The sequence below is a fragment of the Leiobunum rupestre genome, chromosome 3 (genome assembly GCF_980474605.1).
Source record: "Leiobunum rupestre chromosome 3, qqLeiRupe1.1.hap1, whole genome shotgun sequence".
In the NCBI taxonomy this organism is placed as follows: domain Eukaryota; kingdom Metazoa; phylum Arthropoda; class Arachnida; order Opiliones; family Sclerosomatidae; genus Leiobunum; species Leiobunum rupestre.
The window spans coordinates 73,556,204-73,628,292 of NC_143386.1; the positions used below are offsets into that span (position 1 = coordinate 73,556,204).

General features: G+C 36.3%; 2 protein-coding genes across 4 annotated transcripts; one reads left to right on the forward strand and one right to left on the reverse strand.

Annotated features, from left to right (window-relative positions):
* Positions 1-976: 976 nt before the first annotated feature.
* LOC149954586 (ATP-dependent DNA helicase Q1-like) lies at positions 977-41,123 on the reverse strand. Of its 2 annotated transcripts, none has more exons than XM_090169146.1 (12): positions 40,890-41,123; positions 39,204-39,334; positions 36,976-37,149; positions 35,924-36,103; positions 35,567-35,866; positions 34,419-34,585; positions 32,694-32,775; positions 29,955-30,221; positions 5,171-5,309; positions 3,198-3,280; positions 1,869-2,141; positions 977-1,340 (listed from the first exon to the last, which is right to left on the reverse strand). In XM_090169146.1, the coding sequence occupies exons 2-12, from the start codon at positions 39,226-39,228 to the stop codon at positions 1,036-1,038; spliced, it is 1,995 nt and encodes a 664-aa protein (XP_090025272.1). In that variant the 5' UTR covers positions 39,229-39,334; positions 40,890-41,123; the 3' UTR covers positions 977-1,035. The 2 variants fall into 2 exon arrangements, with proteins under 2 accessions (XP_090025272.1, XP_090025273.1); XM_090169147.1 differs by lacking the exon at positions 40,890-41,123 and adding an exon at positions 40,749-40,769.
* A 1,362-nt stretch (positions 41,124-42,485) lies between these two features.
* On the forward strand, positions 42,486-54,490 carry LOC149954587 (uncharacterized). Of its 2 annotated transcripts, none has more exons than XM_090169148.1 (11): positions 42,486-42,591; positions 42,670-42,761; positions 48,198-48,304; positions 48,631-48,814; positions 50,976-51,080; positions 51,169-51,257; positions 52,052-52,165; positions 52,250-52,352; positions 53,413-53,593; positions 54,099-54,193; positions 54,298-54,490. In XM_090169148.1, exons 1-11 carry the CDS (start codon positions 42,537-42,539, stop codon positions 54,454-54,456), a joined length of 1,284 nt encoding a protein of 427 aa, XP_090025274.1. In that variant the 5' UTR covers positions 42,486-42,536; the 3' UTR covers positions 54,457-54,490. The 2 variants fall into 2 exon arrangements, with proteins under 2 accessions (XP_090025274.1, XP_090025275.1); XM_090169149.1 differs by having other exon boundaries at positions 51,181-51,257.
* Positions 54,491-72,089: the final 17,599 nt, after the last annotated feature.

Consider the following 72,089-nt stretch of genomic DNA (forward strand, 5'->3'; position numbering starts at 1 on the left):
TAATAATTTTTTACTTTATATTCAATAAATTAAGCATTTGAAATACTGCATTTTAGACGTCCAATACGTTTATAAAATCCCATCATAATACCTTAAATTATATTTATAGCAATATGTATGTTCACCGTGCGATGATAACCTTCGGCAGCAAAAATGATATTATTCGTAACTCGGATTTATTTCAGATTGGAAGGCTCAGAGCTTCAGTGGCGCAGCCAGAAATTCGTCAAAGGGGGTCCAAGAATGTTAATATTAAGAGGGTTGTCGAGACATTGAACCCTCCTGGTCTGCGCCACTGCCGAGCGTTATCGTGGAGCCAGACCAAAAAAAAATAAAAAGCCAATATCGAGCCTTCAACCGAATTTCGATCCGGCATAACTGCGAATAATTTTGGTTGTCGTTTGACGTCAGGCCAGTGGACTACCTCGGAAGGACCAGGGACTAATTAATGTAGTTCGCACATTAAAACAATAAAACAAACGTTTTACAAATTGAGCCAGTCCCACGTGTCTTCCAGCTGATGAGCTACATTTGTATTTTCCCTAACCTCACCCCTTTTCCTTCTTCCCCGGTTATCATTAGTTAGTTAGTTAGTTCCTAACTCCGGCACCAGAGCGCACATTTAACCATCGCCCGAAGCAAATATTCGGGAACGGGGCGTCCCTGTGCGAAGTACATTTATTAGTCCATGGAAGGACTAGTACGAGTTGGTAATTGCCCTTGCCCTTCTGGTCGCGTGTTTTTTAAACTGTCGCTACAAGAAATAGCACTAAAATTTATACAAACGCCGGCGTACGCCGCCGCCGCCGGTTATTTTGGCCACGCCGAAGACGCCGCCGCCGTAGGCCTAAACGCCGGCGTAAGCCGCCGCCGCCGGTATATTTTGGGTCAAACGCCGCCGTCGACCCATATCAGATCAGCGCAGGAATGGAAGGTATGCTTTAAGTGAAAAAAAAAACATAAATTGCACCACTTTTTTCCTTATATATTATGTACAAAGAAAAATACAAATACAATTAAAGGTATACTGTCATATTAAAATTTTCCAAAAGAAGAGTCAATTTCAGTATAAACAATCTCACAGGAATCAGAGTCAGATTCATTAATGTTATCTTTTGTTAATTTCCCACTACTATCATTTTTTCTTTTCTTTAATGGTGGTTCTTTAATGGACATTTTTTTTAATTTGGTTTTTTCTTTACTTGACTTTGGGGACGAATTTGAATTAGTAGAAACATATTTCGGCAGATTTAAATCAATTGACACAGATCTGCTCTTTAATGAAGGCAAATGAATGACCACCTGCGTATCTTCAACTGTTACAAGGGAGCTTTTGGAACCTAAATAGGGTTAGGCATTAATTAAAGATTAAACGCAGTGTTATACAGGGTGTTTTAAAAGGTTATACAAGAATTTTAAGAAGATGCAGGAGATGAGTTGAGAAGTATGCCTGCTTTTTTCGCTATTTCCTACGATGAGTTAAAATTAAAGATAAATTAGACCTCATACGCTAGATTTGAAATAACAGCCTGGAGCGTAGTCAATAGCATTTAAGAACTTCGTGCCAGAACTCCTAAAAAATTAGCTACAGAATTACCATGGTAACCAACTAGAGATAGCCAACCGATGGAGGCCCATTTTTCGGAGGTCACGTTCCAGAAGTGGGTATTCGCTTCTTTATAAAATAAATAAACCCATCAATCAGGAAGCTTACTGAATTCGAATCTAGGGTACGATGTTCTATATTATCTTTTATTTTATGAAACGTTTTCCATTTGCAACCAAAATTAAATTTTCCCTGACGTTATTACTAGTCCTTAAAATTACTATATGTGGCAACACTGTTTAAATAAAATAGGTATCCTTACCTTGTTTTAGATAGCTGATGGTGGTGTAAGGTGTAAAGTGGAAGTCTTCTTCTAAATAGCTCTCTATCAATAAGAACGCTAAAATGTACTCCAACTTTTCTCTACTGAAATCAACTATTTGAAAATTATGAGGCCTCAGTTTAGAGTGAGATTTCCCTTGGATGGCGTCTAAAATTTTCGATGCTGTCATTCTTTCATCTTTCGCTGATGCATTTTCCAGAATGGCATGTATCAATTTGAAAAGCTTTGTTACATCTGTACTTTCTAACAACTCTAAAAGTATAACCACAAATTCATGAACCAAAATTATTATACGCAAAATCACAAGCTTTTTCAAATGAGGTTAATTTAATTCCCTCTTTTGCCTTTCAGTTATGTTCTGTTTCATTGTATTTAAAGTGTTTCTATTACAAGGTGATGGTACTGTATCACCAAACACTGCAATATTAATTTTAGTTCCTGATATATTAATTTTAGTTCCTGATATATTAATTTTAGTTCCTGATAAATTAATTTTTGTATAACCTTCCCATAAAACTGTATCTGACAGTATCTCATAATAGACGGTAAAATAAATTCCAACGGCTTCCCAGCCTCTGAAGGGTTTTTGAATTTGGGGGTACGAAAAAAGGGGAAAAGTTTCGTGACAGCATGGCTGCCAGCCTCTCCGCTTCGCGACTTTAATTGTCACTGAAATCATTTCAACCGTTTTTCACGTCATTACGATTGATCTCAGTTAATAATTTGTATTTTAATTTAAAGAATTCAAGTTATAGGTAAATTTACAGTTAAACAACCATTTTGTCTAGCTTTTATTCCCGAAATATAACGGTCAGTTTACTTAGATGGCGCCACGTGCTCTACGAAGAATCACGATTTAGATATTTGTTACTCAGCGAAAGTTAAAAATTGGCCTCTGCGCATGCTCCAATACCAACCAATCCGGTGTTCCCTCCCTGGCTAGTGTCCAGTTTTTAAGTGGCAATGACGGTTTAAAATTCCACCCCCATTTATTTTACCGTCTATTGGCCTGATTTTAGGGTAAGACTTCAATATTAAAAAAAAGAATCACACTAACAATTGTAAGTCTACAAACTAGGTAGGTTACTTTATAACCTGTGTACATGTAGCTTGGGTAAAAATTGTGGAAACTTGGAACGAAATTTTTGAATTTTGGTCTAAAAGCATGTAAACATGCCTTTTTTTGCTTTATGGGAATTTTGTATTATTTTATGAGTTGTGCCGATTTAGTCAGAAATGTGAAATTGGCACAAAATTTGGTTTTCGTGAAGCTTTCTATGGCTTTTGGTTGGTTAGAAAATAATTTACCTGAGTTCTTGCACGAATCACACATTTTGTCACAATTCATATCATCTTCTCCAAAGTGTTGAGCCATTACTTCTCTTCTACATCTTAAAAATTATTTTAAACTATTAAATAATTATATTAATTTCTCAGTACTTTGACTAATTAAGTAGGTCCAAACAAAGTTGCCACCTCCCTATTTTGCTTATGTGTTTGGTTGATATATGTATACTTTTGTAGGTTCCAGCTCTTTAAAAAAATTGTTTTCCAAGAATGACTCACTTAACTTAATTTGCGTAAACACGTTAGATATTCAACTTTTCAGTGGTATATTTATCTACGTTTTGGCAGGTACATAGTGAAAAGCCCTTTGGAAACTGCATCAATCGAACAAGCCAGAGTTGGGGAAAAAATGTTTTTTTAATAAAAACCCAAAAAAAACATACTACCAATCAACTAAAAATTAATAGGAGCAATATTACAATTCTCACGTGATCAGAACAAATTTTAGTTTAGGTTTCGTTTTTTACAAGTCTCACCAGAACGAAGTTTTAGTTTTAGTTTCATTTTGTATAAATGCACGGTGACCAAGAAAATGCCTGGAAAATGTTATAGAAAAAATAGGAAATTTTCAAGTGAATTAAAGGAAAATATAGGAAAAACCATAAGCAAAAAGAAGGATTCTTATCCGAAAACAGTAGATAAAATAAAGTTAAATATATGATGAAGAAGAGTCTTAAGCTTGTTTTCCACTAGCGCGCGTCATAATGTTATTTTCTTTACGCGCGTAAAAACGTTTGAACGTTTCAAAGCTGAGAAACGCGTCGTTGCGTGCGCCAGTGGAAAACAAGCTTTATACTCCATGAGAAAACCCAAGGAACGCATTGAAAATATAATAGATGTGGTCACCTAGTATATGTTTTAGAAATGCAATCATTTCGGTAAGAAAAATACAACCATTTTAGAATAAATTTTAGTTAATTATAAAAACAAATAATAAAAAAAATCATTGGTTCCTTTAAACCAGTGAGGTTTAAACCAACTAATCACGGAGCAAGCAAACGTCGCATAAGTATAATTTTTATGGCATAAATTGATAAGAAATATATTCTGCTAATTTCTGCCTATAGATGTTCCAAGTAGCATTAACAATAGTTTATAAAAAAATTAGGTTATAAGCAAAAATGGTTAGGTGCTCAAAGTTATTTTCAATGCTTGTGATTTTCTTGATCAGGAAATTATATGTACATTTGCAATGTCTAGTGTTCCATTGCCACTGTGTGACGAATACATGTGTAAAAATAACTTAGGCTTTCACTACATCAAAGACAAACTTATGATTGTGCTGAGGGTAGCAGGTAGTAACTGCTTGTATAGCCACATCCCGGAGTTAATTAACCCCAGGTCAAATTAACAGAATTATAGTTTAAACCAGTAGTCAGGTGCAAGTTGGCACAAACTCTAGCAATAGCTTAAATTATCTTAAATTCTAAACTTGCGTATTACTGTTGCCACCACCAAAAGAAATTCAATTAAAACTCCATGCAAAACAAATTGACAAATGTGTCCTACATATTCGACAAAGACCTTTGCCCAAACCGCTATAAAAATCGGGGGACTTGTGCATAAGTTTCGGTTTTTCACCACCAGGTGGATTCATGTCCAGTCATTAGCCTAATTCCCATTCGTTTCAAACTAAGGGGGGCCTTGTAAGTCTTATGATTAAAGATAAACAGTAGCCTTATTTTTTTAACTTGAAACTGATGATGAATACATTTATACTTTATGATGTGGCACTCCGAATTTACTTTGCAGGTGCCTGCTGAAATGAAATAACGGCTATAACCTCGCAATCCTACCCCTGGCCATTGCTATGGATTAATAGCTCAACTGAACAGTCCCCATGCATTTCACTTTTACTACTTTTTGTTATTCTACCTAGCGAAAGCTAGTTGAATACACCTGATAATTATATTCCTTGAAACACATGTAATTACCTTGTTTGGTCTATGCAATAACCAACCATTCCATATAATTTCTCGAGCCCTGTTCGATCAGAAAACACCATACAACTCAGCCGAAACATGTCGCTCAGACGAAAAAATGCAATGCATTTGGCTGGATTGCTATCCCTTCCTGGAAAATAGAACCATATAGCAATTAAATATAAATATAATTCTTTATGATTTTCATAATGAACCAATTTCTTTAAAACAGTCATGATTTTTTTACATTCCCATATAATATATAAACGAAAGTGGATAAAACTTTGTATAAAAAGTAGAACTAAGGTTGGAGAGCACACAGTAATTTCATAGCTTTCCCCTTACCGGTAATATTTAGGGATGCACCGATATGAGTACAGCTAATAACTCAAAATGTGTTTTAACAACGAATTTGAAATTTTCAGGACATATAAGAACGTGCAGGGGGTCTTTTGAATTTTCAAACTACGATGACCTTGATTTCCTGGTTCAAGGTCTTTGAAAGATTATCTCATGAACCAATGGATTTAGAGAAATGATTCCAATTTAAAAAATTTTCACCATGCCGATTTGCATCGGGTTAAAAACATTTAACTTAAAATTTTAATTAGCACCCTCTGGTACATTATTTTCATCACAACCTTCTTGTTTTGCCTAAAATCCCTCGACTTGTTATTGGTGTAATTAGGTATGATGAAAGTTATTTAGACCTAAAATTTGACGGGGAACACTTTTCTAATCGATATAAATTTTGAATGACCTTGAATACGTGGTTCAAAGTCATTAAAAAGTTCCATTTCAAATGGCCCCTGCTACTAAATTTTGACTTGTTATCACTGGATCGTTTTTTTTGTTTACACTGATATGTTATCATAACAAAGTTATCATAACAGTAGATAAAATCGTTGTAAAAGACGTATAACCATCGACGCTAATCTAATTTATTATAATTCGAATTCTGTAAGAGAATTCTATAATATTCAACCTAGCCTTGGTTATATAACTCGGATTCCCCTTTTAGCTATAACCTCAGGTCAATCTACTTTCATCCGAATATAATATTATAATTATTGAGTACTTAAGGTTTGAAATAAATAAAGCAAAGTTTAGTAAATTCCGAAAACCCTATATTTAATAGTTTAAAAAATTACAAGAAAAGATATATATTTAAATTTACCATGAACTCCATACTGAAGGGTTACGAGGGGCTCGCTGATACTCAGCTCCCTTTTTTCTGACTAGAACAAAACAAAAATCTGTCGAACTCCACGACTCTAAGACTACGATGACAAGGAAGGGATTATTCCTTGGAACACAATTATTATATACTCTAATAAAAAGCTTCGCACCTCGTGACCTTTTAAGTATGAGTTTCCCACCACTAGAGGCTTGGCTTTAAGCGCCATCTGGTGTGACAAAATGGTTTCCCATGCTACAACGGATGGCGGGAATATTTGAATGTACCCATCCGTTGCTTAATCCCCTTCTTTGAGAAGAGTACATTTAACAAAAAATTTGTTTAAAAAAAAATTATAAAAAGTTTTTGACTTCACTTATTTTGATTTTCTTAGGCCCATTTATAAAGTTCAGCTTTATTCGGGATAATGGTTTTTGGTACTGGGCAATCTTTAGCTAAATGTCCCTTAAACTTACATCGTCGGCAGGTAGCTTGTGAGAAGTCTTAATATTAAAACATACTAATCTTTGGGATACCAAACCTGAACTGAAATAGTCATGCTGAACTGAACTGATACTATAGCAGACGACGCGAGTAAAACATAATTCTTTTGGTCATTGTTTTTACCTGTGGCTGCCAACCGATAGTCAGATGTATAGTTCTGTTGCTTTTGTATATATAATAAACTAACTATGTTTTTATACCGGTTGCCTTTATTCATGCATTAACTTAGCGATCCTACATTTATCGACTTCTTCGTTGGGTCCCTTTAGGGTAATAGTAGGTCGAGGAGGATTTGTTTTAATTGTTTGTATCATCCTTTTTAGTCCGGATATTATTATTTCTGATCCGACCCTTCTAGCTTTTGGATATTGAGTATTAGTAGCTCCAGCTATTTCGTCGTGATGCGTCGTGATAGCTAAAACTTGGGTTTGTGTTGGTGACGTTTCATCAGCATCCCATATAAGAGTAACGTTCTCTACTTTCACGAGTTGTTCCTCTTCTTTCTTCTCGTCAGATAAAACCAATCATTACAGGTTCTTCCACTTGGGGTTCTGGTATATTGGAAATCAAGGCTAGTTTGTGTTTCTATATTCCAATTCCGGGCGAATAACGCAATCCATTCGTTCTCACGACACAAACTGCACAAGGGCAATAACTTAGAGCCAATCGATTTAATTCAGCGGGTTCGATCCAAAAACATTATCTATCTTCTAAGATGATTATAACGGAGTCTAATACAACCGTATGTTCAGCAAGTTTAATCTCGACGTTCTGAATCACTCCTCTAAATGTTTCAATGGGAAAATGATGGAAGTCATGTGCTGTTTGACCAAATCCGTATCCTAAGGACTCTTTGGTTGCCGTACTTATGATACTAAAATTTAAGCTTAAGTCGAGGACAGCTGGGACCGAGATGAATCGTCCATCGCTCGTCTTAACTTTTAATTTATGCGATGCGTTGAGCATTGTTCCTAAAAAAAAATTAAATTAGTTAAAAAATGTTAAATTATCTATAGTACTATTGTTGTTTTAATTTTCCCGCCGTTCGTAGACGTTCCCAAGGAGGTCTACTGATTGAAATCCGGCAAAAGGTAAAGTCGTCTGTTTTCAATTGATTTATTTTGTTTTTTATGAGATATCTCGAAACGTCGGGAATATAACGCAATTTATTTCCGGTTGTAGTAGCGTCAGGAGGATAGTAGTAAATATCTACTTCCGGTCCTCCTGGACGAATGGTGGCTCGGCGACCGACCTCTCTGACCCATCCTAACTGTAATGGTTTTTCCCACGCTTCCCTTTCGTCATCCGTTAATGGTTCGGTCGAATGAATTAGTTCTACGCGTTTGGGAATTGTTGTTACAGGTTGCGCATTAGTAGTTTCTGTTTCCAATTCAAGAGTTTCGCTTTCGCTTTCGGAATCCGTAGATAAATTTTCCGTAGTAGGAGAGACATAATCCACCCTGGCAGAAGTCGAAGGAACATCCAGGTCCTGGATATTAGCGCTCGCTCCAACACCGTCTGTCGGTTCGGCGGACGGAATATCCCCCTGGACTGGAGCTTCGACCTCAATTATAGGTTCTATGGGTTCATAAATTTGTTCCTCCGGTTCTACCGGTGGACTACTTTCGTGTTCTAGATTTGTAGTTGTATTTGAATATGTTGGTTCTATTATGGTTTCAAATGCTAGGTTCAAGTCAGTGATATATCGTTTCAATTGTGAAATATGACGCTGACCTTTATTCTCACCAGTAATTGCATCTTCCAACTCATAAACCAGAGAAGAGATTTTACGCACTAGTTTAAAAGGACCCTCCCATTTTGGACTGAGTTTCGCGGCGTAGTACGTCGCGCCTTGAGATAAGTTATGGGTTATTATTATTCGACGTTTTCTCTTCTCATGTTGTAATATTTTCTCTGGTGCTCTTACGCCTTTCTTAAATATTCTTTAGCTCTACCGATACCCTCAGGAAGCTGATGAAAGGATCGGTCACTTTCATTTAAGATAGGGACCTCATGAGAGTCATCTATCTGCCAAGGAAGTCTCGGTTCACCTCCACAGTTTAAGTAAAATGGAGCACGTCCAGTACTTTCTTGTGGAGTCGAATTGATCGCAAACTGTAGGAACATTAAATGTTGATCCCATTGTCTGTGATCATTCCCCACGTACATGGACACCATTTCACCTATTGTTCTGTTTTGACGATCCGTTAGGTTAGATTGCGGATGATAGATAGTGGTATGTTTAGTTTTAACCCGTAAAAGGCGGCAAGTATTTTCCCAGAGGGACGCAACAAACTGTTTCCCTTGGTCACTAAAAATCTTTTTGGGCGATCCCCAACGTAAAATAAAGTTACGTAATTTCTCGCAACACACTTCAGCTGTTATTCGTCGTACAGTTATTAACTCTACATACTTCGTTAAGTAATCAACAAAGACTATTAAAAAACGATTTTGTTTTTAACTAATAGGTAGGGGATCCATGATATCCACGCCGACCAGGGTTGTTTGATTTAAATCAAGTTGATTTAAATCAGCGATTTTAATCAAATGATTTTTAAAAAAAAATCGTTGATTTAAATCTGTTTGTATAAAAGATTGTTTAAAAGGTATTAAATTTCCATAAATGAGAGATTTACTATTGAATTATTATATTTTAGACCAATTTTGTCATAATATTACACTATTACCTATCACTATCACGATCCCTTCCTCACCTCATTTTTGGTTCTTTGAAAATAATGGACTCTCCCAGGCTGAGAAATAAGGAATTGTTTTAAACTGGACCTGTGGCCAGTAGAGCCTAGGTAGTTTAATTAAAAAAACTGGCCACTTACCATTTTTAACCTTCAAAATCAGGCTTTCATCATTTATGGTCAAATTATCTACTCTTGAGTCTTGACAATATGTGCTAGGGCATAGGCTTAGTGGGTTAGTTATTATGGGTATTTCAAAATTTTGGAGTGTTAAATAAAGAACTATAAATCTTAAAGGGAAAAACTTTGAATTAATTAAGTGGTCACCAGGGCCACTAACACCCCAGGCAATTAATTTTTAAACTGTCCCAGCTAATTTTTAAACTGGCGATTGGCCTGTGATAGTGCCTTATTTCTTACACAGTGTAGTTTTACTTTTCAAGGTTACTCCTGTGATACAAACATACTTATTTCTTCGAATAAATATTTTTGACATGATAAAACTGTCTACTATTGAATATAATTTATACAAAAATAATAATTATATCAATAAGCTTATATATTGCTTTTAAAAAGTGACAAAAACCTAAAAATTAATGAAAAATAAAAAAATCGATTAAAATCAAAAAAATCCGATTAAAATAAAAAAAATCGTTTTTTTTTTATTTTTTTAAAAAAATCAAAAAAATCAACAACCCTGACGCCGACCATGTCAAATGGTTCAATATTATCTGTACTAGTCATTAATCCCGGTACTCGACGATTTCGAGCCTTGTGCTGCTGACAGATGACGCAACATTGGACATACTTCTTAACGTCAGCTGTTAGACTATTCAAAAAGTATCTATATCGAACCTTAGAAATGGTTTTATCCCTACTTCTATGAGCGGAAGTGGGGTGGTCATGCAATAATCTGATCGCGTCTTTTCTTAATCAAGACGGTAATATTATTTTTCTAGGATTATTTCCCCAGGATTTTCGATATAGTATATCGTTATCGATTTCAAATTTATTTGTAAACTTTTCAATATTAGATTCTAAGGATTCTATAATTTGAATACATTCAAGATCTGTTGCCTGATTTCGTTTTATATCGTTAATAGAAAAAGTATTATACATAGAGTGAGGAGCAGGTGGCAACACTGCTCTTTGAGACTGTTCTATAGTTTCTCGGAGATCCATAGCAGCTAATGACAATGGAGCTCGTGAGAGGGCATCCGCCAACAACGTTTTCGACACCTTTCTTATATACAATGTTGAATTTGAAAGATTGCAAGTACATAGCCCATCGAACTAATCGGGCATTGGGATCCTTTACATTAAACAGCCATTGTAAGCTCTTACGATCAGTGAGAACAGTCAAGGGTTTATTTTCTAAGAATGGTCGAAATTTTTTGATAGCCCATAAAATGGATAGACACGCCTTCTCCATAGTTGTATACTTTTTCTCAGAGATACTAAGTAATCGACTGGCGTATGCAAGCGGAACCTCAACGCCATTTTGTTTCTGAGACAGCATGCATCCGAGTCCCACATCACTTGCATCCGTAGTTAGGATACAAGCTTCTGACGACTTATACGTGGACAACGGACCGGCATTGTACACTCTGTTTAAAAAGTCTTCGACAGGTGAAATTTTTGCCCTCTTTTTAATTCTGCTAGAAAACTATAATAGATAGATCGATGAAACCAATTGCAACTATTATTTATTTTCCAATATCTTTCGTTATTTATCGGTTTCGTCCACCAAAAATTAATAGTTTTGGCAGCTACCGTCAAAACTCACTTTTTACAACTTTTTAAATATTGGTTCTACGGCACTGACTCGCGCGTTTTTAAATTCACAATGGTCGATTAATATTTAGAAAGTGGAAAAATTTTCCCTCTACAACCAACGGTTGAGAAGTTATCGCGTTTACAAACTTTCGTCGAAATTGGGAAACACCTAAAATGCACCAAGCGATTATTAATAACGTAACTTCGACAGCGATCCAACAACATGTTTAATTAAAGGCTGGTTTAAAATTGTGGTAACAGTAGCCCCGCCAAGAATTTTCTGCACATAGGCCCAGCCTGATTTAGAGGCCCCATCTATAATGTTTATTTCAAAAATTTCCTGACTTTTAACGATTGTTTTTAAATTTTGACATGATTTCTAAACGTTTCCCCTGCAATGGATTTTTTTAAAGGCATTTTAATCAAGGAATGACATTCGTCGATTAGATTTTTCCGAGGGGCAGGTCACTTCCATTTTGGCTGCGTCTTAATCATAGTAAAATGATTAAATCAGGGTAATCGTGATTAAATCAGGGTAATCGTGATTAAATCAGGGTGATCGTCATTAAATGAGGGTAATCAAGATTAAATCAGGGTAATCGTGATTAAATCAGGGTGATCGTGATTAAATCAGGGTGATCGTCATTAAATGAGGGTAATCAAGATTAAATCAGGGTAATCAAGATTAAATCAGGGTAATCGTGATTAAATCAGGGTGATCGTTATTAAATGAGGGTAATCTAATCTAGATTTAATCAATCTGATGTGTTTGTTCTTGTTAATTAAACACTCTATTGAAGCTAGCTATAAGATTTATTTCCATGATGATGATGATTTTTACATATGAAGTTTTAAGTAAGAGTACCGAACATGTCGGCAGCCGGTAGACCACTGTTTAGGTGGTCATAAAACTAGAGCTCCCTCAGCTTCCCCACCCAGTGGCGCCCCTGGCTATTATAGTTCATAACATCACCTCTTTTTTAAATAGACTGATTATAGTGTATTTTAACTACATTAACGATTAAACATTTCAGTTCATAAATTAAGTCTTTTAATTGATTTACGTCTTCGACTATATCTTCGTACGTGTGGTCTGTGTCTACTCGACGGTGCAATGGTCAAATGCTTGAAGCCGTTATTCTGCGTGAAGATTTGGAACTCGTTACTTGTGAAACAAGTGGCATTATCACTCAACAGGGTCTTCATAATTCCATAACGTGCCAAATTTTGTCGTAAGAATGTGATAACTACGGCTGAACTGGTTGTTGAAGTGACTCCGATTTCCATCCATTTCGAGGTAGAGTCCACTAATATTAATAAATATTTCCCATTTACCGGTCCGGCAAAGTCTATATGGACCCGAGTCCACGGTTGGATCTCTTCGGGCCACTTCAAGTATTCAGCCTTTGGCATGGTTGCATTTTGCTGACAACTTGAACGTGCTCTAATTCTGTCCTCAATGTTGGTGTTCAATTCTGGCCACCAAACTTTGCTCCTGGCTAATCGCTTTGTTTGCACCATTCCCTGGTGTTAGAATGATTTATACCTTTCTTATATCTAATTTCATAGCTGTGCGCTCCTAATGTTAACCATTTTTATTTGCAATATACATCAATAGTTTACCTTCAGCTGTCGACCATTCTTTCCCCATCAGTCTCTTTGCAGATGACACAAAACTTATCAAAATTCTTAGTACAAACACATCTAACGCTGAGTTACAACAGGATCTCTCTAAAGTTGAATCTTGGCAAAAAATTCCGGTGTATCCTTCAACACCTCAAAATCCAATGTGTCTTGAAAAAGACTGTTTGTAATAGCTTTGTAGTCTTAAAAAAGGAAATGCGCGACTTTTGACGGGTTGCGTTATCCTTTTGTGGGGTGCTGTGTTTGTTGCTTATCGGTGTAACACAGTGTGTTGTAGCTTCTCACTGACACCACGGCAAACAGGTGTCAGGTGCACCTTTCTGCCTAGCATGTAGTATTTCAGTCGATTCAAAAGATCAAGTTTTTAAGGGAAAAATCTGGAATCGCGGTCATTCATTCTTACCCTCTTGAAATTGGCAAAGAAACCTGCTTTCTAAATAAGCATTTTTAGAAGGCCCAAATGTAAAAATCTTACAAACTGAAAGTTTATTTCGATTTTGGAGGCCCAATCATAGGCACATTTTTAAAAATTTGGAGGCCCCCAAGTAGGCCTACAGTTTTTCAACGTAGGCACGTGCCTACTTGTGCCTATTGCTGGCGGGGAGCCTGTGTGGTAACCATTATTATAAACAATTTCTAACACAAATAGCTTTTTAAAAGCTTTAGCGTATAAAAAAGAATATTCCTAAAACCACTTGCCAAGTTGTTCTTGGGATTTGTTTTTTTTTAAACCGGCCTTTAATTAAATATATTTTCAATGTTATTGAATCGCTGTCGAAGTTGCGTTATTAATAATCGCTTGATGCATTTTAGGTGTTTCCCAATTTCGACGAAAGTTTGTAAACGCGATAACTTCTCAACCGTTGGTTGTAGAGGGAAAATTTTTCACTTTCTAAATATGAATCGACCATTGTGAATTCAAAAACGCGCGAGTCAGTGCCGTAGAACCAATATTTAAAAAGTTGTCAAAAATGAGTTTTGACGGTAGCTGCCAAAACTATTAATTTTTGGTGGATGAAACCGATAAATAACGAAAGATATTGGAAAATAAATAATAGTTGCAATTGGTTTCATCGATCTATCTATTATAGTTTTCTAGCAGAATTAAAAAGAGGGCAAAAATTTCACCTGTCGAAGACTTTTTAAACAGTGTACAAAGCCTGCTTCAGAAGATCAAAGGATCGTTGTTGTTCCGCGCCCCATACAAATCGAATATCTTTTCTCTTAATCCTATGGTTCTGCTATAAGAGAGTACTTTGGAATAAACCTGGAGTGCCAATATGTTAGACCTAAAAACTTTTGGCCTTGTTAAACGTTTTTCGGAGGCAGAAAATTCTCAATCGCGTCGAAACGTGATCAGTCTATGTGTACACCCGTTTTGTTTACCACGTGACCGAGAATCTTAGCCTCTGACTGTGCGAATTGACACTTTTCCGCTTTTAGCGTAAGACCAGCATTTCTTAACTGAGTTAAAGCGTACTCTAGGGCCTTTAAATGGTTTTCCCGATTTTCAGAGACAATTAATATATCATCAAGATATACACATAAGTCAAAGTTGTTTCCGTCTCTAAATAATTAATCAACTAAACGTTGAAAGGTGCTGAGGGCTCTCGTTAAGCCAAAAGATAGTACATTAAATTCATACTTGCCTGAACTCGTTACGAAAGCTGTTTTTGGTATTGAATTTGGATAAACCTCGATCTGCCAGTAGCCAGATCGTAAGTCCAATGCAGTGATATGCTTAGCCTTTTTCATACGCATTAACATATCGTCAATACGCTGCATAGGATATGGGTTTTTGGTAGTTACCTTGTTTAGTTTTCGGTAATCCACACAGAGACGCATTTTCCCTCCTCTGTTTTCTTGATGTACCAATACCACAGGTGAAGCCCAAGGACTTTTTGAGGGTTTTATTACTTTATCACGTGGTAATTCCTGAATTTTTTCTTTAATTACTTCCCGTTTTTCGTCGCCTACCCTATATGGCGCGCTTCGAATTGGCCTGGCATCACCCGTATGAATTTCGTGGTATACTAAATTTGTGCGGCTTTCTTTCGGCTCAAAACATTCAGGGTCTTTCATAAGTAAAGATATTAATTCATGTTGTAATATAATAGGTAGTTTAGTATTTTTTATAACTTTATCCATAATTTCGATAATTATAGAACTAGGGGCACTTGTTTACTTTCCTTTATATAAGGCACTATTAAATTTCCGATATGACAAGTTCCTATTTGGAAATCTAATATTGAAGGATAATTTTTCAAAAAATCTCTACCTAAAATGAAATCACACAGTAGGGATATGGGACTACTTGAAATTCGTGTGTAAATTGCCTATTTAAAATAATAAAATTAACCTTTTCCGACCCTTGGGTAAAGGTGTAGCGCCCACCTCCTAAAACTATACACTCAACTTCACCTTTTGGTTGTAAAATATCTCTTTCATAATTTCCATGTAACTTTCAATACTGGACTAGACTCATAAACGAAGCATCCACTCCAGAGTCTAGTCTAGTATTAAAGTCGCCATGGGGATATTGTATTTTAATAGCTGCCGGAGTTTCTTTAGTAAATCGCTCAAGAACTCCAAATGCTCGCTTCGGGAATCGGCAGCGCCTGCCTCCCCCCGGAGGCGCGCGTTCGGGGGGAATGAAAATTCGAGCGGGAATTTCGTTGTCCTAACGTTACGTTGGTGTGAAAGTTCTAGTATTGTTCGTCAGAGTAATGTTCTGGCAATAGTTATTACTGGGTCTATTTAGAGTGTTAGGCCTAAAGGTTTGATTTCTACCTAGTAGATTTGATCGATTAAAGGGTTGATTCGTTTGTTACTGAGCTATTACGAAAATTTCCTCAATTCCGAGGGTTATATTGACAATTATTTGTAGGGTTAGTTACATTACGTGATTTACGTATTTCTTTCATAGATTGTTCTAATGAGTCACTGTCACAACGAGTTTGTAAAGCAGCTAGGTTTGTTTTACATTTCTTCTTATAATTGAAGCTAAAGTAGCATCACTTTCAGGATGAATTAAACAATTGTTCATTTTCATTAGCCTAGCAATATACTCAGCAACGGTCTCATTCTCTTTATGAGTGGCTGGTCTTAAGTCATTTACCATTTGTTCTTAAATATACACGTAATTATCGACAAAGTCTTGTACAGTTACCTGATCTCTTACGGGATAAATAGTTTGTAGGTACCGTGATAGGGCTCTATCTTTTAACATTGTTGGAATTAAATCCAAAACTATATTATCAGCTAACTAATGTAAATTTCTAAAATAATTTAGTGGTTAAAAATTTCGCGAAGATTTTCATGAGGCCTTAGGTGGCTGGGCGGCCCGGAAGGCCTGTGCCATTAGTTGAGCAAGGGCAGCTAAATTGTTTAACACGTTGCCTTTCGCTAAGCCTAATTTTTACTATTGCTTCATTCAAAACTCCTATAGTACTCAATCCATATTCTTACAAAATTTGACTCATACCGAATAAATTTTTTACTTTTCAATACATCCTGGTCACGGCACCATTTATAAAAACGTCGAGACTAATCTAATTTATTATAATTCGAGTTCTGTACCAGAATTCTATAATATTCAATCTAGCCTTGGTTATATAACCCGGATTCCCCTTTTAGCTATAACCCCAAGTCAATCTACTTTCATCCGAATATAATAATATAATTATTGAGTACTTAAGGTTTGAAATAAATAAAGCAAAGATTAGTAAATTCCGAAAACACTATATTTAATAGTTTTACAAATTACAAGAAAAGATATATATATTTAAATTTACCATAAACTCCATACTGAAGGGTTACGAGGGGCTCGCTGATACTCAGCTCCCTTTTTTCTGACTAGAACAAATCAAAAATCTGTCGAACTCCACGACTCTAAGACTACGATGACAAGGAAGGGATTATTCCTTGGAACACAATTATTATATACTCTAATAAAAAGCTTCGCACCTCGAGACCTTTTAAGTACGACTTTCCCGCCCCTAGAGGCTTCGCTTTAAACGCCATCTGGTGTGACAAAATGGTTTCCCATGCTGCAACGGATGGCGGAAATATTTGAATGTATACCGATCCGTTGCAGACGGTTCAGTGCACTGTCATACCATTTTATTCTAATTTTTCATTAAAAGGTTTGCGAGAGCATATCACAAATCGAATACCATTGTTTTTTATTTGTTTACTGTTGTAACCCCGTCTAAAAAAGGTATGATCCAGAAGTCTGGCTACGTGGCGCGGCCAATCAAATAAAATAAAGAAGAGTCCGAGAATCGGAAGACTACGGTTAGACATTAATCAGTGACGAATATAGTTATATTAGCAAAGTGAAAATTGTAGAAGAAATAAAACCGGTATTGTACCAAAGTCGAACTAAAAAGTGTGTTTATTTTCAACGAACTCCGGTCAACAACTTTGACTGCCCTTTGGAACGAATTTACTTACAAGTCGATTTTTAATAGATATTAGAAAAATAGTCCGATATATCGGTGCGGAGCTTACGTTATTAATAAAGGCCTGTGCACGCAACCTTTTCGAATTTTAGTTCTGAATTTTTTAGTTCGCTCGTATTTTCTGCTAGAGGCGCTCTTCCTTGTCGATGATTTTAAATTAAGGAAATTTTCGCCTGGTTTGTAGCTATAGTTTTTTAGCATGCAGACTGCTACGAGTGTTCTGCGCCATCGAATTAGACTTAAGCCTGAGACTGTTCCACGTCCGAGACAAATATTTCCCCGTAGTCCACACGAAAAATTATCTGATTGATAAAGAGATGCTTAAGCGAGGGGTCATTCGGCCTTCGAAAAGTCCCTGGGCTTCCCCGGTGTTTGATGAAGGGTAAGAAAAATAAAGGTACGGCCCTGTATAGATTTTAATGCGGTTAACAAGGTAACCATCGGTGATCACTTTATTATTCCCCGGATCGATGCGGTTTTGGCAGGTGGAGATAACCGCCTTCATTATTAGGGAAGGGAAGTTTTAGTTTCTGGTGAAGCCTTTGGAATTAACTGGAATATGTAGTTTCGCTCAGCCAAAGGCCGAGCCGTTTGGATTCATTATCAGCAGGGAAGGGGTACAATTAGATCCTGGTAAAGTTAAGGCCGATAGTGAGTTTCCTCGCCATAGGAGTCTTCGGCAGGTCTCTCGGTTCCTGAGATTGTGTGGTAGGCATTCTAGGTTTATTCCACATTTTGCTACCCTCGTTGAACCTCTGAATAAGTTGAAACGGAAGAACAAACGTTGGAAGTGGGGTCCTGAGCAGGAGGCAGCAGTCCAGGGCTTGTAAGATCAGATCTCCTGTTCCACTTTATACTTCGGGTTCTAGATCCAGAGGGTAAATTCTTTGTGACTACGAATGCTACTGGTATTGGGATTGGTGGTATGTTGTCTCAGGTACAGCCGGGGGAGGAGGTTCCTTTCACATACGCTAGTCGGCTACTCCGGGCGGGGGAGTTAATTTGTAGTACCCCTAAGCAGGAGAGCTTGGTTGTGGTGTTTACTGTGGAGAAGTTTCGTCCTTATCTTGAGGGCCAGGTGTTTGGGGTCGTTTCGGAACACCAGGGTCTTCGCTGGTTACTCAAATTACGGAACAATAAGAGTCAGTTGATGCATGGGCTCTCCAGTGGCAGGAGTTCTTGCCCTTCGAGGTCTTCCACCGTGCTGGGAAGAAGAATCTGGTAGCTGATGCCCTATCCCGCTGCCCTGTGGATTCCTGTGCCGAGGTCCACATCGTGGATGGCGGTCCGTAGGTGGGTGAAATTCCCGTTATCAGTACTCTGGGTGGGGTGCATTCCTTGGCCTGTGCGGTGCGGCGGTTCCTGTGGAGTTGGTTTATTTTCACCAGATACGGGAGGTTCGAGGGGTTGACACCTTCTGGGTGACAGTTAGGCAACTGGTGAAGTCGGGCACTAGTCCGGAGGTCTGGTTGTATGAGGTCCTGAATGAGGGGCTATTTATCAGGGCTATAGATGGTGAGCCGGCCAAGGTGCTTCTCCCTGAGTCACTACATGGGTTAGTTTTACGGGCTTTTCATGATAATCCATTGTCTGGACATAGGGGTCGTACAGCGACATACGCCCGTCTCTCGGCTCGGTTTTGTCATCCTCGGCTTTACAGTGGGGTTCGCGATTACGTGAAAGCCTGTGGAGTCTGTCAACGCTATAAACCTTTAAATACTAAAACCTGTATCCTGGGGATCTGGTGGGAATCAAAATGATGCAGCCTCTTTCGGTGACGAAGAATCAGAACCGATTCATGGTGGTAATTTTGGATTACTTTACAAAATACGTGGAGGTCTTTCCTGTTCGCAATATCACGTCAGCAAAGTCCTGGTTCAATATGACGTTCCTGTGCCCTGTGTCCAGGGGGGGGGTTGAGGTACCTGTCGGTGTTCTAGTTGAGTTGCGTTCCCGGCCTGAGGTGGTAATCTTTTTATGTTGCTAACCAGAGTCGATAAAAAAAATTCTCCGGGCGGTAGGGCGTCTTCCGTTTGAGGATAAAATATCAAATAGAAAGTTGGCCCGACCCCGTTAGGCAGTCGATCTAGCCCCTTTTGGTAGTCGGATTATTATCAAACATTCAAGGTCTATCGACCAGATTACCCTAGGACGACCTTGCCGAACCGTTTGGGCTACAGGGGTTGCTACAAGATTATACAGGGTGTCTTCATTTGATCGGCCCAGGCATTTTTCTAGAAATGTGAAATTTTCAGTATGTACTCTCTCGGTGGAGATCGTTGCTAACTTGCTATTTGTGAATTTCAGAAAAATCATGAAATTTTTCACGGTTTAAGAATTTGTAGTTTTTGAACGCTAGGTGGTAGACCAAAGGTTTCAATGAGTAAGTTGTAGAGCATACTCGAATAACATTAATGGAGTTGGTATGATCAAAGTCGTACATTTTGTCACTAAAATAATAGGTCATGAAAAATAACAAGTTGGTACTACCCAAAGTTTTTACGCCTCATGTTATGATTGTCTGTGAAAAATGAATAAGTTTTGAAAGAAATCTTTGTTTTACTTTTACAAATATAGTGTTAGAACAAGTGCAATTATTATAATAAGGAATTACATAAAGGTTTTTACAAATACAGTTCAATAATGCCACCATCCGCTGCTATACAAATCCGTACGCGATGAAGCATATTCTGGAACTAACCACGGACCATATCTGGAGTAACGAGTTGGAACGCTGCAATGATTCTCTGGCGCAAGTCGTCTTCGCTAGTGATTGGTGTCTTGTATACTTCCTCCTTGACGAATCCCCACGGGTAAAAGTCCAGCGGTGTCAAATCTTGGGACCTAGGAGGCCATCGCACTGGACCATTCTTCCCAATCCAATGCTCAGGTTACTCGGTGTTGAGGTATTGCACCACATGTCGTTCCTGGTGAGGAGGTGCACCGTCATGCAAGAACCAAAGGCGTGGCAGGTCAACTATTAAAGGGACATCTTCCAATGCTTCTGCTACTTCATTTCGTAGAAGCGCCAAGTAGCTCACCTAGTTAAACCGATTCGGAAGAAAAAATGCCCCAATGACGCGATCTCCTAGTAGAACTGGCCAAACGTTTAAGCGGAATTGTACTGGATTGTGATGTGGAAATCCCCAGTGCGGATTTACATCCCTCCACATATGGTTATTCTGGCGGTTAAATGGGCCGTCCCTTCCAAAGCAACACTCGTCGAACGTCAGGATGAAACGGAGGAAATCTTCGTTGGCATCCGCCATGGTACTGAACCACCCTTCCCAAAATTTCACACAACCAATAAGCTACTTAAACACAACTTCTGAGAAACATTCCATTTTTGAAGCCACTTATAGGCAACCAAGCACAACTAATTTTGTGGAGTTTTTTCGGGTAAAATTCAACAAAATTAGTTGTGATTGGTTGCCTATAAGTTGCTTCAAAAATGGAATGTTTCAAAGAAGTTTTAAACCAAAAATTAAACGTCTAAAAGTTGCTATAAAATTACCCACGCAGAGCTCAACTCAGTTTCCAATAAATTTGCTAAAAATCGTCTTCAAAGTAAGAGACAGTTTGAAATAAAAGGTCTAAAAGTTGCCATAAAATTGCCCAACTTAAGTTTCCAATAAATGTTCTAAAAATTGTCTTGAAAATATTAGACAGTTTCACTGTTCAGCAGAAAAGAAGCTAAGCAAGATATTATAGAACTTACACAAAAGGACTACTTTCATTAACACAAAATGCCTGATTAACGTTATTGTACATATATTGTTACTTGGGAATCGTGAAAAATATCAAACTTGTGAAAAGTTTGGGAACCCCTACTAGCCTAAGATATATTTTAAGGTCAGACATAGGATACGTAAATTTATTACATTTGTCCGATTTTTTTCACCAGAAAGTGTAAAAAAATGAATAAAGGTCGATTTTACGATGTTGGTCCGAACTTCGGTGAAAATTACAAACTTCCGGTTCGTTATACTACAAAACAGCGACGGCGATCCCGTGGGGTTCCGGGGCCAGGGCCCCCAAAAATAAAAAAGTAAGTAATAAGAGCCCCCACTGAAAAATATTTGTGCGGAAAGGTCCCAAGATAAATTTAAAATGTTGTGTATTTATTTTCAATTTTTTAAAAACGAATTATCCGAAGACGTCGACTTGGAATTAATTATGAATGAATTCATTGAAGTTTCCGATATCAGAAGGAACACTTTCTTAAAAAATAAAACATTAATATCATTTTAGTTTGATGTATATACATTTTAAATAAAATTCAGTCGAGCCCCCACAAGAATTTTTTGCGATCGCCGCCGCTGCCACAAAATATCTTAAAACATCAAACATACATTATCAAAGTTAGCCTAAGATATATTTAAAGGTAAATTTTCTGCCAATCGAATATTTACAACCAAAGGTACGTGTAAGAGTATTACTTTTGAACGCCATTTTCCAAGATGGCGGAAATTACACCAACGGGAGAATGAGGGAGATTATAATAAGAATAATAATAATAATAATAGGAATAATTTATAACCAGTCGCCGGGTTATTTAGCGTAGGAGGATCGGGAGAAAACTTGCAAATTCTACGCAGGAGTGGTTCCGGATTTTTTCACCAGGGTACGTTCAACAACTCTCACCGATGACACCGGTTAGCAATCGCTGACAACGGTTTTCTCTTGCACGCTTTTTCGCGTTTCCGGTTTGGACGTCACGATACTTTTTTCGATGACTGACGTCAATACTGACGTAAGACTACTATAAATTCAACGCCATTTTAAAAAACACCGATGACTGAATAGAAGCGTTCAGAAACTTACGACGTCACTATGACGAAAAAGCTCAACGGTGGAAAATATTAAATCCATCGGCTTTTTTCCCGTTGAACGTACCCCCAGTGCAAAGACTATATAACGCTTCGCTTTGCCCCAGTCCCACTAGCCGGGATCGAACCGGGGCCCGTTGCTGCGGGGCGAAAGTGCTAACCACTCCGACCTTCGACTCCTTTGGGATGCCGCGTTGAGAATCGCCGTACACTAGTCCCCCGATTCCCCCTCCCATGAAAATGATGCTTATTCGTGTATGGGTTGCAACTGGACGCCTAAAGAGAAGGGGATAGTTGAGAAAGGGGTTGGCGTCCTGCATCCCCTACTATATTCGGACCATTGACACAAAAGCCGAAAAAATATTTCTCATTTTGACTTTGTCTCTACAACATGGAAAACGATTCCCAATCTCTTGATCTTTCTTCGGATGCTGCGTTTGATCCTGACAATTCACAACTTTTGTTTGAGTTGGATCAATTTAAATTCAAGAAGGAGCAGCGTGAAAAAGAAAAACTCGCTGGCAATAAACCTTCCGGTAATATTTGCATTATATTATCATTACTAAATTTTTAAGAAGTAATTTTACGGAAATATAACATTTAATTTAGAGCTCCATTCCGGGGAATGGATCGCTATGCTGGAATCGGAAAAACGCGCTCTTGAACGTAAGATTTGAAAACAGCTTTTACATATAGAGAGAGATACGTTATGTTATGTTATATTCGCGACTTTGCACGGCGAATCTTCCAAAAAGACCAACTTATCACTGAGAAGGACGACGAGCTTTTGAGCGCCAAGCTCTGTTACAACAAATTGGAGTTTAAAATGAAAAAAATGAAAGGTCAGCTTGACACAGCAAATAAAGCGCTGTACGCTGTATCATTACAGCTTCCATCAGCCACGAGATACTCCATAGTCGACGCCGATGAATATTCTTGCGGCTCAAAACTGATGAAGGTCTCAGAAGGTGCCAATTAATGTTGGCAAAAAGAAACGGCCCTTTTCAGCGCCACCCCCATATTGAGTAAAGTATCTTTAAAAATGTATTGAAACGACTCCCTTTATTGATTATCAGATATCAGATGAATGATTTTGTATTGCAAAGAAAAAACCGAAGGGGGGGGGGGGGGCTTTAGTCCGTTTCAATTTACCGGAGCCCGTCTCGAATGCTTACCCATTTTTACAGGTAATGCATAACCGAACTAAATATCTACAATCCTGCTTATAAAATTATGCTATGGCATATTCAACAGTCTAATTTTGCTTTACATTTTTAGATGATAAAACAACTTTAATCGATTAATGATGTTTTACGAAAATGATTTGATCCAATGTTGGCAAAATTTTATCATACCAAGTTTGATCAACTAATTCTAAACCAAAATTAGATTAAGCGATTATGGTTTAACACAAGTCAAATTTAATCATTGAAAAAGTCCTATATAATTCTATAATTTGATAAGTTAGGTCCTAAAATACCCTTTAAGTTTGCTAGGGATTATCCTAGTAAATTATCCTTATTCAAGTCAATCGAGGAAAATAATAAAAAAATAATAGGTTTATACTTCATTTTATAACTTAAAATATAATTTTCTGGCATATGTTTATGTTACAATCGACTCGCCCTGTCATTTTCTTCGATTTCACCCCTTGCGAAATATTGGGTAAAAATCTTAATCTGCCCTTCGTATGGCTGCTCCATGGACTAATTAATTAATTGTTAATTAGCCCATGGCTGCTCTAACAAGTTATGTTGAATTTGCAACGGAACTAAGTAGTATATTATCGTCCTTGGTAGTAATATATTTCAGATTCGTCTTATTTTAGACACTAGGGGCCTCAATGCTGAACTAAACCTTGATTGCACAATAACTCTGAAAATCAGTTTTACGAGAAATTTTGCTAATTGTCATACTTTTTGTTATTATGTTACTTATGGTTCAATGCATGTGTTGACTAGAGCTAGAAATCGGCGAAACAGATAAATTAACAGCTAAAATTTCGATTAACCATAACAATTACGGTTAACTGTTTATTCATGGATATTACCCACGGCTATAAAGCAATTTAATAATTTTCGGTTGTGGATAAAAAAAATAAATCATTTAGCTTATCAACGTCTAACCTTGGCCTTTTTCACGGAAATAGAATCGCTACCTGCAATAAACCATACTGTTATTGAATGATGTGGCAAGTTACATTAAAGACACATTATTAAACATGGTTAAACTCTTTTATTTAAGGAATTAAATTAAATAATTAATATTACATTAGTATTACGTGACTAGCTGCATGGCGAACAAAACGACAATGAACTAATGGGGAAGTGCTCTGGCATATCTCGGGTCTTGTCTTTTGCGCAATGAAAAGTAGACACCCAATTAATTCTCGGTAGGGTATATCCTTCATTGTCTCTTTTTCTTCTTCACTGTCCGGGCAATGACTTTTGGTTAGATTGACACCAGACGGGATAGGCAAGTTGACTGGATTTCCAATTGTTATTTGGAATCTCTTACTGACTGATTGGATATACTTAGATTGATTCATTTGCAATGAACCTTCTATCTTGAAATTGAAGTTGACTCCTAATAATGTTTTAATTGGCCCCAACGTTTTAATATCGTATTTGGTTGCCAATAGTTGATAGATTTCTTTCATTATATCTTCACTCCGAGTTAGCACGACCAGATCATCTACGTAAACCAGGATTATTACCTTGTATGGAATGAAGTAAATGCAATTTGTTCCTAGCAGTTTGTTAAATCCCAAGTCTTTGAAAGCAGCATCCAGATTCAAATACCACTGCCGGCCACTCTGTGGTAAGCCATAAAGTGCTTTCCGCAATTTTAAACAATATTTCCCCGGATCTTCATTCTCATACCCAGGTATAAGTTTCATCAATACTTCCTCATCTAATGTTCCATATAGGTATGCATTTTTGATATCCATGTGATTATGAATCCAGCCAAGTGTCACCACAAAGATTGCAAGAAAGAGTCGTATCAGTGAGAAATTTATGACAGGCGAGAAACTCTGCTCGTAATCCTCTCCTTCAATCTGGTTAAATCCCTGTGCGACTATTCTTGCTCGGTACCTGATGATCTCCCCTTCACTATTCTTTTTAAGTGCAAATACCCAATGACAACCTACGATCTTTTTGTTAATTGGTCTAGGGATAATTTCAGTGACTTTTCTCTGTTCTAGCGTTTTCATCTCTTCATCCATTGCAGCTTTCCATTCTAATCGTTGAGGAGATTGCATTGCTTCTTTATAATTGTTCGGGATTTTAATTTCAGCGCAATAGACTTGGAATACATCATCAATATCATCTTCTGTTATACTTGTGAACAAAGTTGTCGCTAAATTTTTTCTTGAAAAATCAAATACTTCTGGATCAATCGGTATCTTATTGTTATTCAGGTGCTCAACTAGACTCTTTTTGGATCTCCAAACAGTTCCATTAGGTTCATGATAATATATATCAGCCATGCCCTTAGACTCTCCTGATTGTCGGAACTTAACTTCTCTACGCCATCCTACTGGTAGTTCAACTACTTTCTTCTCTGTTGGTTTATCCACTGGTTTATCATCTAAGGACGTTTCCCGTTTTACCTCTAGATTGTCCGCCATTTCATCAGCCTGTATTAGATCTTCATTGTCTTTGGAAGCTCCCGGTAGTTCGTCAATTATCTGTAGATCATTTTCTCCTTCTTCATCATCATTCCACTGCAGTAATTCGATGTTACCTGCAGGAACTTTATGTTTATTTACGCCCAGCTTATCTTCATCAAAGGTGACATGTTTGGTTTCTATCACTTTCCCTTCCTTCGGATACCATATCCTATAGCCTCGAGTATACACGGCATATCCTACTAGGACCCCCAATTTGGCACGATTCTGAAATTAGTTTCTCCTGCGTTGAGCTGGTATATGAACGAATGCTAGGCTACCAATGCGTTTGAGGTGTTTGGCACTTGGTTTATGACGCATCCAATATTCAAGTGGTACTTTGTCTAATTGTGCCTTTCGTAAACGATTTCGTAAATAAGCTGCCGTTTGAATTAATTCACCCCATAGATTTGTAGGTAATTTAGCATCTTCCATCAGCGTTCGGACAATATTCAACAGTGTACGATTCGTTCTCTCAGCAACCCCATTCATGGGGGGAGAATAAACATTTGTTCTCTCATGCTTAATGCCTTCTTTATTACAGATGTTTTCAAAATACTAAGAACAATATTCAAGACCGTTGTCTGTACGTACAGATTTAATTTTTCTTCCTGTTTGTCTCTCTACAGATGCTTTGTATCTTACGAAGCAATCTATGGCCTCACTTTTCTTGCTCATAGGAAATACAGTTGTCAATCGACTTTTGTCATCAATGAAGGTGATGAAATACTTGGCTCCCCCTGGAGTGGTAACTGGTGATGGCCCCCAAACATCCGAATGTACTAAATCAAGCAGTTCAGCACTTCTTATTCCGGCAGTCTTCTTATACGGTTGTCTGGTACTCTTGGACAACTTGCAAGGAAGGCACGTGTCAAGCTTTGCATCAAATGGACTCAATCCATTTAGCATTTCATGAGTGGCCATATATTTTAAGTCTGTTTCGTTCACATGATCCATTCTCCGGTGCCATAATTCAATGCCGCTTAATTTGACATTGTGTGGACTTGTAGAATTATATGAAGATATTTGAGGACTTCCCTCTGTGGATTCGTGTTGAACTTTCACATTTATATTGTAGAAATTATCTTTCGTTAACTTTGCTTCAAATGCCAAGTCGCCATCAGGGAAAAATGTCTTGAACTTTGAATCTTGGAATGACCCAGAGTAACCAGCTTCATCCATTAATCGTACAGAAAGAAGGTTTCGTCCCATGCCAGGTGCGTAGATGGTATTCTTCAGGAGAAATACGTTTTGTGGCTCATCTACCATGTGCAGCCAAACATCTCCATGTCCTTCTATTCGTGACTTTCCCTCACCAACGATCGCCTCTGTAACTAATGGTGAAAAAGTACTGATTTCGCTGATTGCAGAAGTGATGCGTAGCAGCACTATCTAACGTCCAAGTTGCAGTTGAGGTAGATGTGGCCATTGCCGATGCAAAAAATACCCCTTTCTTTCTGTTACCTTGCCTTTATTTCGGCATTCACTTGCCCGATGGCCCCTTCGACCACATTCATAACAAACGCCATTAAACAGCCTTGGCTTTATATTCTTTTCTGACTTGGTGTTTTGTTTCTTTGCTTGGGCTGGAAAAGCATTTGCCACGTTATCATAGGTCGACTCTTTCTGCAATTGTCTTCCCTGTTCAGCTATCAATAGTTTCTTTATTTGTTCCGGCGTAAAATCCACATCATCCGACTGATATATTTGGTATGATAACGCCTCATATGATTCCGGTAACGTTCCAATCAGTATATATGATATATCGTCGTTGCTTACTGGTCGTCCCGCATTTTCTAGTTGTTTCTTGATGCTATACACTCGACCAATAAAAGAGGACATACATTCTCCATCTTGGTATTGAAGTGCATAGAATTCCCTTTGTAACATGGCAATTCGAGCCCTTGATTTTGGCTCAAATGTTTTGGTTAATGTTGCCCATATTCCTTCTGGGGTATTATCCTCTTCAATAATACACCGTAAATCTTCACTTAATGCTAATGCCAACATCGCATAAGCCTTGGATTTCCTTAGTTGGAACTTCTGTTTAGTATCCTCACTAGCTGTAGCAGATGGTGGAGTTTCAGTCCCATTAACCAATTCCCATAAGCCTTTGTTTCTTAAAGACATCTGCATTTCATATTTCCAATTCTTGAAATTATGCATAGTTAATTTGGCCATTTGCCCAGCAACCAATTTGCCTCCTTCCGCCATCGTAACACAGCTTATCGCCTCTAATTCCCGCTAAGCCTACTTTAAGCCTTGTCTTACAACACGTTGACGGTGTCTAAAACGTCCACTTGCCATCCCCAGCAGAGATGCCAATGTTATTGAATGATGTGGCAAGTTACATTAAAGACACATTATTAAACATGGTTAAACTCTTTTATTTAAGGAATTAAATTAAATAATTAATATTACATTAGTATTACGTGACTAGCTGCATGGCGAACAAAACGACAATGAACTAATGGGGAAGTGCTCTGGCATATCTCACTTACTAATAACGTTTTAGCAGACGACGTCATTCACATAGCAGGATTGCCAGCCTAAATTAATAGTTGCAAAGGATATGAATACAACACATACTGACCACTTTCGTTGCTCACACTTCAAATGTTTAACACGAGCGGAGGCTTCGCTCGACGCTTTCCCTGGCACGTTCTTATTTTCACACAGGCCTAATTTTAAAATTGTCAAATTTCGAATTTCCTGACAAACTTCGAAAATTTAAAATTTTTCAAATGGAGATCTTGACCATTTATTTTGCTTTTTCGAATCAAGATCAAATTTTATTCGAATTTCCGAATCACGATATAATTTTATTAGAATTTTAGAATCACGAGGAATTTGCTTTAAAATTTTCAAATCTCGTTCTTACGCATTTTAGAGGAGTGTCGGACGGAGTCACCGGTCCCCTCGTGGAAAGACATGTGCCTTTTTCTAATGACTTAATGAATGATAATAAAAATTCATCCGTATGAAGACTCAGGGTTGAGCTAATTAAAGCCATATCAATATATCCCTAATTTTCCATAAGAACCAGGGGCAGCTTTCCATTTAAATCCCACATATACCGCGAAGATTAAGCTGCCCAAGATTCGTTCTCCCTTTGACGAAGTAGCTGTTGGTGTATAGTTTCTCGTATAACGCCCTTCTTTACCCTTTCCACTCATATACTGCAGTTACCAAAATCCAATCTAAGGCACTGATCACCATCGTGAAGTGCTTGGTAAAGCGTGGCACGAAATGGGTGAAATTTCTGGTGGTTAAGGACACTCCAGACATAATAGTCCAAATCGGAGCATGCCATACTTATACTTGCTCGAGGGTAAGCGACAAAGTAGGCAATGACTATGTCTTCCATAAGAGTGTTATGACGTCCAGGTCCGCAGAATCTGGGATTCATATTGCCGTCTCCTTCGAAGTCAGTCCTTATAAAATTGCACTTGTTCTAACACTTAATTTTAAAAGTAAAACCATGATTTGGCTCAAGACATGTTCATTTTTCACAGAGAATCATTACAATAACATGAGGCTTAAAAACAATTGGGTAGTACCAACTTATTATTTTTCATTACCTATTATTTCAGTGACAAAATGTACGATTTTGACCATACCTACTCCATTAATGGTTTTCGAGTATGCTCTACAACTTACTCGTTGAAACTTTTCGTCTAGCACCTAGCGTTCAAAAACTAGAAATTCTTAAACCGTGAAAAATTTCACGTTTTTTCTGAAATTCACAAATAGCAATTTAGCAACGATCTCCACCGAGAGAGTACATACTGAAAACTTCACATTTCTAGAAGGTATAGTTTTTGAGAAAAATGCCTGGGCCGATCAAATGAAGACACCCTGTAAATGTGTCTATGAGCTAGAAACGTACATTTTACAATTTTAAGTCGATCATAAAAAGCCGCCCTTAAATTACTAAATAACCTATACTACATAATATTTAGTTTGTATACTTCACTAAATTGTTAACTAGGGTCTAATTAATGAAAACCATATTTATGACCACCTGAAACAATACTTACCAGCTCTTCCACTTTCTTGATAATAGCTTTCCATTGATTTGGAAATGGAATGATGAATTACAAATCTTACATCTGGTTTGTCAATTCCCATTCCAAAAGCAATTGTAGCAACTATGATATGAATTTCTCGACTGATCCATTTCAAATGAATTTTTTTCCTCTCCTCAGGGGGCAGTTGAGCATTATAAGGTTTAGCTTTAATTCCTTTCTCTCTCAGATCTTTTGCAATCTCAATAGAATCTTTTATTGATAAACAATAAATTATACCTGCAAATGGACTGAATGTTATTATCCTTGACTAATAAAGTCTCCGTGCCCCTGGATTTCTTTAGCAAGCGTAAAGTTCGTGAACTCTTCTTTGTAACCCTCTTTCGCGAAATATAGATGTACATGTAATGGAGACTGTGCAAGTGCAAAGTTATCACAAGGGCGACCATGTTTAAAAAACAGTAGACTAATTCTAATCCTTAAACATCACTCCTTGTGATACCTTCGCACATCAGCAGAGTGAGTTACACATTTTACACCGCTAGAGGTGTCAGAAGAATTATTTTATGCTTAAGGGTTGGTACCAAATCCCTGTAGTAATTTAAGTTGCATAAAATTTAAGGTATTATTATTATGCATTTCTAAAAATTCTAATTTTCTACTCAGCTTTTGCACAAAAAAAACCTCTTAGAGAGTTCAATATAATGTGAAGTAGGAGTATGTATTGAATTGTGATTATTTGGTATTTTTAAAATTGGGTTTATACTATTAAAGTTGTCATAAATAACTTAGTTCAGAAGAGGACTGGCAAATTGAGAGGACACCATAATCTTTGAGAATATTTGGTTCATTACACCATGTGGTGGCTAAAAAGGTATAAGCGAGGGGTTAGCCACTTAGAAAAAAATTGTACACCAGATTTCCGATTTCCAAATATTTGCGATATTTCTGAACTACTTGCGATATTTCTTAACTACTTGCGATATTTCTTAACTACTTGCGATATTTCTTAACTACTTGCGATATTTCTTAACTACTTGCGATATTTCTTAACTACTTGCGATATTTCTTAACTACTTGCGATATTTCTTAACTACTTGCGATATTTCTTAACTACTTGCGATATTTCTTAACTACTTGCGATATTTCTTAACTACTTGCGATATTTCTTAACTACTTGCGATATTTCTTAACTACTTGCGATATTTCTTAACTACTTGCGATATTTCTTAACTACTTGCGATATTTCGGAACTATTTCCGATATTTCTTAAATATTTCCAATATTTTTGAAATATTTCCGATATTTCTTAAATATTTCCGATATTTCCTTGTATTTCTTCGGATTTCTAAATTTCTGGCAATATTGAAAATATTTCCGTTTGTTTCTAGATTTCCAGAAATATCGGAAATATTTCCGTTTATCTCTCTAGATTTCCGATATTTCTTTGGATATCCCAATTTCCAGAAATATCAAAAATATTTGTTTATTCCTCTAGACTTCCAATATTTCTTTGGATTTCTCTATATTTCTCCTGTATTTCTATATTTCTCCTGTATTTCTAGATTTAAAGAAATAATTATTTTGATTTCTCACTATTTGTACACCAGATTTCTTAAGTGACTACCCCCTAGGGTATAAACTGTCAATTTTCTAACTTGGGTAATCAGGATAGAGCACAAATACCGTGAAAAGAATTTGAAAGGTAGAATGGGGCTACTTAGCGATCTTTTAAAAAAGAGCAGGGGTGTAAGAATCTTGTTTTATGGGTGCGTATCAAGTCACGTCACTTCCTAGAAAATTGCACTCTGTTGAGTTTTAAAAAGTTACATAAAAAGGGTTTAGTCATATTAATGCCCTAAATTTAAAACATGACTGATTTAAGGCAAATTTATGTTTATTTCATTTAACTAATTATAATAATAGACTGAACAAAAATAAAAACAATTTTAAACAAATTCAGATTTTTCTTTAAAGATGGCTACTAATTAATTTGCCAACATTAAAATTTTTCCTACATTGAAACCTAAAATACAGGGGAGTGAGACCTCAGAAATAACAACTGCAGTACTGATTCAGGGTACTTGGGAAGCAATATTACAAACACTTAAAACTGTGCTTTATTTATTTTTATAATTGATTTTTCAACTACGTACTCCCCTCAAGTGCAGTTCAAATAATTTTTAAGAGCTGGTGAAGTATTTGACCAAATTGCCGAAGTCTTTATCTGCAGTAAGCCATGGTTAAAAAAACATAGACAAAGGGTGCATAAAGAACATTAAGAGGGTAGAAAAAGCAGTACTATAAACTCTGGTTATGACAGGTGGCTGGGCAAGTGCTGTGTTCTGCAGTTAATTGTAAATAATTTCTGGAAAATCAGTCCTATATTAATTATTGCATTGTGAGATATTTCTGTACTCCAAAAGGGTAAAGTTCCTCTAAATAAGTTACTAGAAAATTTTGATTTATTGCACACCATTTTCATTCTATTCGTGCTCTTGAAATAAAAAAAATATATAATTTATCTAATATCAGATTTTGAATGTTAAATTGGGATACATGTTTGCATTGTTCAAGCAGAATAATATTTCTAGGTGATGCAGATACCAAAAGTCTCCTTGCAAGACTATTTCTATAACTGCAGAAAACAAGTTAGCACCCCTTCTAAATATAAAAGTATTACAATTAAGGGAAAAAAACATTTGGCAGATGGATACTTAATTACTATTTGGTAAAAGTAAAACAACTTACCACTTTGATCTGGAAATTGTTTATTAATTAATCCCACAATTTCATTTATAACTTCTTGATGAACATTTGATTTATGTTTAACCTATTGAGTAAAAAATATTTTGCATTATCTATAGGATAAAGAGTATCTGAACAAAATACTTTATTATTTTGCAGTTTTGTTTTGACCCTTTCCAAATTCCTTGCATATTGTTTAAGTTGTCCATTGTAACCAATTCAAATGAGTGATAATTATTCAGACTAGTTTCTTGTTAGCCCATATCAGTATGCATTTCAATAGAGTATGCATATTCTTCATTAGATTTGATAGCTTCCAAATAAGTAAGCAACTTTTATTTGGAACATCACAAAATTATTATGGTGGTCAGCTCATTTCGAAAAACTCTAATGTCTCGGTAAAACCCATTAAGTTTTGAGATTTCACAGAGGAAAATTGTGACCTCCAATTCAATTTTAAAAATATATTTCAGAATTACACCAAAAATTGTACATCAATTGCGCTATTTCCAAAACAGTTATTAAAAGGATAAGGTTCAGAAAATTAAATCAGATCAATAACCCCAGTGGTGTAGACAAGGGGAGGGTTTCTGTGTCCAGACCACCATTGGATGCAACTTTGGCTGTACTAAAATTTAACCAGCTTCTCGACCCCTCTCAGGTATTTTACATAGTTTGAACCCCTCTCTGGAAAGATTTCTGGGTACGCCACTGAATAAGCCTTTTTCATTTTTTATAAAATAATGAGTAACGGTTATATGGTACAAATATTAACTCTATGGCCATTATCCAGATAAAATTCAGTAAATATTATCTACAAGGAAAATGGCTACATCAGTTCATATGTATGGTTAAATGACAGTTTTGTTAGAGCTAATTTAGTTGAAAATCATATAGATTTTCGGTTATGCATACATAAAGAAACTGGTTATACGAATCTTTGTTCCAAATTTAAAGGGCAACAAAAGTGGGGTATGAAAAAAAAGGTGGCAGAGTCTAGTCAGGCTCCAAATTGTCACTTGCTTCATGATCTAGTTCAAAGAATGTCCATTTGTAGCTATGCCAAAGGTACTAGCTTCAGTGCTACCGTGGAGTTTGACGAGGTTGCTCACACCACTTTCGTTGCCCTTTAACAAGTTTTTAAACTAAAATACTGTAGCAATCATTACATTAGGTAAATATTGGTTATGAACAATATAATATCTCTTTAAAATGTTTCATTTACTTTAAAGACATCTGAGATAGTACAACTTTCGTATCTTTTGGTATAAATAGTTCAGAGAAATTTCCCTCATTAAAATAATATATTATATTATCTTTCATTCATCAATAAAACAACCATTGAATTGGTAAGTTTTATGTAAGTAACATTTAAACAATTGCAGTTAATATAGCCAAAACTATAAAAAAAATGAATTTTATTGATGATGAAAAGTTTAATGTTAAATTTTTATGCTTAAAAATCACAAAACATGCACTAAAAACACTACAGTTAACATAGTTATAAAAAACCTCAACAAATAGAAATATCATAGAAGCATACAATATGCAAAAATACAGTATACTGACACATTGCATAGCTAAAATTGTATAATTTAACTAATAGTATAAAAAAAACAGGTGGCAATATTCATTTAAGAAGATTAACCTTTAAGAAGAGGTAAAAGGGCATCTCTTGAAATGTTTTTCTTTCCCTAATGATTGACAAATTGAATAGCAAAATATTACCTCATAAAATAAATTTGGCCTATTTAAAGGTGCTTTGAATACAAGGCAACCATCAATATTTAAAAGTTCTTGAACATCCTCCAAAACTGTAGTCGGAGCAGTTGCTGTTAAACCTAAGATTGGAGTTAATGGAAACTGTTTTCTGAGAATTCCTAAAAATTTATAATCTGAAAGAACAACAATAAGAAGAAATGGTTTACAACAATGCGAGTAGTTAAATTTTACAAGCCAAAAAGGAATGTTAAGCTACAGCACCATAAAGTACTAGCCTCAACATTTTGTAAAGTACTATGGAAAGCCCTAGCTTGCTTTGTCAATTTTTGTGGTAAAATAATTTTCAGTACCTAAGTCCTAATGGCAAGCATTAAATTTAAGACTACCAGATGGTGGCCAATGTGGCTTATGCAATTTTTTACTGCCAAGGCACAAATCATAAGGCGTTTGCTTTCGGGTTTGATTTGAGAACAATAGTTTTAAGCCTTGGATAAAATCTATAGCTGACATTTCGGCTGCCCCATGGCAAAACCTTGTAACCAACAAATTTTTGAAAAAATTAGATTTTTACGCATCAGTATTACTAAGGCATGTACAAAAGTACTGTAAAATTTTCAGGTAAAAGTCATAAATATTTCACTATATATGACTTAAAAAATGGTTTTGGATTTTATAATTTTCACATTAAAAACCACGTTAAAATCTTATAACTTAGGTTTTGAAAAAGTCAAATATCTCAAAATTACGTTCGTGTTGGTTAAAAGGTTTTGCCATGGGACAGCCGATTTACTATGCTTGCTGAACTTGTTTCTACATAGCTCGTTTGTCACAAAATACGTAGAAGTTCAGTTTATACTTAAAAATGGGTGCCTTGTTGGATTTACCCTTATATCCAATGCTTTTCGTAGTGAAACGTCATTGATGACACCGCAGCAACAGTAAAACCATAAGGCCAATGTTACTTTATAGAAAGGCATATTATGATAACAATAAAAATAATCAGCTAGGCTAATACTCAAGTCATCTAGTTATTGTGAAAAAGTTATAAACTCAATAACTCCGATAAAACCAGTGTTAATGCGAACTTCCAAATCCTATGCAAGTCTAGCTACCCTAATGGTAATTGTACAGAAGAAGCAGTAGTAAAAAATTACCTTGACGGAAGTCATGTCCCCACTGTGAACAGCAATGTACTTCATCTATGGCGATGAGAGCAAGTTTCTTAGCAGCATACACTTTCTCAAGCTTGGACATGAAACGTTTGCTTTTGGCAAGTTTCTCTGGGGCACAATACATGAGTTTCAATTTACCATCTACCATCTTATTTTCCACTTCAGTATTCTCTTTCTGTTGCCTGCCACTATGTATCAAATCAGCAGAAACATTCAAAGACTTTAACGCCATTACCTGATCCTCCATTAATGACACTAAAGGTGAAATAACCAAAGTGACACCTAAAAATTAAGAAAATGTCTTAAAATGATCAAATTTGTATAAATTAAGAAAATTACCTGGAAGTAGTAGTGCAGGAGCCTGGTAACAAAGACTTTTCCCAGCCCCTGTTGGCATAATTATAATTGTACACTGTTTTTGCATTACAGCATTTATGGTTGGTAACTGATATGATCGAAGAGCTTCTACTTTAAATACATTTTTCAGCAAATCATCAAGTTTTACCATCCATGGGTGATCTAGAAGAAAACACATTCAATAACCCAAAACACCTTGCCATTTGAATTTGTATCAAAAACTCAAATCTATCTTTTTTTTATAATATATCAATTTTTAATATTTTAACATTTTTCCAGTCCTAACTAGTTCCATTTCTACCTTGTATTAATTATATATTAAGGGCATAAAATTATCCCTTTGTCACTTAATTGTTATGGAGACATCTCACATTATTTCTAGAGACCAAATATTGGAAAATTTATTTCCGTTGTGATGCAACTCGGTGATTAGGTCCATTAAAATATTTAACAAAAACACTTTCTCCCAGATATATTTTAACTTATTAGATTTTTATCAGTTATTAGCCTCCTATGATTAGTCCTATTTCTTTCTTGAATGAATTAAATGTGATAGAGGTCTAGTGTTTTCAAGATGTTAGGATTAACTATAGTTTCCCAAGATTAAATTGATACACCCAATCACCATAGGGTTTAATATTTTAATAGGAATTCCTAGGTAACATTTTAATAGGAATTCCTAGGTAACATTTTAATAGGAATTCCTAGGTAACATTTTAATAGGAATTCCTAGGTAACATTTTAATAGGAATTCCTTGGTAACATTTTAATAGGAATTCCTAGGTAACATTTTAATAGGAATTCCTAGTTAACTAGCTTTACATTAATTTAAAACACTCACTCACAATTAATTATTTTATGTACAGAGGGTATTAAGTATAACACTACTGGGAGGTACATGTATCAAAATCTCCCTTTGCCTTTCCCAATAGTTTCGGAGCAGTACGTAATATAGAATTCAGGTTATATTGCTAGTATGAAATTGAAACTAAAGTTACACTTAAGAAAAAGGTAATTTATCAAAATATAAATACCTTTATTGTACCAATTCTTGTTTTGCAGTTTGCGAGCTTCCTCCCTTTTAATTTTTTGCTTAATTTCAAGTTTTTCTTTGTGAAATTTATCACGTTTCTTCACAAGGACTTTTATTTTGCCCTCAGTTGTTTTAAGAGCTTCTTCAACAGTTTTAAGTTGTTTAAGTAGTTCATCTATACAAATACAGAAATAACAAATCTCTAAGAAACCACTGCAGTTATCAAGAATATGTAACCAAACATAAGATAGTACAATTCATTTTAAGCTTAGTTTTTCTTATCCTACCAGGAATTCAGCATTCAACATAAAAAACATGAGGAAAAGAAAACTTTTCCTTATGTCCTAGCAAAGAGACAATTTTCAGCTCCAAAATTAGGAGAAGGTGACATGGGTACATCCAGTAGCAAAAATCAGAATAGCCGTTTGCTCAAAATTTGTATGAGCTCTGGTTGTGAAAGCTAGGTTGTTGAACGGGTTTTTTTTTTCAGTCGCTGGTGTTTTAAAACTGAATCTACCCACATAATAATTCTTTATAAAAGTAAAGAATGTTTTCTTGAAAATGAGATTAAATCTAAGGTAGGAACAAGTATCTATTTATTTTAGAGAGAATGACTATGTTGAGTTAATCCACAGGCATCATAGTTTAGAGAGACACGGATAGAAAAACATCCCCAGTAGGTGTTTCAACAAGTCTTAAGAGAACGGGCTGATTTGTTTGACTTTCAAGGTGAGGAGCATACTGGCGGACTATGAAGTGGTTTATGAGAAACACTTAACAAAAATTCATTCTTCTAAGTTAACACATTCTTGTTAGGAAAAAATTTAAATTAAGATTTTTAATTCAAAATACAGGATATATCAACAAAACTAAGTGATATTCTTAAGAGAAAGTCTGACCAACATTTTTTTTTTAAATAAACAAAATTACTTCAGGTTTTTTTCTTTGAAATTGGAATATGGGTAATAAAAAATCAATGCTAGATCAGGGCCTTATGTTAAAAAGGATTGGAATCCAAATGATAAACGGTTTTCAAGCCTCTTTCGAACCCAATCAATTTAATTAATTGAAGAGTTTCTTAGATTTAAAAAAAAGTTGGGAGTTTGGAGATGGTACACAAGATGGGAAATAGTGCCAATATTGGTCCTTTTAGTAATGCATTCCAATTCTGATCCCGTGTATGATAGATAAAAACTGTATCAGCACATGTGCCTCTGTCAGAGGAAACAAAACCGTTAGTAGGAATTGTGAGTGAGAGAATACCAGGAGTTGAGGTAGAAGGGGAATGAATGGGGTATGGGTGCATGTGCATCTACACTTGTGTTTGCCTTGTAAATAAGGGACGGTACAATAAAAATTGTAAATATTTATTATAGCATCTACCATTGAACGTTGCTTCTTATACTTATTTATAAAATTTTATTAAAAGAATATAGAATAAAGAGTTGGTAGCTATTTTTTACTTTAAAGGTAACAAATGCAGCGTGGGGAAAACTATAAAAGGCTGAAAGTACTCAAACTACACTGTGACACTGAACAGGGTTGGTTTGTTTAAATCACACTGGTTCTTTTAATAATTTGGTTTTTTTAATAAACTAAAAATGATTCCAAAATGTTTGTACCTTTTCTTACTGAAATGATTTCTAAAAAATTTACAAGGTAACCACATTTCCTATATTTTCAACACCTTCCTATAAATTCCTTAGGTTTTTTCTCATGTAGTATAACCCGAAAACATTCCCTCGTCGTCATTCTATATTTAACTTTACTTTATCTACTGTTTTTCAAAAAAAATCCTTATTTTTGCTTATGGTTTTTCCTATATTTTCCTTTAATTCTAGGCATATTTTTTATTACTCATATTAAGTTTTAGTTGATTGGTAATATGTATGCACGGTTAAGCAAAAGCGCAAAGAGTAAAATAAAGCATTGTTTAAAAAAGACTGATTTAAACCAAAAAAACCAGGTTTAAATCAAAACAAACACGGTTTTTTAGGTTTTTATAAAAAAAACGGTTTTCTTCCCAACCCTAATGCTGAAGGTAGTACCTTTGATGAAGTATCACAGCATCACAGGGAGACTTTATTTGAATTAAATAATGCCCAACGTTCCCCCCTTTTGGCTGTGTTTGAGCATATTCTACACACCACATTGGTTTGTCTTCCACAAATTTAAAAAATTATATTTGGAAAAAAAGTTACAAAAATTGTAAAAATAATTAATACTCACTAGAATTTCCATCAACAACAGACATTTTGACAATGTAGAAGGTAAATAATTCAAATCTAAGATCACATTAAAAGAAGCTTACAAGAGCAAACGATATATTTCATCTATAACCATTTTCTATTCACATAAATCTGAAAAAATATTTAATTATTATAAGTTTATTACAAATAACCAATTACTATAGAGCACTGGGATAATAAAACGATTATATTGGCAGCCAGTTTGCCTTCATTAATAAAATCCAAGCAAGATATATGGACACGTACTCCTAATAAAACCTTAGCTTATCCTCATTAGCTTTTCTGCTGTGCTACATTTGGTTATATTGGTCCTGGTGTTAGACAAAGAGTGACAGATATTCGTATTCTGCTAAGTCTTAAGCCCAATTATTATACTCACTATGGTGGATCACTAAAATTTACATTTAAAGGGCCTGAGAAGTGTTTAGGAACCACTAATCATATGCTTTAATGCAGGTGTTCCTCTTAGTTTATTGAAAGATAATTCATTCAAAGAAGACTGCTAAACCAACTCACTGCTTAAACTTAGTGAAATCTTTCATAGTATATCCCTTACCAAAAAATAAGTGGTCTAAGAACTATTTCAGTTGGTTTTAAGTTTGTATTTGAGACAAATACCAACTAAAAACCAACTAAAAACCTACTTAAAAACAACTTAACACCAACTTAAAACCAACTAAAAACTTACTTAAAATGTTACTTAATAAAGACCACTTAAAACTTACTTAAAATGTTACTTAATAAAGACCACTTAAAACTTACTTAAAATGTTACTTAATAAAGACCACTTAAAACCAACTTAAAAAATAATATGTAATTTTCTGACCACTAAAAACCAACTAAATACCAACTTAAAGAAAAAGGCATTTTCCCACCAACTTAAAACCAACTTATTACCAACTAAACTAGTTTACTGAAATATGCTGACCACTTAAAAGCAACTTAATATCAACTTAAATGTGAATACCAACTTATTTTTTGGTAAGGGATTGAAGGCTCAGTGTGCAATGTGCAGTTGAAACAAAATAACTGTCTAATTTTGAAGACGCTTCACCTCAACAGAAAAAATGGTACCCAAGATTATAGTCAAGGAATTTTTGACTATAGTGGATCCTAAAGGCAGAAAATAAACTAGAGCTGTAACATAAATCTCTCTTGAATATAAAAATAAATTTATCAAATCTCAGACCATGTGGAAATGGCCTTAATACAAGAAAAAAATGGCATTAACACGATTTGATTAAGTTTGCTTGTCTAAAAATACGGTTCTGAAAAACGACGAACACAACGCCTGATTTTAGGTCTCTTAATTTATATTCCACCTAATCATTTAGCTAACAGTGCACCTGGTTTTGAGTAAGCAGTATAGGCACTAAAAAAATATTTAGGAAACTGTTGCATTGTTAGCATCAGAATCTGGAACCATTGAACTTTCCCAGGATTTCAAACTTAAAATAGATGCTTGTGCTAATATAGTATGAAATATTTATTCGTGAAAAATTAGAAAATTTAATGAACACATTACCCTTGAAATCTCCAAGAAGAACAAAAAAAATGGTTAGAGGAAAGACAATGGTTCAGTTTACAAAAAACTATCCTTAAACATTTACAAGTAAAAAAGTTCATAAATAAACTGGCATGCCCACTAATTATTTAATGAGTTTACCATCATAAGATCCACAAGGGGATCCACAGTAAACAAGACACTTTAGCAGAAGACAGCTGCAGCCGACCAGCGAACATTAATTTCAAATAAGGTAAATTAATGTTCTTTTTATTAAAGAAAGTTGCACAAATCAGATAATAATAAAGTAAAGGTAAAATAAAATTAAACAGCCGTAAAAAGGGCAGATTTTAGTTATTTTATATATTTATAAAATATTTTGATAGGTATATTTATAACTTAGTATTCGAAAAGTGCGTAATAAGCCAAGGCTTAAATTTAAATTGTTATGATGCAGTGCTACCACATTAATTGGCTTAGGCATTATAAGGGCCCGACATAATAGTATTCGCGACCGAATCTAGTCGAGGTGGCGGCGTAACGGCGCTAGCTTCTCCGAGGTTTCGCCCCTGATCTAGCGTCTGCTATAGACAAATTTAAAAGTCATATAAACGTTTTTTCTTAAATAAACTTATCAAAATTCAAGCAAACGATACCAAAATTATATTAAAATGCAAGTACGAATATTGTGGGCCATGAAATATATTTAAATGGAATCTGGGAAAGGGTTCAATGATCAAATTGAGCAGTTTACTTTTCATTATAAAGAAGTGGTTCATTATAAACATGAACGTATTCATTTCTAACATGAATGACGAACCATATCATTACCATTTATACCATATGGGAACAAGGATGGACGGTGTCGTTGTGCGTTTTACTTCACTTCATCCAATCAGTAGCCCGCATTTTTTGTTTGTGATATGTACAAGCTGGTGTCGACCCAAGGCCTTAGACACCAGAGTAGCCAGGCATTTGCAGTGTTGCTAATAGACGCTTCAATAAAACATCTTCAAGGAAATCACCAAGAAGTAATATTTCCGAAAGCCAGGACCTGCAAGTCACTTTTTATAAAGTGCTTGTTAAAATAATGGAAACTTTTCACCTGTACAGTATGCAACGAGCGTCCCCTTTTAACGGCGTAGCTGTTTTTGACATATTAGGGATTAGCAAAAACACGACATTCTATTTACATGTGAAAAGTTTCCATTACTTTAATAAGCACCAAATAAAAAGTAACTTGCAGGTCCTGGCTCTTGGAAATATTACTTCTTGGCAATTTCCTTGAAGGATGTTTTATTTAAGCGAATATTAGCGTTTTCAGTTTACATAGGAGGCACCAAAACGTTTTCTATAGAGCGCTTTCGTTTGATACGTTTATGAGAACGTGTGACGTCATAGCTGTAGTGTTCACCGTGGCCGCCATGACAGTTACCGGTAATTCTCAATAGGCGAATAACATTGGTGACGTCATGAGTTTCAAATTGAAAGCACTCTATTGGCGCTTTAGCGGTAAGAAAATGCATAACTATAACTGCGTATGGTGGAAGGTACACGTACGTAGATTAATGCTACTATAATTTAAGAAATAAACCTTTTTTTATTTAGAGCGCCATTAGCTAACGTTTTTGGGTTTTTGTTCGCTTAGCTGACGATTGGTTTTTATAAATCACGAAGTACGTAACTAAGTAGCTTTATGTAATTTGAGAAGGTTAATTGGTCTATACATATACTCGTTCTTCTCAATATTTGTATTGTAGATTCAACTAAATCCGGTTATATTTTAACCATCGGCACCTGTTTTCAGCAATGGAATTGTATCACAGGAATCCAGTTAGAGAAAAGGCACGTAGTGAATTAGTAGGTAGGCAAACTTTTAGGTATGCTTGTACAACTGGTTAAAAAAATATCGTTTGTGACATACTGGCGTTGCTTGTTTCAGGATTTCGATCGAAGAACCGTATGGTGTATCTGAAGGTGAAACGTGGTGGACTCGACGATGGTTTCGAACGTAAATCTTTCTCCAAAGAAGAAGTGAGTTTTTTAAAGAACAGATACATGTAGATAATAGCTAGAGCACTAGCAGAAATTTTATCTCTGCGCATCCAAAGAAGATCGGGCTATTCTCGTAAAAATTTGTGGCTTGACACAGATTCAGGCCCGGACTCTCCCGGGCGGTTAACCGGCGATCGCCGGTCAGATCGGGGCCAAAGAGGAAATATTTGGCATTAATGAGAAATGGGGCCAACAAGATTGCATAGCCGGTGGGGCCAACTACTAGCCAGTACGGCCCTGCGCACATTTCTTTCGCTCGCGGCTTGGATCGCTAAACATACTAATGAGTAACTAAACTAAAGTTAATAACATTTTAAATTACCCAAGAACAAATTAGGTTTTTTAAAACCAATTTTCTGTTACATTTATTTTTCGAGTGAACGTCTACAATTTTTTCCCGGTGGCGGTGCAAGTCCATGGTTGACCAACATTATCGTCATAAAATTTAGCGCTTATCCACTTAAAGGTCCACTTTTTAAACATCGTAGCTTAGGCTGGCCGTATTTAGACCATTAAAGGACTTAAGCATTTAAAAATTTTGTGTTTTCATACATATTTAAACCTGATTTAGATTCACCCAGTGGTGTAACTAAGGTCTCTGGGGCCCGCTCTCGAAATTCGCGTTGCTGCCAGGCTAGTCACTGATTAGTGGAGGTAAAAATGGGTTTATAAAAACCAGAAAGAGCGCCAACATTTTGCTTTACCCGAAAGAATTAAAATAGGAGTTTAATATCACTTGAGTTACATGATGTGATTTAAAAAAAAATAGATTGATGAATGCTGAATATATAATACACAATGATATGCTTTTTTTACGACACTGGCTGCACCATATGATCGAAACATTGCTGTGGTGCCCCCTTCCCTCGATGCTCTAAGCACGTGATTATTTTGTTTAATGGGGTGTCTAACCCTGCGCTGTTATGAACCGAGGGGCAGTTCACTCCTTGGATTGTTAGGACACCCTCGTATTATTCAATCTGATTAAAATTTAAACTGTAGTTTTGGCTGCATACATTGTGTTAACTAAAAAAACGATATGTTTTATGTATGAATTTGAAATTTTAAGGGTGTATAAAGCGTGTAAGGGATCATTCGACAATGAAAATTTCAATAACCTTGGTCCATGTCTTCAAGGTCATTCAAAATGTATCTCGATAGCCGTTAAAAATAGAAACTTCGTAAGTAAAGTGTGCCCTATCACAATTTATATTTAAATCGTCTGAACCCGTCGTAATGTGACCAATGGGAACCTGAGATGGTCGTTAATGGAATAATAGGCGACACTTAAGGGCTAATAAATCATGACCAATTTGTTTTAGTGAGGAAATTCGAAATTTGCCAATTTGTATGGCCTTGAGCCATTGAAGGTCATTAAAAATTTATCTCGTGAACCATTATGGGTAGGGGAATGGTTCCAATTATAAAAATGCGTTTTTAAGCCATATTAATTATCTTTGACCCGATGCTAATTGACAAAAAATAACTCCTATTGGTTCTCGAGATAAATTTTGAATGACTTTGAACCACTGGTGTGAGGTCATCCTAATTTGCAAATTTCGAATTCCCTCACTAAAAATAGTTTGTCGTAAAATTTTTGATGCCGTAGAACTAGTAGTTTTCGATTTATTAACCTTTAAGTGTCGTCTCTTGCTCATTATTCCTTTACGACCATCGGACCATGTCCTTGTTTTCAAATTTGTTAGATTCCCATTGGTAACACTTTTCTATTTGGAACCAAGTATTTATCTTTATTGGTGTCGAGATACATTTTGAATGGTATTTAAGACATGGTTCAAGGTCATTTAAATTTTCATTGTTGAATAGTAACCACCTGTCCCTATGAAACCCTCACCAAACTGTCTGCTTGTTAACGCGCAGAGCCTACGCTCCCAAAAAAACGAGAGGAACTATCAACTAGCAGCTACAAACAAATCTTATCTTCTATTAATAACTGAAACACGGTTGGATAATACCATCCTTGATGCCGACATTTATCTCCCTAACTATGCATTATTCCGAACAGATCGGCCATCTACGTTTCAAACTCATTCCGCTCAGCTGTTATATCAAATTCCTACAAACGGACTCGACTACTCACTTATCGAACTTTCGAAGACCCCCGTCTCATTCCTTGTCGAAAACTAGACCGCAATAAATAACCTCACTTCAACTATCCTTACATGAAAAATTCCTATCTGCCTTGGCCATCTACAGCCTTTATCAAATTGTGTCTATCCCAACACGTATACGTCAACGTGACAGCACCTTGAATGTTATTCTTTCCACTGATTCTCTACTCGTCTACGGTGTTAAATGCCTACAACCACAGTGTGGTCTCTTTGAGCCTAAACCTACCACTACCATCTATCCCTACTGAATCAATTGACTATTAAACGCAGGCTACTCAACTGTAAATTAGTATCTGACTGGAAATCTAGATTGGAATCAAAACCTACCTCCGAATGCTGGGAAATCTTCCATGCTGAAATATCTCGGCCGTTACTGCCCACTTACCCGCTAGGGAGCACCACTCCCGAGAAATTCCATCAACGGAACTTCGCTTAGCCAACCGCTAAAAGGAACGGACGTGGAAACTCTTCCGCAAACATAGGAAGTTAAACTCACATATTTAGAAAAACTATAACTACCTGTATAAACGAGCCAGAAACAATGGGCTCACCTAGCTCGGAAAGCTCGAAAGTGCAGGAAAATGTGGCAACCCTCAACTTAAAATCTAACCCCGAAGCTTTCTTTAAATTTGTAAACTCCAAGCGTAAATCAAAAAGTGGAGTCCAATGTCTCCGGATAAACGGAAAACAATCACAGAAGATAAGGAATTGGCATTCTCCCTCAACAACTACTTCGCCTCTGTCTTCACACAACAACACTTCATGGAACCATCAAGTGACAGTCCAGCAGCCGCATTCCAGGTCACCAGGAGTGAAGTTTACAAAAAAACTAACTACTCTGTCTAAAACCAAAGCCCCGGGACCCGATAACCTCCACCCAAACCTACTGAAGCAGACGGCTCAACACATTGTTCTTCCCTTAACTCTTATTTTCAATTAGAGTTTATCAACAGGTGAAGTTCCTGATCATTGGAAAACTGCAAACGTTACCCCAATTCCGAAAAAGGGGGACCCTACCCTTCCTCAAAACTACCGAGCGATTAGTCTAACCAGCCAAGTGGCTCAAACGTTTATTAGACACCATCTCCCGACATCAGCATGGCTTTCTTCCTTCTAGGTCTTGTACCACCAACCTTCTTGAAGCCTCAAACCTTCTGACCAAAGCTATAAACGATGGGCTCGCTGTGGATGTTATTTATCAGGACATCCAGAAGGCATTTGATCAAGTACCCTATCGAAAATTGTTTAAACGCGTGAGTGCCACTGGATCAAGGCTTTCCTAACGGGTCGCTCTCAAAAAGTAGTCATAAGAGGAACAAGCTCTCCATCATGCCGTGCAACCAGTGCAGTTACCCAGGGATTAGTACTAGCCCCTCTACTGTTCGGCATTTACATCAACAATTTACCATCGACGGTCAAACATGCCTTCCCCAGTCTATTTGCAGATTACACTAAACTTATCCATGTACTCCATTTGGCCACCATGGGTGGGCCAACGTTTTTACGAGAGCGGGGGCAAAAACAATATTATAAGCACAGCCTTTTTAATTAGGCTGCGTCCGTTAAAATGCCGAGAGATAAAAACAAAACCCTTAGGGGCCGCATGTTTAGTCAATTTGTCAGCTTGACACCGTTAGAGTCCGTCGGTGGCAAATAAGTACACTGAGTGAAATACAACTCTGCGGGAAGCCTGCCCTGAGAAAAAGTAGCGGTAAAATTGAAGGACTTGCCCGCGCTGCCCCCATGGTTGGCACGCCCCTGTTGCCTACGTCTCCAAATGAGCTCCAAGACGATTTATCTCTGGTAGAAGCCTTTGATGCAGACTCTGGTTTTACCGTTAACGCTACTTTGAAAAAAAAAACAATCCACTCTTCACCTACTACTTTAATGAGCAGGAAATTCCATCCGAAAAATGTGTCCGCGATCATGGTATACAAATGGATGAAAAACAAGATTTTTCAGACCACTGTCGTAACATAGCGAAAAATATTAACATGTTCACTGGAATGGTTAGGCGCACTTTTCACTACAAAGCTCCAAACTTTATAATAACAATCTTCAGCGCCTTCGTATTTTCCTTAATAGACTTCGCGTCACTATTCTGGTGCCCTCATAATCCCTCATTTCAAAAGGGATGTTACCCTAATTGACAATACAATTAATTAACTTACATAACTAGTCCCTGAACCAAAAGATAAATCTGTGGCCGGCCACAGAAAATTCCTCTCTATCTCATCGCTTCAGGAACGTCACACTGCCAATGACATGGTCGAACTTTTTTCCATCCTTTCGGGCTCAAACCATCTACAGGAACGTGAATTTTTTACCAGGGCCATATTAACCACTACAAGGGGCCTTGACCAAAAACTATTTATTCCACGAACTAAAACTGCGCTCCGAAAAAACCACTTTGCCAATCGAACAATCCCAATTCCGAACCCTTTCCCCCAAAGACTAATCTCTGCTATTACAACCTCACATAAAGAAGAAGAAGATTACACTGATAATATGCTAACATTACAATGCGTACGTCGGGGTTACGTGGAGTACTCGACGATTACGCCCAGGATCAATTAACTAAAGAAAGTTTTTTAGACGTAGCCAAAACCGGCAAAAGTGTAATAATATTAAACTCATTGGAGTTGCATAGGTTAGTTTAAAAGGGTAATTTAGATCAGGTCGTGCATAGGCGCGATTAATACTAACCAAAAGAAAAAATAATTACCTCAATTACTATTAGTAAATTCTGAACAAGTAAGCATCATTGTTCATGGAAAAATAACTCCTCCGTTTGGGCTATTAGATTTTTTGAGTCTGACGTTTTTGAAAATACTGATGTACGTATTTGAGACCTAATAGCGTTTTTTCTCAAAGTTATCGCTATCAAATTATCTTGTCAGTAATTTTGCCTCGAGTAGTTTTCAGTTCCGTAATTTCCGATAACGCAATTGCTCTGCGACAGACTATCATTAACGGAAATCTTTCAGTGGCATGCCTTCGTTACTTGTGGTTCTAAGTATAACATTACGTCATAAGACTATCAAGTTTGAAACGAATGAGTATAGGGCTGAGGGGGATTGGTATAATTTGCTCTTTTTCTCTGCCAGGTAGCGTAGATCCTAATTTTGATTTATCCCGCGCCTGTCTAGTGCTGAATACATGGGCCCTTATGCCAAATTCAAACTTAGGGCATAAGGGATTAGTAATATAGTAAATAAAGCTTCGTCCTCCTAGCTTCGCCACTGATTACATAGTTATAGTTTATCGTTAATTGTTAACTCAGGTAAAAGAATGTGCGGAAAGAATCAAGAAATCAAAATCTGTGGAGTCTTTGCAATGTTTGAGGAATAGTGTCTGTGCCGGCGAAGAAGCCATCAGTGCCTTTCTCAGGTTTGATTCCAATTTTCTAGTTTCATTTACAATTCTGCAACTATGAAAAATATTGAAAATATCAGAAATTCTGAGAAATTTCGGACATATTGAGTAAAAATGTTAAAACGGAAATACTGACAACTTGTGAGTGTAGGAAGTTGTTGGCTCTCGTGGCATGAGGGACTTTCCAACCCCCTTTAGTATGGCGAGGAGTTACTTGAAATTGAACCAACAATTTCATAGGACGGTGCACATGGACATATAATTACGATCTGACCTTATTGATTTTACCGTGTTTTTGCAGTAAAATGATTTATTTTGTGACCAAGTGTCTTTTTATTTAGCGTTTCAGGAGCCTTGCCTTCCCTCATCGGAACTCTCTCCGGAGCGAACGTATCTCTGTCCGTTGAATCTTGCTGTTGCGTCATTAATCTGACCACAGGGAAGCATAAAACTACTTTCCCTATACTCAAAGCCAGTGCGCCATATCTCATCACGTTTCTTAGAGGCAGCAATACAGAATTACAAGTAATTCAAGTTTAATATTAATGACTAATTATGTCTAGTTTATCGCCTGCGTTCGCGAATTAAATCTACGAGGATTTACGATTCGTTTGGTTAGGGTGTGTATGTATTGGGTCAGTCCGGACGGGTGACCGACCAACAGTCATATACAACAAGATAAACCTAATGATGGACGTGGTTACGTAATTTTTATGAATGTCAAAAGGCACTACACTTTGATATTATCAAAAATAAATAGACATAAACAGAAAGTCTCGCATTGGAGCCTTTGGAGGCAAAGTTCGCACCGTGTAATCTGAGAAACTGCTTTATCCCCTTTCTGCGGTGCCGACCCCCTTCGCGGATCGTTACAAATTTAGGGCAATGCACGAGGTACAAGCGAAAACTGGTTTTAAAAACGTCGCTCTCCGCGAAATAGCTAGCAGCTAATTCGTAGCCTCCACGCGCACGTGTGTACCAAAACTTAATGTTTTAGTTGTGTTTTAGGCTTTGTCGGTTTCAAACGAAAATGACACGCATTGCCTCTCGTGGCGAGCTCGCGTCTAGGTAAAGTTTGCGTAGTCAACGCGCGTATTAGAAAACAAAATGAGATTTTAGAAAGTAGGTTGTAATTCGGAACGATATTAATACTTCTCGCGAATTTTGTCATCAGTGAATTATAAATATGACTTGAAATAAGTTTCCAGTTTTATTTTAAAGCTAAATTCATAACTTTTCATCCATTGGTTCGTTCACAATGTATCATTAAAGTAGGTGAAAATTAACGGATTTTGAAATGACGTTTTAGCGCGCGACACTACAGATACATGTCTTGGGTACACAGCCTTCTTTGCGTGCTTTTTTTACCATAACATGTAGAGGTATTTTCTCGCGCAAAATGAATTTTAAAAGCCGTCAGTAGTTTAATCTTCTAACGCTTGGTTTTTTTTTAAATGTCTTCATTGTTTTCACTTTCAACGAGTTCCGTTTGAACTCCAGTCGTAAACAACTTTTACGTCAAATTTTCATTGATTGCCTGGTTTTTAGGAATTAATGCCAATTGATCTGGGTTTTTTTTTTCGAGCCATCTAGAACAGTACTGAAAATTAAGCGGCCGACCGAAAGAGCTTGTAGGAAATCCTGCCAGGGTGTTTAGCATCGCAAAACACTACTTTTGCAACTGACCAAAATTTTAAATGCTTTAAAGGCAATCTGATTGGGTGACACTCTAAAGGTGCACGGGAAGCATTGGGGGTTTGCATCTTAGATTTCAAGGAAACCAAAGAGAAGGTACAGAATACCGCTAATGCGACTTTCGGTTTATGTCTTTTTATTTTTTATATTATCCAATCGAAGAAGCATATTGCTATATTTCTAAAAATCATTTTATACTAACATCAGGTGAATCTAACTATTACACGCACATCCACTAATTATGATCATTGTGGCATCATTTTCTTCCTAAAGTTTGTCTCAATGTTTATTGTGAGCTTTTCAGAAAAGGAATGTTATTAGGAAGGCGTTGTCAATAGACTATTAACAATTATGTATTTATTTCTACTTAGGGAGAATGACTATGTTGAGATCATTTTTAGCGTTGTTCCCAATCCCCCCAATGCTGGAAAAGTAATCTCCTTCCCATAAAAAAATCAAATCAGGACACTATCTCATTGGTTTCCGACGTGATTGAACCACTTGGCGAAGGCGGTTTTCTTACCCTCCTCGTGCCGGGAGAAAATTAAAGGGGAATTGTCACCACCCTAAATATGGTTAAAAACCATTTAAATTTGATAGAGGACGTCCGAAAATGGTTATACAAAAAATTTCATGTTAATATTTCCAGTATGTGATTTATTATTAGCAACCAAATTTCGTGTTTTATTCCCGTTGGTTGTACCTACCTGCAGCGCCATCTCGTGAACGAAATATTATTTTCCCCGGTTTTATCGTTTTTCGGTCGGAATAACAATAACATTTCAGGGACATAATCCTTAATATATTTTCTATCATTCTGTAAAAAAACCTCGTAAATTTTGGTTTTGGTGACAATTCCCCTTTAAGTATAAATAAATACATTCTTGATATAGACTATCGAAAATAGACAGTATTCGGTGCTGAAATTGGCCCGCAGTAAAAAGAATGGTGTCAAGAAAAGCAACTGCAAAATAAATTGAATTGTATCTAGGACTGTGCAGCTTGGGCATTGGGCAACATGGCGGCCGATTGTAACTCTTGCAGGAAAAACCTTAAAGAACAAGGATTTCTCGATGCAGTTCTTCATTTGTTAGTTGTAAGTTACAATTCGAAATATGAATAATTCTAATAATTTCAGTACGAATTTACGAAGGCAATCAAATTACTTGAATTTAACTGTGAAGAGTATATTTCAGAGTATGGATCCGAATGTGTTGGACTCTGCTATATTTTCTTTGGATTGTTACACCAGGTTTTGCTCCAGAGATAACAGGTAAAATTGTTTACTCTCGTTTTGAATCGAAGCTTTAATTCAATAAATCAGGGCGAAATGTTTGGCATCGCCTACAAATTAATTTTAAGGCGCAGCTTAAAAGCTTCTTTTAGTTAATTTGAGGGACCCTAAGCTAGTAGCGATGTTAGGGGGTAATCGGTATAGCCCCCCCCCCACACACAAACACACACACACACATAAAGCCACGTAAGGGGGCCAAACAAAATTAAAACACTTTTAAACGTTTACTTTGAAATTCCTTAATGTTCTTCTGAAATTTATTTCGGAGAACATAGAAAGTTTTAGTACGAATCACCATATTTGGCTTCATTTGGGCAATACAAAGGGCTCTAAAATTAGTTTAAGGGGTCCTCAAAATAAAATAGGGAGACAGCCTCAACAAAATACACTGGCGCCACCGCTGCCTGAAGCAGAGTCATTTGTACATTCTGTAAAAGTTTGAAATGAGACGACGGTGAGAAAAAAATAAAAAAAATAACCTAGCCCCGCCACGGATAAGTGCTCGTAGCTTTGGCTGAAGGGTTGTCCCTCGAACTGATGGGGATTGAAAGGAAAATGTTACAGCAATCGATAGGGATATCGAGCCTTTGCTGTTGCTATATCAAATGGGAGTTTGGGGTATCTCATATTGAGCACTACCGGGGAATTATTTTATAGATATTCCCTACACCTTGACCGATTGTGGGTGCCCAATTGTCCTTGATATCTTGTTGACTTTGGGTGGCCGAATTTGTTATTTAAATGTTAATTGAAGAACCTTTTTTCGCATTAAGTTATTTATGTGGTATGGGGATTCTTGGAAAAATTCGAAATTTGCTAAACAACGGACAATCGACGAACAACTCTGTGCCTCAACTGCTAAAAATTATCTTCAATTTAACAGCAACGTAAGTTTGAATTTTTTTCGTGATCTAGAATTGTGATGGCCAATATTATGTGTAACTTAAATACCTATTGAAACTTTTTTTTAGTATTGTTGAGCTGGTAGAATATTTCAAATTTGAAGACATCGGTTCTACACTTTTGAATGTCATCAAAAATCTAGAAAAGCAAGAGCCGAAAAACATACTTCCCGTATGTGGCATTTGACTTAACGCAATTTATTAATACCACTAATAACATCTACACGGGGATTCCTCAAAAATATAGAAATAGTACCTCCTAGTAGCAAATTCGAGAACTATGTTTGAGGCAGAGGCTTATAAAACATTAAAACGCTTATAATTGGTCAATTATAAAATCGAAAAATTTATTTGATTTTTAAAAACACTTTCTTCGTCTCTAGATAATTAATATTTGCCGAATTTCAAATGTTAATGCGATTTGTGTGGGTCATCGTGGCGCTTATCAACATCAACATTATCTGATTGATTTAATTTGAATTTGACTGACCCCAGAAATATAATAGAATTTAAATACTAATTTTTATACTGAAACGAAGCTTCCTGATCATAAAAAAAGAAAATGTTTGCGTCGTCGTTGGAATAGTAACATTGAAAGGGTCACAGTATAGTTTGAATTTCAGTAATTTCCTGCTCTAGGTCCAGAATTTGAATTCAAGGAGAGGCCCCTTTGAAATTCCGGCCGTATTTTTCAAATTATTCTTTATGGAACGGACAGCTGCAAGTACATTACTTATTTGGCAAATCGAAGTCATTTTTAGGATATTTTGTTGCCATTTCAATATACTTTTAGAAAATCTGGGGGCTAATTTGAGGTTATTTTTAAGGCAGTTCTCGGATATCGATCTTCACGAAAACCTCTTATTTGTTCCAGATCAGAGCCACCTGTCGTGAATCAGAAGCAAAAACCAGTTGTCGCGTCGTTTATATGTACCCCACTTTGTCGGAAATATTATACGGGCATATATATATATATAGCATATATATTGCATATCTCCTAATCCCCCTTATAACAAATGAAATGAGCTCTGGTATCTCATTGGTTCCGTTAAGCTTTCTTCTTCTCACGCGATTGAAGAACACGCCGGTGACGTTATTCCTTCCCCCTCTCGGGCTCGGGGAAAATTTAACCCTGATTCTCCAGGATTGTCTTAACAAAGTCATTTTTACTACTTATAAATAAATACATTCTTGGTATTTTAGCTATTAAAAATTATATTTGGTTTTATTAGGTAACAACGGCGGTGATTCGATGTCTGGGTAACATGGCCAGTTCGTCAGAGTCCTGTGGCGTTGAATCCGTGCTCGGAAATCAGGACACGTTTTGGCCCTTTCTGATGCAGTCACTTAATTCCCCATACAACCACCAGAAGAAGGAATGCCTTTGGATGCTGTCTAACATCTTACAAGAAGGTACAGCTTGTAACCGTTTCCTAATTTCACTTCCATATAAAACCAAATCTCCCATCATCTCGAAGCCCTCTGAAGTGTTACATAGTTTGATCCCCTACGCCGCTACCCTTTTGCGCCCATTTTATTTTCTTGGCAAGGGTGCACGGATGGGGTTAGATTGCACTAACTCAAACAAATTCGGTACTTGCTCTATAATTTTGCGATTTTAACTGAGAGAGCACTCTAATTCTTCTTTACATAAAATCCTCCTTGTCTTTACCTCCTACGAAACATTGCTGCCGGAACTTGGATAACAGCTTCTGTAGTGTTATGTAGTCACGGTAACACGACCTCTTCGTTTGACTTTGTTGGAAATTATTTTTCTGAGAAGTCATGGCCTAGATGTACTTGTTTATGGGCCCTTCAAACATCAAAAATAAAATTAATATTATGTGGATGAAAAGGCTTTAACCATTTCAAGCTTCTTATTAGAATGGATAAAACGTCGCTGCCTTTGCTGTTTCAGAATCTCTGAAGATGAAGTTTGAAAGTTTGAAGATTCTGGTTTCAATTATTGCTGACGTTTTGACCAAAACTCTGGACGACCAAATCGTCGATGAAGTGAGTTATATTGACCGATTTGGATAAACAACGTTTCATCTTTCATTGTTTAATAACAAAGTCAGCGTAGTTAATCGTACTAAAATCATGTTTTTATTTAAAAGTGTTTAAATGTCTTCCTCGTTCTAACGACGAGTTCGGATGATGTTAAGAGTGAAATTGGTCGTTGCGTAGACCACCTGGAAGACATTTACGCCAAGCGTCCTCATTCTCCCGAAGTCGAACAGAAGATTAGATTTATTAAGAGTTCCATTTCATTATAGTTTTGTAAATTTGATTAAATATCTTTTGTTTGAATGAATTATTTTATTTTAAGTGCTTGATAGTAGTACATCTACATGGTTTGTATACGATTGGAAAACCTGGAAAGGTCAGGGAATTTGAAAATACTTCCAAAAAGTCAGGGAAATTGAAAATGGCCAAAATAAATTAGAAAAATAAATTTTTGAAAGATGTATTAAAATTACATACCAAATATTTTGCAATATTTTACTTAAAACCTTTCATTTATTGTAAAAAACTGGTCCAGGGAAATTCATTACGACAATTTTGTAACGTATTTATTAAACAAGTTGGCAAGTCAAAATATACCTATCCTCGGAAGAGTTTTTAATTTTCAGGGAAGCGTAACTGTATCCGTGGTTCTGCGGTAGAACGCTCACCTGTCGTGCAAGAGGGCTCGGGTTCGAATCCCGGCCGATTAAAAAATTATACTACACAGGATGACAAAAAGAGGGCGCTTTTGGAAAAACCTTTTCCCTGATTCTAAAAAACTGGGTACGCAGTGATTACCCTTTGCCCCGACAGACAGACAGACTGACACGGTGGTTGTATAACCCCTCCTAGGGTACAAAGTCCCCTCGGAGAGCGCTCCTAAATATAAAACGTGTTCCATTGGGACAAAAAGGGCAACTCCAAAAAGGAGGCACGTCTTCCATTGGCACTGTTGCTCCCTCGCGGATTGATCCGAGCTGCCCCAACTCGAGGGACGGGGCAACCAAAAAAGAGCAATTTTTAAGCAAAGTGACTCCGATAAAAATTCGTATTCCATTGGGAGGGCTGGAAGTCTAGTCCTCCGAGCACCTAGCGGAGTTCTCCGTGGTAGAGCGATGACGTAGAAGGCAAATCCGGATTACGCTCGGAGCAGTCCCAATGGAAAACGCCATAAAGCTATTATACCGGGGTGGGGGAACAATGTTTAGTAAAATTTCAAAGACTTCTGAAAATGTTTTCACATTTTTCGGAAACATAGACTTACCTAGCAGCTCGTGGTAAAAGAATATTTAATCTGAACGTTTTAGAGCATGATCCAAACCCAAAGATTTAAGACTTTAATATTTACAAATTGGGAAAGCCAAAATAAACTTTCATTGTTTGTGGTGCACTTTAATTAGTTTTACCAAATTATGGATTATTTATTCATCTAGCATGGAAACCGTCAGAACTGTCTAACAATAGTTAGTGACTGTGTAAAGTTTCAATGAAATGTAAATGCTAAACAAGCCTTAACGCGGATAAATTTGCCAGTTTTCTTAAATCAATTTTATTTCGTTTCATTTTTTTTTATTTTTTTCAAAATTGTTTCAATTCTCCCCACGTTGATTGCATGTCATTGAACGCACGTTCGATCATTTCTTGTGATATTTTTAGATTGACCAAAGTTACTTAACACCTAGTGGTGATAACATTTCCGAAAATCGTTAAAATATTATTAAACAATGCCCCCCCCCAAATTATATTAAAATTTTAACAAATTTTCAATCATCTTTTGTCAAGAGGAAATTTGTCGAAAATAAGCGTTATCTCAACCACCCTTTATGTTAAAAACATTATCTGAACCGCCCTGTACAATAACTAAATCACCCTGTCATTTATCATAATCAGGGCACCGAAGAGTAACTTTACTATAAAACATAATTGTAACACTTTATCAATTACACTTTTCATTAGAAAAAATTATGCTATCACCATGTACATTAACTTGATAAGCACGCTATAACAACCTAAAAAATATTTTTACTAAAAGCAGCACTTTCTCAACAAACTAGTGCATTAACAAAAATCTTAATCACCTTGTCATTCATGGGTGCCATTAGAATTAAATTCCGAAAGACCCCAATATCTCATAGCGAACACCTTATCTAACAATAGTCAAGATAGCATAAGGTAGCATAGCCAACACCCTGTATAACAAACGTGAATTTCTTAGGCTTACGGCCCTATATTAAATAAATTTACTCATGTTTAAAATAAAAAGCTGAACTCTGAATATCTTCCAATAATATTTTAAGTAACTACAATGACCATGAAGAAGAGTTTTGCCATACTTATAAATGTATTTTTACAAAGCCTGTTGAGGTGTAGTAAAGGTTTTATAATCTCCTATCAAATGGTTAAGGCGGTTCAAAAGGAATTTAAGTGACTTTCAAAACAAGTCAAACATTCTTACATGAAAGGTGTAAAACACTTCCGAGGTAAAATGAACAAATGGAACGGTGTCAAATTTGTGCCCGTTAAAGGTACTAAAAAACTGCATTTTTTAAGAGAATAAATAACTTCACCGACAACGAATACCCTGTACATTCCCTGGACCAGTTCCGTAAGATGTTTAATAAAAGCTGTATTCCAGATTATAAAACTAAAACTTTTCGTAGAATAATGTGTGTAGATTATGTTTCCGTTCCAAGAAGATAACAAATTCACTTCTACCTTCTATAGTTGGGTTGATAGTGGATACAATGGTAATCATCCGACGTTGCCAGACTTCCTATATTCTTCTCGGACTTTCGTCAACGTATCTTGACAACGGTCTTAATACGGTTTAAATTTACTGTTATTCGCTCCAACTATAAACCTTTATCTACTTACGCCTACTTGTACGAATTATCATTTGGTATACTTTCGCTATTTTATCAAGTCTTTGTGTTTCCAGCCATTTCCGTCAAAACAATGTCTTTGTTATTCGGAGAATGTTCGTTTTACGGTAGTATAATAATTACGTTGCTTCAGAAGAAGTTTTCGTAAACAAATATAATTTTTAAATATTATGATACAAATGGGTTTTCTGTCAACGAAAAAATGCCGTTGCCATCATGTATTAAACACAATAATTGGAAAACCTGAAGCTGAATTTCGGGGGTGGTGCCTTCGTTTTATTTTTAAATGGCTTTGGAGCAATATTGTGATGAGGAGACGAAATTGCTTTCGCCCTTGTCATCATCTCAGTTTCCTCGACAATCTTTTTCTCACTTTCCGGCCACGATCTAATGGTTTATTACTACCAATATCCAACGATTTCCGCGGAAATCATAAAAGGATTATAGTTAACGTTCCTCGTTCAAATTGGGAAAACCATCAATTTAATTTTTTTCAATTGTAAAATGTTCAAACATTGTAATTTCAAATACTTAGATATTCTAAGTTTAGATTAATATATGCTATTCGTGACCGAAACGAGTCTAGGTGACATAACGGCTCTAGCTTCTCCGAGGTTGCGCCAAAGATCTAGCGTCTGCTTCAGACAAATTAACAAAAACTTATCAAAATATAAGGAAACGATGCAAAAATTATATTAAAATACAAGTATCATTATTTATGAAATCAAATTTACGAATAACGACGAGAAAAAAACTCTACCTATCGAGGTTTCAATGGCGACCCAGGGTTATACTTCCTTTAATTAGACATTTTTAAAATTTTAACTTATCAAAAAGTTGAAGGGGGTAACTACATTAGTTGTCCCTCCCAGTTAAATATTTGTGAAGGTAATATAATAATTTGAATAATTAGAATAAATGAAGATTACACTAGATATAGCAGCAACAGCGAGTTATTTCTGACCGTACCAGATAACAGGAATGAATAAATCCACCACTTGACTTATAATGCTTTTTCTTTTCTCCCGATTCGACAAAACTTGTATAGTATCTACATACGTTTATATAAAAAGATTAAGTGGGGCCGCTACAGGTAGGCAGTTATAGTGTGTGGATCATTTGAGGAGCCTCAAAATAATCAAAATATCCTATAATGACCTCAAAATAAGGTAAAAATTACCTAGAACTATGTTCTCAAAATGATTTCAAAAATGTAATAATAAGCAGTTTATTATCGTTCTTGATACTTTATTTCTTGTTAGAAATATTTAGACACTAGAGGGCTCTGTGTGGAACTAACCCCTGATTGCACTATAGCTCAGTTAATCTTAAAATTTAAGTTATTATTTTTTCTAATTTTCATATACTTAAGGTACTAGTGATAGACTGCTACTACGATCGTAGATGGCGCTAGAATAAAATATTGTAAGAGCAAACTGGAAGATATTAACGCGAGATAATTTCTATCGCAATTATTAATAATGACAATTGAAAAGGATTTTTTTTTTTATTTCTAACTACTTATTAAACTACAATTGGAAAAAATGCATTGTGAATGCTAAATCTATTATGAATACTTTTATATTATTAATTACTTAAAAATACTACAAAATAATATGATTACATTTTTATTTATTGGCTATATATTAATATTATAAAATATTACGTATATTTAAAAAATATACATTTAATAGTAATGAGTAAGAATAATAATTAATATGAAAAATATTTTGTGTTCCGTTTAGACTTAAAATGAAGAACGAGCCTGAAATGGGTGCGGGGCATAAGCTGCAGTCACAGGTTCTTCCTTGCGTAAATCGGTTCTTGCGAAAACGAGGAAGCTCTCCTGAGATTTCCCAATATTTCGTTAAATAACCGACGCTTGTACACTCTGTTCAAAAAGTCTTTGCCCGTGGGAGATTTCGAACATTTTTGCCCGTCCTTTCTTGTATAGTTGCATCAAGTCGAAGCGGACATCGGTAATAGATTAATAAAATGTTTAGCTACAAATTGGCCAAAATCATTTTCTGGATAGACTTATAATTTGGCCTATTTCGGCCTAAAAGAGGGGGTGTCAACTTTTTTATTTTTGATCTCAGGTCATTTTAAACCCGATTTTCGTGTTCGCCGGGGTTGATTTATATTTAGAAAGTGTTGGAATTATTCAAATCGACGCATTGGTTCAAAAGATATTCACCAAAGAAGTTTTCACAGAAATTGAGAAATATATAATCATCTCACCAAGCCATTTAAAATAATAAATGTTGACGGGTTTTGTCGCCATCTATAGTTCCTAGAAGTAATCTTGTTTGTTTAATTCTAAATATGTAACAAATTGAAGGTTAACATAAATATTTTCATGTGCTCATTTGAGAAACGAACAGGGGCGACGCCAGAAAATATTTATGTTAACCTTCAATTTGTTACATATTTAGAATTAAACAAACAAGATTACTTCTAGGAACTATAGATGGCGACAAAACCCGTCAACATTTATTATTTTAAATGGCTTGGTGAGATGTTTAGATATTTCTCAATTTCTGTGAAAACTTCTTTGGTGAATATTATCTTTTGAACCAATGCGTCGATTTGAATAATTCCAACACTTTCTAAATATAAATCAACCCCGGTGAACACGAAAATCGGGTTTAAAATGACCTGAGATCAAAAATAAAAAAGTTGACACCCCCTCTTTTAGGCCAAAATATGCCAAATTATAAGTGTATCCAGAAAATGATTTTTGCCAATTTGTAGCTAAACATTTTATTAATCTATTACCGATGTCCGCTTCGCCTTGATGCAACTATACAAGAAATGACGGGCAAAAATGTTCGAAATCTCCCACGGGCAAAGACTTTTTGAACAAAGTGTACTTACATAAGGAGAACTAATTTCACCCGAGATAAATCAAGATGACGGTATCCAAAGCACGATATTATCGAGAGTTTTTGGATTTCAAAAAGACTATAGCTTTATTTCGCAAAAATACCAAAAGAAGTAGCAGTTAAATGAATATAAAATTAAGCAACAATAAACGAGGGTATGGTAGTTAAATGATTATATACAAATGATTACGATAATGATGATTTATACAAGAAAAAAAAACGAATTACAAAAAACGGTTGGCATATTTATAAATATTTACATACACCCCAGAGCTGATTAAATGCACCCAAAGCTTCACTGGCCGTTGCTATTTTTTTACCTGCTCGATATTCACCACGAGGCGATGGAATCGGGTGACGTAATGGTCAAAGGTGTTGGTGGAGAAATAAAATGTAGCAAGTTTGGCCTAGAGTTCGGACTTTCACTAAGAGAAATGACACAGATGGTGGTTGTTAAAACCATCATCCACCAACGTAGAGACGTCCGCCAGTGAGTGATGGTGCCCAGTGTAACTAAAAACTTGTCTACAATTCTCTCACCAACACATCTGCCGTTGAGGGAAGTCAAAATAACAGTGTTTTACTGTCCCTTTAGACTTTAGTCGGGGGAAAAGGACTGAAATTTGAATATAGACTCTCCACAATATGGGATCGCCTAACTAGCGGGTAAAGCGAGATGGAAAGCTCTCCAATGGACGAATTGTATCAGACTGGGAACTAATCGGAGATACTTTTCGGCTATAGCCCTTTTCGCAAACCGAGGGGTCGTAATGGGGGATAAACTGCGGGAATTTAATGCGGTTTGATAACGCTGCGTGACATTTTAAGTTTAATCGTGTATATTAATGTTATATCAACATATTTTTTACTTAAAGAAATTTAAATATATCGTTATCGTGATATTTTGAACTGTTTTCTAAAAGGAAACTAACAGAAGTTCCCAGAAGAAGTTATCATAACTAAGCCTTGGATATATGCCATCTTTATGTGTAGTGGATTGCAAAAGTCACTCTACCTATGGTGATAGTAATATTAAATTCAACGAATACCTGTAAAACGGCGTAAATTGTGGCAAATACTAATTAATCGTATAGAGTGGAAAGCTGCACGAGATGATAAAGTTTGCAGGAGGCATTTTGTTAGTGGGTATCCATGGTGGGAACCATCGGATGTTGACTGGGTACCAACCCTTTTTATAAATTGAGTTACCCATAAAAATGCTGTATCTGAAAACAGTGTAGAGAACGATTCTTTTGAAATAATTAACCCATCTGATGACAACTTGAGCAGTAATGTCTTAGAGCGCTCACGAGAAAGTTGATATGAAATTCGGATTAAAAAGAAGGTATGCTCTTATAACTCTAAATTATTGGCTCAAACTAATTATTGTAATATTTTATAGAGAAAATTGTAAAAAGAGTTATTTGATAGAAATTGGGAAAATTTATCTCTTCAATCATCACTTTCATTTCATGACTATGTAGGAGACAACCAGTCTGAACCTGTACTTATTGAAAATAATGAAAATCCTTTCGAAGTAATGTTTAAGTTGTTTCCGTTAAATATCAATAATCTCACTTCTTTAATTTGTTTACTAAAATGGTTAGGCTTTCGCACACAAACCATGACTGATCCTCTTGTGGAAGAAAATGTTACACTGAAACAAGAAATACAGGAGTGGAATAATATCAATCGCAAAAAAAGTTATCCTGTTGAAAAAATACAGAATGGGCACGAATCTCTTTCAAAAGGCTAGTTTTTAATAAATACAGGTTAAGTAAAAATTATGTTGATATAACATAAATATATACGATTAAACTTAAAATGTCACGCAGCGTTATCAAACCGCATTAAATTCCCGCACAATAAGAAACCATCGTCTGATAACTGCATAGGCGTGCATAAAATTGCGAAAAGGGCTATTACATAGAGCGAATTGAAGAAAATCTACGAATTTTTTTTATGTTTTCATTTTCTTTACCGTAAGCCATGCAGCTGTTATTTCCAGCTTGTTAACAATAGCTTAATCTGATTTTGATACTATTGAAATTATTTAGACGGTTGGAAAAGCTACGATGATTTTCCACAAAGTTATTGTTTACAGTTTCGTTGCTCGTTTAAAATATATATTTCCTTTGGGTTCGTTCTCGTAAAGTTGGAATTACTATATCATGGTTTTTGTTTATTTACAGAGACTGAGCAGGCAACTGTAGTCCCAAAATGCCGTTAACAAGATCCACGTTCATTATTTTTTGTATGGTGCTGTTTCCGCTTATATTATGCTTTAGTAATGAAAACGAAACAAGAATGAAGCCAAAACAGGAAACTCTTCAGCCAGTTCCTCCGAACTCGAATAAATTAGTATTCGACGCTGACCTCCGTATCAGTAATCCGAACTTCATAGAAACAATTCGAAGTAGCATCAACGCGGAAAGAAGACATTTAAAGGATGTAGTTGCTTTCCCGTCCACCCTTATCCTGGCACAGTTCTCATCCATTAATTACGAAGACTACGAGAACGACCATGAAACAGAACAAGCGTACCAGGGCCGATTGAATCTACCAGCAGGCTGGACTCTTCTAACCACCGCCAGTAACAGCTACTTTGGAGCCGCGTTCTGGAATCCTGGGACCCATCAAGTGATCATCGCTCATCGCGGAACTGATCCAATTAATTTGGAATCCCTAAAAAATGATTTAGTCGGAGTTTTGGCGAACAATTTTGTAAATTACATGAATTCCGCTTGTACTTTCACTCACGTCATTAGAGCCGCGCTAAAAGAAAGTAAGTTGGACGGTGTGCAGATAATACTCACCGGACATTCTTTGGGAGGATGGCTGGCGCAAGTAACAACCTTTTCTCTCGAGTACTTAACGGCGGTATATTCGAACAGAGCAGAATCTAATTACTTCTTAAAGTTAAAACAAACTGACCAAGGATATCACGCTCACACGGAGGTTTTTGATAGTCCAGGAGGTTACGACATTTTGAGAAAAATGGCCTCTGAATTCGACATTCGTTACGACGTAAAAGCGATCGACATTCAAAATTTAGACATAAGCAGTTACTTGTCGTCATTCAATTTAATTAATTGCTGTCACACTCACGTTGGAAAGGTGTACAGAGTATTCTCAAACGTGACGTCAGATGTTTCCTTCATGTATACTTTGAACTCTCATTCCATCGACGGAATTGTAGAGGCTTTGAGTCGTGAAAAGGCACTGAAAGAAGTGGTCGATTGGCCTTCGTTGCCATCTTTAAATATTTTCGTAGAAAACGAATACGACAACTTTTTTAAATGGGCAAATACATTTAACGAATACCATCCAGACGATAGGCTTAGCGAATTTAAAATCGCCATTGATAACGGATATTACCCAATTCGATATCAAACCAAAGAATTCGTACCAAACGAATGTTCCATTAATGTATTTACGGAGCGCGAAGCCAATTTCGTTCAGAACTACCACCTACTTTTAAACGAACAGATGTTCGAAACAGAGTCTTTATTCAGCGAGATTTCCGACGGAAGTTACCCGAAGTACATTACGGATAAATTGAGCCAAATAAGGATAAGCAATCGAACAGTGACTTCGCCACACGGCGAGGACGTAAGACCACTCATTCCTTTTGTGAAAACATTACTGAGTCTTTTCCCCGATGTTGAAAACAGGATAGACTTGGCCTTAGCAAAGGCGGAAGTGGAAAACAGAAAATTGCGGCAGTGTGCTAGATCCATTTTGAGTTTCGATCCAAAGTTCGACGAGAGAAGTCCGCGCTCGGCGGAAATTCTACAAAAATTTGTGGAAGTGCTAAGAAAATCGCAATCGAAAAATATGCAAAAGAGCATTGGAAAAACCAACGAAGAATTCGAGATATTTTCACAAAAGCTGCCGTGTAAAATTACTCCCTTTTGTTTCGAAAATTTTAAATTATTGGCGGGTCATATATGGGAAAAGGGGTTGGATTTCATCGATGGGCGTAAGAAAGCGCTTCAGAAATACATTGCGGAGTCAATAAGAAGGTTTACGGACATTCTGAGGCGAGCTGATGACCATCCAAACTTATCGAAAAAGACTTTCTTTAGAAAATTATTGCTCCCATTCAAAATATTACTGCTTTCACAGCAATCCGCCTTTGAAATAAAGTTTTAAAACATTGTTCTGTAAATAGCGAGTATCCATTAATGTAGAATGCGTGAAAGGCTGACGGACCGTGGTTGAACTCCTTAATATTAAAATAAAATTTCCTTCCCCCTATCTTATCATAACGTCGTGTGTTCCGTCGTCTTAACTTATAATTGGGAAAGAGAGAGAGAAATTGGTATATAGTTCGTTTGCGGCTGTGTGAACATAATTACAAAATCTTATGGATCTGCGACCATTATTTCGTCCAACATCTTGGAAAATGGCGGACTGCAATGCTTAATTTGGCCTTCAAAATTGTATGATATAGTCCGATTGTTTTCAAATTTGGTATATTTTCTGTTTAGGACGCTGAGAACACTATTACAAAATCTTAAAGGTATCTGACGGTTACTTCGTCCGCCATCTTGGAAAATGGCTCTCTGGTAAATATTCAACTTGTTGATAGCATTCTTATAACTATTTCGAATCACTTTAGGGTTAGTTTGTTAGCTTTTAAAATTTGTAAAATGAAAACCAATGATAAATATATAACACATTTATTTGTAGAAAACATTTTATAAGGAAATGCCCAAAACTGTTTAATTAACTATATAATAAGCACATGATGTTTTCTTTGGTTCGTATTCGCCATTTGGCGATGTATCGTTTTTCATCATTTTGGATTAGAACTGTCGATGGGCTTTCCTTTATCTCTACAGGCCGCGTGTGTTCATTTAATAGAGAACGGTCTATATCCCCGGGTCCTAGCGGTAAAGGGCCCATGAGGTACTGATTGGGGACCCTAGGTCAAGGAGGGGGAGAAAGTCAACAACATTTTGAAAACGTTAGTGGAGCCCAGGGTCTAAAACATTTGCCAAAAAAACTTAGCACGGCTCTGGCGGTAGTATAAAGAGGTTCGTGGGGCTCCTTATAAGAGTACACCGATATTAATAGAGGAACACGGTACACGACGTTACAGGGATCAGCTAGGTTACTGATATGAGTACGAGTTCTAAAGCAGTCTAAAAGGTTTCATAGAGGAGTCTATAGGAGTACTTCGAAATTTTAGAGTATAGGCGTTATACAATCTAATAAATCGGTTCTAAAGGATAAACTGTGTTTCTTATAGTGGTACACAGTTATTTTTGGAGATACAAAACCTTTAATATATCAGTTATTAAATTTATGGCTTTACGAATTATACGATCAATGCAACTATGTGGAACCCGGTCAAAGGTCGGGCTCCCCAGCTACTTCCTAATATTTACAAATCGCAAATTATAAATCTTGTCGTCTTCTTCAATCAAATATATCTAAGGGTTACTTCAGCTCATACCACACATTGCAGAACAAATGAGACCAGATCTTTTGCAATCGCAGTTTTTAAGGAAAGTCGTTCTACAGTTACACGAAATGAGTGTGAATGTGTGTGTACGTGTTTTAAAGGCAAACGCTCTATCGTAAAGTGGTAATTAAGGGCTTCAAAAGTCGCTTGATGACTTAGGCCTAGGGTGGTGCCTTGGGTATTAGCCTAGCTGATTATATAAGTAATCAGAAAACGGTTACTTCCACCAGAATGGTTAGTTAGCAAAATATTAATCATGTACATGTAACGACTACTAGATTTTAAATTTTAATATCTACATAAATAAACTGGTGTGTTTTAATTTCAAAATGTCTTGCTAGGCCTATAGAGATGGGCAACGACATTTATTATTATTTGGGATTAGGACTGTACGAGCTGCAGTAACTGATAAATATTTAATTGAGTATTTTAAGAATATTTAAATAGTTTTGGGAATTTCCTAATTAAATGTGTTATATTATTATTATTTAATGTGTTATATTATTTATATATACATATACATTTGTATCACCGGTTTTCATTTTCCGTATTTTAAAAGGTAACAATCTAACCCTAAAGCGATTCGAAATAGTTGTAAAAATGCTATCAACAAAGTGAGTATTTACCAGACGGCCATTTTCCAAGATGGCGGACGAAGTAACCGCCAGATACCTTTAAGATTTTGTAATAGTGTTCTCAGCGTCCTAAACAGAAAATATACCAAATTTGAAAACAATCGGACTATATCATACAATTTTGAAGGCCAAATTCAGCATTGCAGTCCGCCATTTTCCAATATGGTGAACGAAATAATGGACGCAGATCCACAAGATTTTGTAATTATGTTCACACAGCCGCAAACGAACTATACCAATTTTCAATCATATTGAAACATATAGTGGAAAGTTACGTGGAAAACCTTTTTGGCTGCCATTTTCCAAGATGGCGGCAAAAATAACGGTTGTAAACCAAAAACAAAATTACAATACAATTCAGAAAGCCCTAAATGTATAATGTACCAATTTTTAACATTTTTGGACACTTTCATTAAATTTATGACGTCAGGCGTGCTTGGCGGCCATTTTCAAAGATGGCGTCGGAAGCTCACGCTCTAGAGGTGGGGACTTTTAGTATATTTTTTTTTTGGGTCAAAAACTACCTATGTACCAATTTTCATCTTTATGGGAAAATGTTCCGGGTCAAGCCCTTTTTTAGTCTATCTGTCCTGGGCTAATATAAGTTTGATCCCACCATAAGGTCCCATATTATTATATAACTCGTATGGAGAATTTTAAATTTAGAAAGAACTCCGGGTCAGAACTCCTCTAGTCAGCGTGGAGGTCGATTGTTTTTATCGGAAGTAGCCTCGAAAGTTTCAGCTCTCGGTTAATTGCGGCGGTCTAGCTAAAGCTGTTCCTTACTTTCTTGAGTAAATTTATTACAATGTCTCAAAATTTTAATATAACTCCTGTGATTAGTAAAGAAAAGGAAAGTAAAACTACTCATTGTCATCTCTACCTGGGGGATAAAGATAAATTACAAGAAGAAAACCAAAACCCATTTGGTGGCCTTAATTTGGAAACACCCATTAATTAAGCCTTGCCCTAAATGCGCTATCACGTTTAATAACAATAACCAAAAAAGGTCTTCTGTTTTGAAAACTAATGCTTTGACCCAGTGCTACATTATTTATAATAAGGCAGACAATAATGATGAACAAAAAGCTAAACCAAAAACTGTGAGTATTTTTACGCTGTTAAACTTAAAACTATTATTGTAGAATGAAGTAAATCCGGAATTGGAGCTGGGCGTTCCTCTACAGCAGATTTTAAATGACTAGGCTTAAAGGGATCCATAACTCACAACAGGGGGAGGCATAGGGGTAACATAAAATCCAGACTTGCAGTGCGCTTCAAAACCAGTTTTTTGTGACCCTGTTGTGAGTGAGGGATCCCTTTAACTCCTGATTGAATATCTTTGATAGCGTTTAGAAGATAATCTAAAAATAATAGTAAAAACTTCTCGTGAATTTGGTTTTCTACTAATTTTGAATATAGTTTAAATATTTCTGTATTGTTTAGCTGCACTTCATTCCCTACCGTTTCGTTTAAATATACTTTTTATTACCTCTCCGAGGGTACTTTGTTGGAGGGGTTATACAATCGTCGTGTCTGTCCGTCTGTGTGTGTGTGCGTCTGTGGTCTGCGAACGCGTTACCGAGGGCAAAGTCCAAAACGCGGTTGTTTATTTTCGTTAACGCTCACCGTCGTAATGGTTTCAACTTAGTTTCATTGGGAATGTTATTATTGTAATGTTTATATGTAGTGCGGGAATGTTGAGTTTGCGTTATGGCGGATGTGGGTGATGATTTTGTTGTGTATGCGTTTTGTATATATGGTGGTTTGGCTCTCCAACTTCTTCATACTGACTTTTGGGACGGACCGAGTGCTGTGGGTTACGATAAACGTCTCAACGTCCAAATGGCAGGGTTTCCACTAATTGTTTACGGTATTCGTCTTAGTATCAATTTTGCGATCGCATCGGGCGGGATTCGAACCCGAGCCCTCCTGCATGACAGGTGAGTGTTCTACCACAGAACCACCGATCCATGTTACGGTTCAAAGAAAATTATAAGCTCAGCTTAAGCGGAATCGTTTATTACAAATTAACAGAGCATTAAATTTCCGTTTTTAAAATAGAACGAAATTTCGTGTTCCATTTAAATTATTGCATCGAATGTAACGTCTTCTCTGTTGATTAAAAAGAACGTGCCACCCGGGATTCAAACCCGAGCCCTTCTATATGACAGGCGAATGTTCTACCACAGAACCACCTGTGCATATAACGCGTCTTAGAAAATTATAAACTCAGCTTAGCAGAAGAGTATATTAATGGTTTTTACCTCTCCGAGGGGACAAAGTCCCCTAGGAGGGGTTATACAACGACCGTGTCTGTCTGTGGGTCTGTCTGTGGGTCTGTCTGTGGGTGGGTCTGTGGGTGGGTCTGTGGGTCTGTCAGGACTGCGAACGCGTTCGCATTATCGGTGCAAAGTGTAATCACTGCGTACGCAGTTTCTCAAAGGGTTGGCAAAACCACCGTGTGACGGTGAGCGTTAACGGATGCATTTGCGGTTTGGTTTGGATGGTGTTTTTTCGCTCACCGTCGTGACGGTTTGGTGTATTACGTTTTTGTAATGTTTATGCGTAGGTTGTGAGTGTTGAATTTGTTGTGTTTGTGTTCTGATGGTTGTGCATGTTGAGTCTGTGATGTTTATATGGGCGTTTTCTCTCCAACCTCTTCTTAATGACTTTGGGACGGACCGAGTGCTGAGTGTAATGCTACCTCTCAACGTCCAATGGCAGGGTTTCCACCAGTTGTACACGGTATTCGTCTTAGTATCAATTTGCGATCGCATCGGGCGGGATTTGAACCCGAGACCTCCTGATTGACAGGCGGACGTTCTACCACAGAACCACCGACACTTGTTACGCCTTATTGAAAATTAGACCTTCAGCTTTATCGGAAGCGTATTTAATAGAGTACGAAATTTTGGTTTAATTGAAATAGAATTGAAATTGAAATTATTGCATCGAAGAAATTCTAATTTAGCGTTTCTCTATTGATTAAAAACAAATGCGCCACCCAGGTTTCGAACCCAGACCATTCGGCTTGGCAGTCGAGCGCTCTACCACAGAACCACCGATAGCTGCTTAGATTCACTGAAATTAAGACAGGCATCGTAAGCATAATAGGTAATAAAGTCTTTTTTTATTAATGAATTTATGAAGGCCTAATCTGGTATTTTTTAAAGGTTAAATCTTGTTTTAGCGCAGTCAGCCGAGATAAGAGGGTTAAAGGGTAGACCCTGTGGGTGGTCCACTTTCTTAACGACCTATATATAGTTCTGTTAATTCAAAGGAGATAATTTAACGTTAATTGCTTTAAGAGCTGGCGGTTAGTCAAGTGGCTCTCTGTGCTTTGTTGATGGTAAGGTTTTTGCTTCTTGTAAATACATTTGGTGTAGATATTTGGATATCTACGATTTCTAACGCAGTCAATGATTTCTTGGGTGTGCGAGTCATTATATGATATTGGAAATTGGACGGCATTGGTCTTTTTCATGTGGTATGCGTCACAACGTCAACAGGAAGTGAACGAGTCGTCCACTACCAGATATCTACGGTATCTTCATCAAGGGCGAGTGTTGAAATAAAATGAGCGTTAAAGATGCGGCAAGTATTTCGTAAGCGAGTAATTCCAAAAAGCCTCTGTAGATATTTCTTTCATTAAAATTTGCTTCGTATTATATTTAACTGATAAACTTGTTCTGTAAAAGGGTTTAATTCAATTGCGCATTGTTATAGTACGTCTAACTTACTGTTGTAACTACTTAACTTATGATATTCTGAATAAATTAAAATTGGTCGTTTCGTCTCAATTATTTTAATTATAATTAAAATTTTATACCGGGCGGGATAGAAATGGGTTAATATTTTTAACAAATAACTCTAAATTGCGGAGATATATCTTTAAGGGTTATCTCGAGAAATTAATACCACTAGGGACAATTCTTCCGAGGAGAGGTATATTTTGGCTTGCCAACTTGTTAAAGTCTACATTTTTTACTTGTGAAATTTTAAAGGTCAAATCTTGTTTTAGCGCAGTCAGCAAAGATAAGAGGGTTAAAGGGTAGAACCTGTGGGTGGTCCACTTTGTTAGTTTTTTGTTATTTATTTACGGGTTTTTTTATCGTCTTAAATATAGTTGTAATAACGCATAGGCGTTTATTTAACCATTTTTGATATAAGAGCTGCCGTTTAGTCATGTGGCTCTCTGTGCCTTGTTGATGGTAAGGTTTTTGCTTCTTGGTAATATTTTGGTGTGGATATTTGGATATCTACGATTCCTAACGCAGTCATTAATACTCCTTTTTGGCCAGAAAATGGGGCGGAAAAGGGGAAGGGACGTGAGCATGCGCCAAACATATTCTTGTTTCTTTTAGACGCCATATTTGAAATCGCGCCAGCTATTTTGTATGGGGAAAATTCAGGGGTAACTTCGAAACACAAGTTATTAAATTAAATATGGTTTGATGCAGTATCTTTGGTTGTAAAAGTATTTATGGAGCTCAATTAATTATATTTAATCGCTTTCCAAAGAAGATAACTCGCCTTTAGGCAAGAAAAAAACACAGAAAAAATTGGAGCCCAACGCCGAGTTTGAGGGTTTGTAGCAGACATTTTCGGAGCCCAAGGACTGGATTCCAACGCTAAATTTACCATCTAGTATAATAATACTCCAATCAAAACGTGAATTAGTGGGGAAGAAAGTCAGCTAGATAAGAATAAATAAATATGAAATTGGATAGTTACGAAATATTAAATGAAATTGGTTTCTTAACTTAAGCCTTTTTAAGTTTTTAGTAACTTAAATTTCTAGAGATAATTCGATTATGCCTTCTTTCTAGGAAGAGTATAAAGTTTTTATGAATGAATTGGTTCAGCAGCAAAGATTTGGTATATCACAAAATTTTCATAATAATTACATGTCACTTGTAGAGATATAACCATAGAAGATAATATGGAAAACTATTCTAAAGAAGTTGAAAACTCGTCCCACCGTACACCACCACAAGATAGTATTAAAAAGACAACCATATCACCAATAGATAATTTGCATGAAAATTTTATCCAGAAATGAATGGAAATGTGCCTACGGAAGTTAACCTATTACCCGAGGCTTTTCGATTAAAGTTTTGTTATAAAGGAACCCAGACAGACTACACTGTAGGATGATTCAACCTGAATTTGAGAACCGAACTTTACGAGAGAGCATTAGAGCACTGAAAGAGGAAACATCACCCATGCTTTTTCCTATAGATAAAAAATTGCCCTCAAAATGGCGGCCATATCCCAAAGCTACAGAGCGATATTACTCTATTGTGGATCAATTTATCACTGTCATGATGAGACTGAAAGTCCAATTCGAGTCTTAAATTTATTCCGAGTCTACAATTTGCAGTTGAGCCCAATCTGAGCCTCATATTAGTCAGAATCATTCCAAAAATTAAATCAGTAATTAAAATTTAAAATTAGTACCAATGTAGTTAAACATTTTTAAATATTACGAAGTAATTAACTAATTTTCTTTAAAAATGTTTTTTAAATTTCTAGATTTGTTGGTTTCTAACTTACAACAGGAGTTGTTTAATATTCACACGCAGGTCAGCAATATACCATAGAAAAATAGAATATATTTTACATTTCCATTTCACAAAATCAATGTTAGAAATCTCACAATTCTAATCTGAGTCAAATATTAATGTATAAAAAAACCTAAAAGAGCTTAGAAAGGAACTTTGTTTTAGTTAGCTTTATAATTTTATACCACATTGAAATTATTTTTAAATTTCCTTTAAAAATAAAGATACAGGAGTTTAGAATTTTCAATCTCTTAAAACTTAAATCCTTAGTAATCCTAATGAAGTGGTTAGAGTAAACCATATCAGTTATTGTTCCACTCCGGTGTACCTTTCCATGTAAAAGAGTAGCGAACCTGCATGACTCTGATGTTATAATATACAAAAAATATATAAACCATTAGAAAAATTTTAGAACTTGCTAATAAGTTACACAATTATACCCAATAACCAAATCGCAAGC

Excerpts from the sequence above, each read along its gene's own strand:
- LOC149954587 (XM_090169148.1), top strand. The coding sequence starts at position 42,537 with ATGGAATTGTATCACAGGAATCCAGTTAGAGAAAAGGCACGTAGTGAA. Across the intron at positions 48,815-50,975 it reads GCAGCAATACAGAATTACAA|GACTGTGCAGCTTGGGCATT; the intron begins GTAATTCAAGTT and ends AATTGTATCTAG. Across the intron at positions 53,594-54,098 it reads GTCTAACATCTTACAAGAAG|AATCTCTGAAGATGAAGTTT; the intron begins GTACAGCTTGTA and ends TTGCTGTTTCAG.
- LOC149954586 (XM_090169146.1), bottom strand. The coding sequence starts at position 39,228 with ATGTCTGTTGTTGATGGAAATTCTA. Across the intron at positions 35,867-35,923 it reads TCCTGCACTACTACTTCCAG|GTGTCACTTTGGTTATTTCA; the intron begins GTAATTTTCTTA and ends CTTAATTTTTAG. Across the intron at positions 2,142-3,197 it reads TGATTCGTGCAAGAACTCAG|AGTTGTTAGAAAGTACAGAT; the intron begins GTAAATTATTTT and ends TTATACTTTTAG.